We start from the raw sequence: 72089 nt of genomic DNA on the forward strand, positions 1-72089 counted from the left end.
GCCTGTCTATCGTAATGTTTGTAACATATGTGATATCGGAGACACTCAATATCTTTAAAATAATATTTAGGTTTTACTGTATATAAACAGTGTGTTTACATACATAATTTTAATGAATCTTACCTAATATCTAAGAAAATACAAAGGGATTATGCTGTATAACTGCAGGGAATATTTAAAAACAGTGTGTGAGAGTTTATAAGGGCTTAAAATATATAAAAATAACTATACAAACATATGGTTTCTACTTTGCGGATTTTCACCTATCACAGGGGGGTCTGGAACGCAACCCCCGCGATCGAGGAGGGATTACTGTATAGAGATACTAGCAAAATACCCGCGCTTCGCAGTGGAGAAGTACTGCCTTAAAATTTTTATTAAGAAGAAAATTAAACCTTTTTAAACTGAGGGAAAATATGCCAATAATTATTTGTTAAGGATCTCTTTGTATACCACGTTGTCAGTTCGGCCCTCTGGTTGTAACATGACCAAGCTGTGCGCTGAGCTTACTCTTGAGCATGCAATGTACAGTTGGCCATGTGAACAGTAATCTTGTATCAAATCTCACAGCTTGGATTGCTGCTGTCATAATCGGTTTGAGTTTCATGGTTTGTTTCAATTACGACAGTATTTGTAGGACTTGATGTGTTGAAGTGACATTTGGCATCTGTCAAGCGTTGTAAGTATACAACCGGTTTCATCGATAAAATCTCATCCAGCTTTTGAGAGTTTAAACATTCATAAACATCAAAGTGTCCACTACTGAAATCGTCACCTGTGAATCTAAGATGTTTAAGAGGCATTGGCGGTTGTCCAAAGGTGTAAAATATTTGGCCATTTCGGTACACTTGAAAGCGACAACTGAACAATTCAGCGGCAGCCATCAACTCACATGCAGAACCATAGGTGAAGGTCTTAAGTATTTCACTCTTATAGTGCTCCTGTGTAGTATAATCATCTCCTGTACCGTCATCAGTCCACACCTTGAACCTGTCCCAGTCATTCAATACATAAGACACAATGTTTCTCCGGATATCAAGAGTGAGCCTGATATGACCGTGCAATATGTAACAAAGAGAATGGAAAAGGCAGGTGCAATCTCTGGGCATGGAAACCACTCGGTAAGTGACAGTTCTTTGATCGAAGGTGATCACCTCGATAGACATGTTAATGGGGGTACGGTTGGAATGATAAAGGAAATGGGTACCTGAGCAATGTAAAGTAAGTCTAAAATACCTACACAATAACTATAATTGTAATAAATGAACAATAAAACAGCGGAGAAGCCGTGGATTTAATAAAAAGGCTGTAGTTATCAGCAGGGAGACGTGAATCCCATGGCGAAGCAAGGAAGGAAATGTAGAGACTGGAGCGACGGACAGCCTTATATAGGCAGGCTGTCAACAACGTGGGAGGCGTTGGGATGGGGGATCCAACGCCGCCTCACACGGCGACTGAGCTGCAGGCTATGGACGTATATATGTACGTAAGTAGGATTCAGTTAGCGTTGGGAACCCGCGTACCAAATTTCTTGAAGATGGGCCCATAAGTAACAAAGACCGTTGAAAAGTTCAATATGGCGGCCGACAGTGGCATCATACCACCGAAATAAGTACCAAATTTCAGCCTTCTACCTACACGGAAAGTTGGAGAATTAGTGACGTTGGAAAGTTTAATATGGCAGCTGACAGTGGCGTCATACCACCGAAATAAGTACGTACATTGGTTTCGGTTAGCGCAGGGAAGCCGCCTACCAAATTTCGTGAAGATGGGACTATAAATAAGAAAGTTCAACATGGCGGACGTTGTCGACCGTTATCGACCGTTATGACCGTTACGTGTAGAATTTCGAAATGAAACCTGCTTAACTTTTGTAAGGAAGCTGTAAGGAATGAGCCTGCCAAATTTCAGCCTTCTACCTACACGGGAAGTTGGAGAATTAGTGATGAGTCAGTGAGTCAGTGAGGGCTTTGCCTTTTATTAGTATAGATTTATAAACAAGGGACGTTCAAAAAGTTTCTGCACTTTATTTAACTCTTTATAAAGAAACTCAAAAACAAAGTACATCATTTTTCTTCAGTCACCTTCGTGCCAACTTTTTAATGCCCAATTACTACTCCTCTTACCTTCACAGTTTCCAATGAAAATATATAAGTGTGGAAACTATTTGAACAACCCTTATGTGTATATTTTTATTTAACACAACTATTATAGAATTTTGCGCTGCTTTACTGGTTGAGACTGAACTTTGTTTCAACCTTTACTTAAATTTTAAATGGAATTCATGAAGATTAAAGAATTTTTCTACAGCCCCAATAGTTTTAGCTTTTCTTCAGTTGGGCAAATGTAACACAGCAATGCTGACAAACTCTGAATGGTCAGTTTATTCCACAGCAAAACCTAAGCCCAGCCAATCTCTTTGCCTTGGGGATCCTCAAGTTCAGACCTGAACACCTGCAGGCATGGGCACAGGTTCAGCCTGTTTCAGGTTTAAACCCACTTCATCCAAAATGATATTTTATGACATTTGCAACTGATTGATTATACAGCAGAGAGAAATAAAGTATACATGATTCATGTACTTTCCCATCAAAAACTAAATTAACTCATGGCTTCACCTCCGGCTACAAATTTTTATTAAAACATAATTTCTTAATTAGAAGCTGATTATTGCTGAAGCAACATTTTTGTGCTTCATTTTCATTAACCCACTTATTAAGATTCCCAGCCCTTAACACTAAAATCATTGAAGCCTACAACAAAAAAAAACTCATAATCCCAGGCCACCTTAAATTCCTTTGCACCTCTCCATTAGTGTCTTTGGTGTTGTAAATATGTCGATCAGCACAAACAGCAAGCAGCCTGCTACCCCATCTCACCACCAACACAGCCCAAGTTGCAAAGAAGATTCTCAGAGCTCAAGTGTGTTTATCTGGGTGTGAAGTGCCTAGAGTTGTATTGGGTAAATAATACAGTATAAAGTCATTTGGAATACATGCTTTTCATATGTGATCTGTGCCTACAACGATCTATGTAAATGTAGGATGACAGGAAATGTGAGGCAGGAATTGTTGAACACATACCTAAAACAGAAACATTTTTCATGTTTTAGTAATAAGTGACAAAATGTAGACATGAAGTGTATAATGTGTGAAGACTGTAGTCCAAATATCAAATAACCATTTTCACAAAAGGTACAAGTATAACAAAACAAGCGCGCTTTTATTCAAGAATATAACCAAAGAAAAAGAAGTTGGCTTAGGGTACAACATTGACATGACTGCTTGGATTGTGCAGTGGTAAGAACTGCTGACTCAAAATCAAGAGGCTGTGGGTTTGATTCCTGGGTCCTCCAATTACCATTTTGTGTAGTGAGCTGCTATTTTTATTGTTATTAAATAATAAAAACATACATTTGATTTGTGTCTGTAACAGCTGGTGTAAATTTATGGTACTTATAAAAGTTAGCATTTTTTTTTCTTTCAGTTTTAACAAACTTATTTTGTTATACCACCTCTTTTTTTTAAAAAAACTGTCAGATCTTGTAAGTGAACAAGATGGGACTGGGAAAACTGTGGACGTGGGTGTGAGTGGTGTACATGACTGGGAATAACTGTAGATGTGAATGGTGTTTAGAGACAATGGAACTGGAAATTCTCTGATCTGGAGGGATAAAAGCTGACACATAAACACTTATGAATCTGCCTTCTTCGTATCTCACCGTCACTTGAATTTTTTTTATTCATTTTTTTGAGTGTTCCTGCTCACGCTGACTTAGTATGTACCTTCTGGTCCATGATGTCAAAGCTGTACTGACAATAAACAGAGACATAGGTATATATGATATTTTGGAATAACTCATTTTATGACCTGTATAGTACATTTCAGAAAACATTGTAGCACTGATGCAATATTATTCATATTATTCATATTCATTTGCATACCTTCATGTGGTTGTAATCAGTCACTGCATTTGTTTGTTTTTTTTCCGATCTTGCCCAGTCTCCACATTTTGGTGCATTGGGGTGTTTCCTTTGTACTCCAGGACATGGAGAGGAAAGAACAGTACAGTGGTCAGTTCCGCGCTATATGCAATCATCAAATTCAAATGTTTAAGAGTTCACACACACGCAAGGACTGTCCTTTCTGCGTTTACGACATATGTACCTGTTGTAATGCGCACACTTCTCTCTATGCTGTGGTTTCTATTACATTGAAAGGGCACCTGACACTGACCGAGTTTTCTTTCCTGGGGGAAGCGGCGGTCTTGGAACAGAAGCCTGCTGATGTTGCATCCTGCTTTTCTTTTTCCATCGCCTTTTCTAGTAAGATGCAACAACGAAGTTCCTCTGCAAGGTGAGCCAAGAACACTCTTCTTTTATCAGTGGACCCGTGCATGCCTTTTACAGTACATGTGCGTTGATCGGCGCCAGGTCAAGCTTGTTGTAGCACAAGCAACCGGCCACCTGCGTGCTCATGCTCGCACTAAATAAGCCCACGCCTTCTGGTGCATGATGTCAACGCAGCACTGGGAAAAGAAAGAGACAAATATATGTGACATGTTGAAGAAATCATTTTATGACCTGAATAGTACCAATCAGAAAACATCATCGCACTAATGCATTATTATTTGAAAACTAACAGCCTCCTCAGACTACAGTATATGACATGACATATATTTTTCATGGATGTTTTGAAGCTATTTTCTGTTGTTCAGTATTGGCCTCCATTGATAGCTGTTGTATCAGGAGTTTTGTAATTTCTGTTCTTCATGGAAATTGACCTTGGCCATCACAATAAAAATTATGGGGTAAGTAACAGATAAAAATATTATCGTTTTTTGTGTAGAGAACTCTAAATCTAAATAAGCACAGGCATTATACATTTTGTAATGGTTTACATTTTTTGCCATAACCCACTGTACCTCTGTTAAATGTGCTATTAAACCTGTTACTATGCAAATGTACTTCCCTCTCGAGTTTGCCTGCCGGGTCTCAGATCACAGTTTATTTACCCTTAATATGCAGCCAGTTATGATCAACTCCTAAAGTGCACCATAAAATGGGACAAACTGTAAAAGATGGATTGCTTACCATACACGGGCATGAGATGACCCTATGTCAACTGATCTGTGTCTCGTCTCAGCGTGGTGACTACTACCTTATACCAAAAAGCTTTAGGCTCCTTGTTCACCAGCTTACTCTGTGACCTTTTGCAAATCATTTAATTTGCTTCTGTTCCAAATGTAGGAATATGGATACAACTGTGTTATCAATTTACAAGTTACTGTGTATCCTCATTAAAAAATTCAAAATGAAGTTATACTACAGGACAACAATAACCACTCAGTTATAAACACAGCTTAATGTCTACAGTCCTGATGGCACACATATTTCTTACCAGTATTCAGATAATTAATAATATTTTATTACCTGGGATTGTCTTGCGTCCTATTTATGATTGACTACCCAAAGATGTTGTAATAATTTCATGTTCCCACTATTGTAACATGGTAAAGGCTGGCTTAGTACATGAGTGGATGGATCACTGATACTGTATATCTAAATACTCTCATACACTCACCTAAAGGATTATTAGGAACACCATACTAATATGGTGTTTGACCCCCTTTCGCCTTCAGAACTGCCTTAATTCTACGTGGCATTGATTCAAAAAGGTGCTGAAAGCATTCTTTAGAAATGTTGGCCCATATTGATAGGATAGCATCTTGCAGTTGATGGAGATTTGTGGGATGCACATCCAGGGCACGAAGCTCCCGTTCCACCACATCCCAAAGATGCTCTATTGGGTTGAGATCTGGTGACTGTGGGGGCCATTTTAGTACAGTGAACTCATTGTCATGTTCAAGAAACCAATTTGAAATGATTCGAGCTTTGTGACATGGTGCATTATCCTGCTGGAAGTAGCCATCAGAGGATGGGTACATGGTGGTCATGAAGGGATGGACATGGTCAGAAACAATGCTCAGGTAGCCCGTGGCATTTAAACGATGCCCAATTGGCACTAAGGGGCCTAAAGTGTGCCAAGAAAACATCCCCCACACCATTACACCACCACCACCACCAGCCTGCACAGTGGTAACAAGGCATGATGGATCCATGTTCTCATTCTGTTTACTCCAAATTCTGACTCTACCATTTGAATGTCTCAACAGAAATCGAGACTCATCAGACCAGGCAACATTTTTCCAGTCTTCAACTGTCCAATTTTGGTGAGCTCGTGCAAATTGTAGCCTCTTTTTCCTATTTGTAGTGGAGATGAGTGGTACCCGGTGGGGTCTTCTGCTGTTGTAGCCCATCCGCCTCAAGGTTGTGCGTGTTGTGGCTTCACAAATGCTTTGCCGCATACCTCGGTTGTAACGAGTGTTTATTTCAGTCAAAGTTGCTCTTCTATCAGCTTGAATCAGTCAGCCCATTCTCCTCTGACCTCTAGCATCAACAAGGCATTTTCGCCCACAGGACTGCCACATACTGGAGGTTTTTCCCTTTTCACACCATTCTTTGTAAACCCTAGAAATGGTTGTGCATGAAAATCCCAGTGACTGGGCAGATTGTGAAATACTCAGACCGGCCCGTCTGGCACCAACAACCATGCCACGCTCAAAATTGCTTAAATCATCTTTCTTTCCCATTCTAACATTCAGTTTGGAGTTCAGGTGATTGTCTTGACCAGGACCACACCCCTAAATGCATTGAAGCAACTGCCATGTGATTGGTTGATTAGATAATTGCATTAATGAGAAATTGAACAGGTGTTCCTTTAGGTGAGTGTATACTATTTCAAAATTCCAAGATCTCCAGATTGCACAATGCTGGTGCTGAAGGATGAAGTCAGAAGTCTAGAGCAACACCTAGCCTTCTCCTCCTCTGCTCAGCACTGGTTAAGCAAACATCACCATGACATTATTACACCAACACAAAATCTTGGGCACAGTCTAACTTTTTCTTCCATCCTAACTTAAGTTAAACATATTAGTGACAGCTCAACAAGTGAGGTCATCGGTTTGCTTAATAAGCAGCTTGCCTCTAAAAACCAAACTTATTTGTTAAATTTACTGCCTTAGTTTTCTACGTCTGGGCTATTTGAGTTAACCCTTTGGGGAGGCTAGCTTGACCTCAGGTTAATAACAACTCCAAAGCCACAGCATTGGCTTAACCCACTATTGGCCTGCCATCATCTGCAGAGAATGAGCACTACATGTTTACTTTTCAATGGATGACCTAACATTTTTCTGGTTAAAGCTCATCAACCACATTGCCGTGTGGCCATGCCAATGACAAACTAACTCGGAGTCCTGTTAGAACCATCAGCTGACCACTGTAAAACAATGACTGCCTACCAGCAGGGTGCTTTCTTGATCATTAGGAATGTATTATAGATAAAAGAAGTCTCTTCATCTGCTCCAGGGTCCCTAACATTTGAACAATGGGTGAGAAAATGGATTTGGTAAATTAGCCTGGACTACAGAGAGCGTTAAAAACAAAGAGTGAAGTGCTGCAGAAATGCAGAATAGCTAAGTGAGGAGATGAGGGGGAGATGATGATCTAAATACAAGGCTTAAAGGTGACTAATGACAGCCGTCTGGCACTCATTTATCAATAACAAAAAAAAGTCCATTCCAGTTTATTGTTTATTTTGCCTTTACTGGATTATTTACCATGTGTATTACCTAGGACTGTAAGGAGATCTGATGGCATATCACTCACTTAATGCTCTAGCCACACTCAAAAGAAATATTACATCAAGCCATTTTTACACGATTGTCCTGTGTGAGTGTAGGGAACCAGAGATTAAGTGGTCATAGGTTGTTTTATATATAAGTTTACACATGAATGAGTACAATTAAATGGTAATAACAGTAGTAGTAGTTGTATTGTCATGCATACAGAGTACAGTAAAATTATCACATGCATGTCTGCACAACACGTGCCGCCACCCTATAGAAATTCTTAGACGCCTTAGTGATGAATGGATGCGTCAGTACTGTAGTTTTTGCTGTTCCATCAAAGCTTCACAAACCCTGACTAAGTTCTTGGTCTGCTTACTGCTGAAGCAGAATTTGCATGTTCTCCCTGTGGTTTGGTGGGTTTTCTCCAGACACTCATCGCATATTCCAAAGAGGTGCATGTAAGACAAAGTGGCCATTTTAAGTTGTTCTGATTTGAATTTAATCTACTTGGTTAATCTCTGAGCCATTGTGTTGAACCCCTAGAGCAACTTTCAGGTCAAAGGTTTTGCTCAAGGGCCCAATAGTGTAGGGTCCCTTCTGATGTGAGTGATTATGGGGGTACGCAGGGCTGTGCTCTCAAACGATTGGCAGACTGTCAACGTTTAGTTCCTGCCAAGTGCCCAAATCTGCCAGTGACATTTGATTAGGCTAAGTGGAAAGGGCCAATTGGAAGGACGCATTACTTTTAAAATACACATCCGTGGGGAAAAGGGGATGGTGTTAGGAAAGCTGACAAGTCAAACACATTTAATGCTCATGTATTTGATTCATAAACAGTGAACTCACAGCAACAAATACAGAAAACCACAACAAAGTAAGGAATACCTTGTAATTATGTGTTGGAATAAGTAGATGAATAAAATGGACGCATAGATGAACAGAAAGGGAAAAAGGAAGGAATTCCAGTTTCAGGCAGTTTCAACTGGCTTATTGATTATTATTCATTGGGGGCGGTGACTGTGAAGGAGGAGTCAGATAAAAGTGGCTGTGGGCAGACGGAGTCGTTGGCCAAAGGTATAATAACTCCACTTTCAAATAACTGACTGCACACCCTACAGAGTGAAGGAAAAATAAAACAAAACAAAAGAAATCGCAAAGCCTGTCCTTTGCTCTCATTGGCACCAGGATATAAAAGAAAGTTTAGACAAACAGAACAAGTTCAGACGCACAGACCATGGATCACAGCAAGACCTGGTTAGCTCTGGGACTCCTGCTTTGCTGTTATATGAAACTCTCCTATGGGATTATCCCAGGTAAGTGAATTTTACTACTTCTGTTTTTATTGGATATTTATGCACAGAATTATTTTTTGAATACTGCTTATATCATCATGCATGCAAGCCTCAAAGAATGCTTTGTTTTTAACTAGTTAAACCGAGCGGATGACTGTGACAAAGCTCCTGTAAACTGCAGACATAATTGCATGATTTTACATAAAGAAAGGCTAGAAGGCAACTTTCATATTGAAAGTTAATTTTCATCTCTTTACAGTTTCTTTCTTTCTGTAGATGCACTTCTCTGCTGTTGTCCAAAAAAGAGAGCATACACACACCCATAGAGTCTTTGAAATAAGTGTAGCTAGCACAGGACACCAAACATAAAAACTCTGAAAGTGTAAAAGAAAATGATATGTGAAGTTTAAAGCTATAAAACCCCTGAAGAAATGTATACAATGACTAAGTAGATTCTTAATTTCATTGCTTACCTCCACTGTGAATACACACTAACCCACCCTGCCCTTATGGTGCTTACTTACTCAGCAGACTTGTCTATTTAAAGTTTTTTTTTTTTTATTCAAGATGTTAATTTAGCAAATTAGCTTTTTTTATGTAAGGAACAAAAGAAGGTCACATAAGGCAATTCCACCAAGCAGCACAGTTCTGAGCCTTTACATCGTCCTTACATCCATAGCCAGCATCTGCATAGTCAGTAGAGCTTGTCCAATTTGCGTACACATTTCTAAGATAATGGACAAATAAAAAGCCTCCATGGACTCATTCCCTTCCTCCCACTGATGAGTGAGAGGTCAAACTCCATTAGAGGAATAACATGTAAAAAATATACATGGTTTAAAAAAATATGAATCTCTTTGAGAGCTTCCACTGGATGAAATATAATACTGAAAATAAGTGTCACTAGCTCCTTTTTTGCTAGATGCTACACAACAAATGTGTGTGCCATCCCACTGGTGCTGCCAGAGCTTTAGTATTTTGTCCTCCACATGTTCAGTTGAATTCCTGTACGTCCTTCTTTCTAGCACTCCCGTTTTTTTTTTTATTTTATTGATTTTATTGTAATCATTCCATACAAATAGATCAATTTTTATGAAAAATAGGATTGAAAACAAACCAACCCCCACCTCCGAGAAAGAAAGCATGGCAACTTAAAGCTAGTAAAAATAAATAAATCTATGAGTTTAATAGGTGGATAAAGGAAGAGATTCTGCTTCCTCAGTGCTTTAAGAGCTTATTCTAAAATATTATTGATTAGATCCTACCAGGTTTTGAAAAAGTTCTGTACAGATCCTCTGAGTATTTGATTTTTTCCAGTTTCAAATAGTATAAAAGATCGGTCTCCCACTGGCTTAAAAGAGGAGAGTTGGGATTCTCCCAGTTTAGCAACATAAGTCTGCATGCCAAGAGTGTAGTAAATGCAATCGCAGTTTGTTTGTCCTTCTCCACTTTAAACCCATCTGGAAGAACCCCAGACACAGCTGTTATTGGGTTAGGAGGGATTGTGAGTCCAAGGCTGTCTGCAAGGTAATTAAAAATTTTGGTCCAGAATGATGTTAACTTGGTGCAGGCCCAATCTAGCACACCAGTTAATCCGTGATCCGGGCACTGTGCTATATTTATGAAATGAAAGGTGTCAATGTGACACACAACTGTTCGTCTTCTAACAGTGAAAGCTGTCTAAACATGTGCCTTTGAAACGTTTAGCGGTTGCAGTGCTCTTTGCGTTTTAGTGAGTGAAATGTTTGCAAGGAGGCGGAGGAGTGGATACCCAGTTCATGTTGTCAGCTCTGGCCTTTGCAATGCCCTGTATGATTGATATGCCAAGTAGCATAAATTGACCACATGCATGTGATGGGGGACTGTTTACTGCTTTGCTCCCAGTGCTGCCAGGATAGACTCCAGTCTCACAGAGCCCTGAATTGGTCTAGAGGAATGTTATGCAACTTTATCCTTTTGAGTTGTCCATTTCTGTGACAATTGGTTAATATTTCTAACTCTTTACAGTGTATTATTTTGGCCATATCGTCATGATCTTTAGCCCCCACACAGAATTTTAAAAGGTGAATGAATTAATCGGCTATATTAAAAGCTTTTTCTTGTATGCTCACACTGTTACTTTTGTAGAACTGGCCATGTAGCCATGCTATTGGGGAGACAACATCAAAATTAGAAAATATTTACTTTGGTAAGCTTTCTGCAGCAAAATTAATTTACAAGATAGTTTCCTACATGAACAGCTGCCTATGTTAATGTTTTCCTGCATTCCCCCTAGCTATGACGTTATTCATATTGTAGCACTTGGGGAGGTAGACGTCCTGTTATGCCCTATAACACTGTGGACCTTCATCTGGGCATTTCACATTATCCTCCCCTGAATGCCAGCTCTAATTCTATATTAGCTATATTTGTCTTCTCTCAAGATATTTAAGTAAAGGTTCAGTTTTCCGCCGTCACTTACAGGTGCTGTGTTACACATGCTACCTAAGAAAAATGGCACTGTGAGTTCTACCTAGGGTAGCAGTCAGTGCGAGTGTCCATACAAACCCTCATAAGAGAGAGACATGTGTTTGAAACAAGTGTAACTAACCCCACAATACAAATTTAAGGTACATTTTAAGACACTTAGGAAATGAAAACATGTTTATATTTGGGATTTCTTGTTATCTGAATTTTTGACTATTTGATGTACATTAGAAATACCCATAAAATAATAAAGGATTAAGTGTGAATATTTTAAATGTCACCTTAAAGGTTCTGATTTGCTGCACATACAGAATAACAACTTGTTTCATTCTTATGGAGGTGCAAACAACAACTTGTGAATGTGAATAAATCTACCCATCCATTTTCTGAACCTATTTAGCCATCTTCAGATTCACAGGGAGCTGAGCCAAAGCCTATCCTGTTAGGACTGAGCATATAGGAAGAACAAACAGTAGGCTAGATAGCAAGTGCATCTCAGTCCACAAAGAGGGCACAATAAAAAATAATAATAGGATATTTATTCTATTTATTCTTATCCTTTCCTAATGTAATGATAATAAATTCTAGATGTTTTTCTTGTGCTATGTGACCTTAATTCAAAGTGACTAGAAACTTTCTAGTTCTTTTAAAACAAACACCCAGCCAAACTTTGTATACACAATCCCTAAGAGTACAGAAATGTAATACATTAACACCGGCTTTAATAAATAGCCACTGATGGCCTACATAAGGCTCGTAACTTTGTGCAGCCCAATAACATAAACAGCAAGGCAAGTGATGATTCATGGAGCACTCTGTCTTTACAAAAGCAGTTGCCAGAGGAGTTTCATTAAACATGCAAGCAAATTTGACCAGGGGCCTCACAGTTTAATGAGCAGTAGTACAGCCCACAAGAATGAAAGAAGCACGAGGACAGAAATAATCTGTGAGTGTAATGTGCGAGTATTCGCTTGAACTTTGCAGCAGCACTCTCTCCGAGATCTTTTCTCACACATTTTGAATTTGTTTTGAAATAAAGCTGATCACGGTAATGAGATTCAAAAAAGGTTCCAAAAATCCATGCACTCTGAAATTAATTACTTTCATTTTGAAAGTGCTGAATTCTTTGCAAAAACTAAAAAAATAAAACTGCAGTATAGCAATAAAAATCAATGTTAATTTCACTTCCCATTCACTTAAGATACCAGCTTTATTGGTAACAGCTTGAAGGTTTGTTAAAAATGCCCATTTATAAAGGTTATCTATCATAAAAGCTGTCAGGAGCTCAAACTGCCTATTTTAGAATGAAGATATGGTGACAATGGATGTCTCATGCGTTCTGCACTCTAACTACTTTGTAATTTCACATTATGGTTTAAAATGAAATCAAGCAAATGATATAATTTTGGTAGTACGTTATTTTGAAAACACATTTCAATTAGTGTGTAAAATACCCTTTGGTAATCAAAGAGTACTATTAGCTGGCTGAACACTGAAATCTTATTCTGGCACCGTGAAATAGACAAGAAATTAGCTGTGGAGAAAACCATGAATTAGGATTCAAATATCTTAAATAGACAAACTGCATCATAAATGAATACACAATCAGCAAAGAAAAGCCACAGCTTCGCCTAACTTCTAACCAGTCTTTTGATGAAACATGTAGACATTGAGTAACGCTCAAACGGATACTTCACCACGAAGATGGAGGTATGATGAAGCAATTTACCACTCTGGCACTGGCAGCAATGCATTTTCTGTTTAGTTAACAGCATAGAAAGCAGAAGGAATTAGGGTTTCCCTCAATGTGAACACTGTCAGTATCACAGGATGAGAAATCTCTTGTCACTTTCTTCTACCCAGTGCCACACTTCTCAGCATCGCTGTTGAGGTCAACACAAGCAACTAGGCCTCCATGGAGTTCCTATTTATCCTTTTTCACTGAAGGTCTCTGTTGTTTCTCTGAAATCACCCTGAAACTAAGCAAAAGATTAATTAGGAAGTGGCCGCATTTTGCACCTTGATTTGAACTCGATCTTGCATGATGCAGATGTCTTTTACCTTTTAATAATGGACCAAAAGTTTCAGGATACAAGGAGGTACAATCAGATAGTTTACTCAAAATCTCGTATTTCAGTCTCTTTGTTCTGTGCAGCCATCTTGGTAGTGATGCGTTTCTGTTTTATCCCCAGTCCCGTGTAGTCCCCATAATGTTTAATTTATTGTTACGCAGTTGATGGCTGACAGAATCTGGTGTTCTCTACATTGCATGTCCATCAATAACGAAAAAGATCAACTCCACCGCCACCTATCAAAGATGTGAGTAGAACAGTACAGAGTTTGGTAAAAGAACACCATGCCACCAACCTGTGTGTCATCCTATAATTTGAGTAAACATGTTGTGTCATTACAATGATATCTGTCATGATATGGTTACGTATTCAATTTTTCCTTTTTAATTTTACTTTTTCATGTTTAGGGTTTTGTTATTCATATGCATCTGTTTATTTCTGCTATTAGTTTTTTGAGATTCTTTTAAGGGTCCCAAAAATATTTAGAGTTGACCCACATCATCATTTTGTTTCTCGTTGATGCCGCCATTTTGTGCAGTATTTTTGTAGCAGTTACTACAGGTAACATTTAGTGTTGTGTGTATAACTAGGGGCCAAGGGCATAAAGGTTTGTTCCACACACTGCCTGACACTCAAGAATATAACAAACTTGTTCGAGTTGCCTTTCTTGTTGAACTTTCTGGCTTATAGAATTCTTATTTTGTTGTCAGATTTTGATTATTATTTACAACCCTCACTTTAGGCAAAGGACTGAACAGACATTTGGTTAAAGATTCTAGGCTTGGCTCTCAATAAATGTTTCATCTTCTGAGTGCACAATCTTTTATTATTCCTGCATAAGCAGTAATAATATTCAAATTGAGACAAAATAAAACTTCTGAAAAACATTTACATTAAAATCATACAATTTACACATAGGAACACATGCCAGGCTAATTAAAAAAAATGATTTGCTAGTTAACATCTGCTCACTAATTAGATAAATGAAGCATAAATTTATAGATGACAATAAAAGTAGTGCAATTCAACCACGTGCTTATAATATTTGTAATGTAAACACATTATTCCAAAAACATTTTGCACTTTTACATGGAAAATAAAAACGAAATAGGTTGCAAATAATACAGTCCACAAACAGATGCCTGCAAAGCTTAATTCCGTTTAACAGGTAAACGTAGTCATCTTTAGGTGTTTAACCGGGTGCTCACGTGGGCAGAACACCAAATTTACCTTGTAAATCCCAATCAACAGTAGCTAATGAAGCCAAGGGATCCATTTAATTCACACATCTGAGCCTCTTAAGTTGGATTTTTGACAGTCATTGGTGTCAGGATACTAAAGTTTCACTCACAAGTTGCTCAAAAAGCACTTAGTATTTGATGCTGTGTCACCAGTTTCTTCAGGAATATTACTAATTTCACAAAATATATTACCTGTATATGTGGGAATGTGTCCTTATCTGGTATATAAATGTATGCAAAATAAGCAAAAGTATGAAACACATCGATAGTAAGACCGAAGTAAACAGATTCTTATTACCTTAGTTTTGATGATGATGATCTATCAGAATTTTACTTTAGTTGCAAAGTTGACTTTTGCAGTGAAACAAAACAACTAATCTGCAATTATACAACTCAAAAAGTACCTTGATGACCTTGCTGGTTTCAAAAAAATCAATTTTGAGCCAAAGCTCTTTAAAGTGATTATATCCACTCCCTTTATGAGGCAAGGATTAAACTACATTTCAAGCCTGTACTCTTTCACGTCAATGAAATGGAAAAGCTCTTGTAAATTTGTCCGGGGATATTCACTCTCTGGAGATAAGCTAGTGTAAGTGCTACCACACTTGCAACATTCCATCATATTCGGCGTTGTCTTCTTTATTACAGAGAGATATTTATTTTTATAAACTTTGGTGTCAAAGAAAGGCAACAGAGTGACACAGTAGTTAGTGCAACTGTCTCAGAGCAAAACAAATACGAGTTTGAAGTCTGTCTCAGACACGGCTTCTGTGGAGTCTGCACACTCTTTTCTGGTCACCCTGGATGTCTCTCCGGGTAAAGATCAGATGATCTAATAATGCATCACTGTGCTCATCAGGAACTTTTAAGCCCAATTGTCTTCTTAATTTGCAGTCTATAAACACCCCTACATTTTTTAGCATACTAAATTTTTTGTCTGTCCAATTATTAACTTCATATTCAATAAATGTAATCTTAAGGTATTTATAAATACTTTTAAAAAGTACAAATGTACAATTTACGTTTATTTGGTTAGTAAGTTATCCACTGATTGCACACATCTTTGAATTTGTTTGAATTCAGATGTGTAGTGATTTAAACTGCAATTTCCGCTTGCATACAGTGAAATGCATCTTGTCAGATAGCATAGAGCACACAAACGCACAAGTTACAAGGACATTTTTGTCACATTTTCTGATATCTGAACTTATTTTGACAGAAGGCTTTCCAAGGATGCGTTTAGATGTGGGGTTTAGATTGAAGGGCGTACCCAACATTAACTGGAATCTGTACCTGGCATGCAATCTAAACTTAGATGTGAATTTTGCCGCAAGGAGTAGCATACTTACATTTCTGTGGCAGTCTGCCAATTGGTGTTGCCCTGTTTTGTTTGTATGACATTCTGTGTCGGTTTTTCTTGGAGCTTATTAAATATTTTCTACAATTTTTGTGATGAGTGATCATAAAGAACTCCAAGTCTGCGTTAAGTTTTGTTTTCTCTTAGGGAAAACAGCTGCTGAAATAGTAGTGATGCTTGAAACTGCTTTTAAAGAGGAAGCTTTAAGTAAAACACTGGGCGAGAAGTGCTTTTCATGTTTCAAACGAATGAAAATGTCACTTGAAGCCAATCAAGATGTGGCCAACCTTTCACGATTAGGAATGACAAAAACCTTGAAAAAGTTCACAATGCAATTTATGAAGATCGTCACTGGACTAGTGAAGAGATTTCTGAATTAACTTGTGGGTCTTGGAGTTCTTGTCACCTCTCTACTCGCCTGATCTTGCTCTGTGAGACTTTTTCTTGTTCCCACATAAGACAAAAGAATGTTTTTGTACCGTGGAGGAAGTAAAAAAAAATTGCTCCAGGCATTGGACAATGTTCTTCTTTAGCAATTCCAAAAAAGTTTCCGCCAGTGGGAAAACTGTTGGGACAAGTGCATTCATTCACTTGGAGAGTACTTTGAAGGAGACTAAAGGTTCAGCAAGTAAAAATTATTAAAACATTTTTTTTCCAATTCCAGTTATTTTTGGGTACCCCCTCATATATGGTTTCCAGGCTGACCCTTACCCTGGAAATGATCCTAGAAATGACCAAAGGTTTGAACCTGCCTGAATCCAGTGTGTCTGTTACTCCGATTTTACAAACAAATACAAGACAGGCAGAAGCAGCCAAGCCTTGAAAATATGAAAGTTCTCAGCACTAATGGAACCTGCTGATTACCATACTTATGGCCACATATCAGACTGGAAACCACCTCAAGTAGGCAATTATGATATGTAAACACTCATTTATTACTGGCCTAGTGGTCATGAAGGTGATAGTCCTGTACTCAAAGCTTTATTACTTTTTTGCCATTTTGAAACACTCTATAATCATACAACTTCCAGTCCATAAAGATGCTCAGCACATAGGTGAAGAAGACATTGGCAGAAAAGAGTGTTCTGTGAGGCATAAGACAGGGTCAGAGAAAACCAAAGGTAACAAAATATAGTAGCCTTTGCCTTTATATGTATTAAACATGAAATTATGTTCTTTAGCTTGATATAAGCAATATACAAGTAACATTCTCTTCTAGAACGTGACTAGAAGTGTGACCTTGATCTGGTTTCGAGTTCTAGTTGAAAATGTTTATAAGGAGAACTGGGGGAACTACCCCATTAGATAGATTGAGAGCAGACCATTAATGATAATCCAGTAAGTCTGCAGGTTTGTTTTATTCAGTTATTACTTTATGTGGTGGTCACTTGTTTGTTTTGCATTTTGAATTACAGTAGTAGTCTAATCATCACCCCCATCTGAAATGTGTTTGAATATTGTCAGGATTGTCTACTATATAATACAATGCTAAGGTCTCGTGTGTGTGTGTGTGTGTCTGGGCACGGTCACCCTGTTCAATCTGCTTCATCAGTTTGGCTTTGGTAATGTGATCGAAGGTGGAGGCGAGTGGGAGACACACAATGAAGAAAAAAGACATAGGAGGCACACTGAGAGTTGCCTTTAAAGACAGGAAGCATAAAAGCAGACCGGAGGCAATTAAGGGGAGTCTGAGAAGCAGGCTTTATAGGAACGCACTCAGCAGAAGGACTCCCAGGCAAGAGAGCTTCAGACATGTGAGGATACAGAGGAAAGGTGCTGAATGTATACATTAGAAAAGAGATATCAAATACAGCATTTTAAAATGTATTCCATTTCCTGTCTTCAGGACAGGTAAAACAGGGAGTGTCATTATATAAGGTTGGAAATGTGCATTTTCAAGTGAAGCATTGTTTCTAAACAAAATAGAAAAAAAAACAAGCATCCCTCCAGCAGATTCCAATAGTGGCCAATGGGGCTTTAAAAGAAATGTGAAATAATAAAGTATTACCACCATCAATAACCTTTTAGCCCACAGGGGCACAGGACTTGGGAACTGGAAAGTTGGCTTCATGAATGGTGCAGGTGTGGTTGCACTTTAATGGTGAATCAAGCAATCTGACTATGCTATCTTTCATGGTAAGATTATAATTTACTGAAGTACAGTATGTCTAGAAAAATGATGTTTAAACACTTCTTTGCTGAAGTCAAACTGTTCAGTCAGAATACACATAGGGAGCTTCAAAAGACTGAAGAAAGCAAGAAAGAGCGGAAAACCAACAACCTGCAGCTGTGCAGAAAAGGTCAGGAGGACTGAGAATTGGTGGCACGTGTGTAGAAGATGTAAGATAATGCCACTAAAGATGTTGCATTTTTTGTCTTACTGTTGCTTCTTCTGGAAAATATACACGTTTCCAATTATGGGCCTTTTTTATGTGAGGCAGACATCTGTGTTACAGAAAGGGTGGATTTCTAGGCTCTCAACGTTATTCATATTCTGGAGACATTTTGCCGTATTCCATAATTAAACTAAAATAACTGATGAGGCTGCAAAGATCAAACGGGCAACTTTCATTAGAGTAAGCTTGTTCGTTGATCTTGTTAGTGGAAGCAGCACATTTATTTAGCACTGTTCCCTTACAGCTCACATCTAAGCACTGCAAGCCATAGCTTCAAGAATTACTGAAAGGGGTCAATAGATTCTATAAACGTTATTTTTTCTATTTTATTTTCAGATTCTGGGTATGCACAGTTACCCATCATTTTAGCTTAAACATGAACAATCACATTTTTCTATTGTTTTACAGTGAAAAACAACTACAATTATTTTACGTTATTATTAAGAGATAGGAAAATCTGACTGTCCCCCTGTAAAGACACTGTTGTGCTAAACAGCTACAGAAGGTTGGCATCCTTCAACATCTGCAGTAAGATTCTGCAGATGTTCTACCAGACGGTTGTGGCGAGTGCCCTCTTCTACGCGGTGGTGTGCTGGGGTGGCAGCAGAAAGATGAAAGACGCCTCACGCCTGGACAAACTTGTTAAGAAGGCAGGCTCCATTGTAGGATTAAAGTTGGACAGTTTAACATCTGTGGCAGAGCAACGGGCACTAAGCAAACTCCTGTCAATCATGAATAATCCACTGCATCCACTTAACAGTGTCATCTCCAGACAGAGGAGTAGCTTCAGTGACAGACTTTGTCACTGTCCTGCTCCACTGACAGACTGAGGAGATCGTTCCTCCCCCACACTATGCGACTCTTCAATTCCACCCGGGGGAGTAAATGCTAACATTAATTTTATTTTAATTCTTTTCATTTTTATTACTATTTAATTTAATATTGTTTCTTTGTATCAGTATACTGCTGCTGGATTATGTGAATTTCCCCTTGGGATTAATAAAGTATCTATCTTTCTATCTATCTATCTATCTATCCATCCATCCATCCATCCATCCAGATACTTTACAAGCTCTTCCTTGGAATGTTCTGCTGTAGAAGGTCCAGTTTTCATGGCAACTTCAAACTGGTCAAAAACTGCACACAAACCAGTCACTGTGAATAGAAAAACGGGCATGGCATGTTTGTTTTAATGGAAAGACAATGCCAAGAATCTGTGATAAAAGTGTAGCACTTTCACCATGTTTTCTAAAACTGGAACATTTGCCATTTCAAAAATGAACATGCTTCGTAAATTTTAAGGCTTTGGTTTCATATTTTTTCCTGGTGCCCCTTTGACACCCATTATAAACTTCTGTAGAAATTATTCTTCGTTGAAAACCAAACGTTTCTGGGGCAAATTAATTCAGGCAACAACTGTGCAAAATTAACCTCAACTGAACTATCATGAATTAAAGAGTTGCTAGCTGGTGCTGTATATACATTTCAAGAATGTGTTATTTGGGGGAATAAAACTCAGTGTTTCAATAATCATAATCTAAACCTTTAGGTAGTTTGAAAATTGCAATAGCAATACTTTTATGTGTTTGAAATAAAGAAAACGTATGTAAACACATAAGACGTGATTTGTGGATTTTATTTTAAAGTCATTAATTTCTACCCTTACTTAGTTTTCTATGTAACCACTAAGCACTTAATGTTCATTTTCTTCTAGAACTTGCAGGGGTGGGAAGTGAAGCCTCCCTAAATTCACTCAGGTTTCCTCCCCAAGCCAAAGACAGCCATACTAGAGAGTAGGTGTGTGTGCTCTGAGCTATAGGAGTTCACCTCCTGCATCATTAAACATTAAAAAAGCCACACAATTGGAATGTATTTGACTTCAAAAAAATGTAAAAGCAGGGTTACTCAGTGAAGAGCTCCTTTGATCACAGGGCATATGATATTAAAAACACTGTGAAAAAGCCACCTACAGACAACAGCAAAATTTCTTTTCATGAAGCGTTTTGCCACCATGAAAGAGGGGAACGTCAAATTATTGTGATGTTTACTTTAAAGAATGTATTAAGTTTTTGAGGCTCATGCTGTTATTTCAAAAGGTATTCTAGTTCTGCCATGTGCCCACATGAACTCTAAGCTGGCATGAAAATTGCATGGATGGATAAGAGAATTCAAGTCTATTTATGTCATCCTGCTTTATGCATTTCTTGCTGTCTAAATGAAGGCGCTTCACACTCATAGTTCATTTGCTTTGTTCTGAATCAGGAGATGATTAGTTACTGTGTGGTTCAATCTGCAGTTAGTTTAATTGTGTTTCACACATCAGGACTTTCAAGTTCACTACAACTGCTCAATAAACACCCCATGGGTGAGGCACAGACTTCTTTTGTAGGGCAGAAACAGGCTTTCCTGGGAAAAACCGTCGTGGAAGGTTGACATCTTCTTATGTGCAATAATCATGCAGTAAGTATTTTGTTTGCCATACACAGCTTGTGAGCAGAATGCTTGTTAACTGTTAAGTACAAGTGTAAATGAAAATTAGGCGCTAATTCACATGCTACAGAAAAACATGTTTCATCTTGGCAAGGAATGTTTGATTAACATTTATTTCATTATAGCAAAGTTAATATGCTTCTAGTGTCTGCATCGTGCCTGAAGAGTGAATGCACTGAATATCAGTTGCATAGAGCACTACTATTCATTTGTCTTCACCTTTGTATGTGCTTTGATCACAAGTAAATTTATCTATTATTTATTTTTTTAACACAGTCAGTTCCTACCCAGACAACTTGAGAGACAGCGAAGCTCTGACCCTGAACCAGATGCTTGGCATGTTCTGATTGATGAGTATTTGTGTGAGCTGTTTAATGTGAATTGTGTTACATTTCAATGTACATGTGTATTGCTTTTTTAGGTACATTTTACCATAATGCACAGTATTTCCTAAAGTCAGGTCAGCCTTTTGTCAGAACCCATTCATATTTTGTATAAAACATGTAAAAAAATTCAAAGTTCACCAAAGTATTGTGTCAAGACCACAATTTGCAAAGGGTCTTTGTCTGGTCATTTCAGTCCATACCTGTCATGTCTCAGCTAGGGCTTTTCCCCTGGTTAGCTTTCACATTTATGTTCTATATCTCTTTTGTTCATGTTTGATTCTTTAATGTATGTAGATTGTGTGTATCATTCTTTATTTTTGGCTTGGTCTATGTATAAGCTGTCTCTGTTATGTTCCATGTGTTTTGTGGAGGGCTCCCCAAGATGGGGTCACTTGCCAATCACAACCAGGAACTGCCTTCCGCCCTAAAAATCCAGAGTGTCTTCCACAGTTTCTGGCAGTTCATTATGAATGTGTTATGGAGTTGGTGAGTTATCTGTATTTTGCTCTGCCTATACCCTTTGTATATTTTAGAAAGTTGAGTACACTCTACTTGAATTCTGTATTGGGACACTGTTTGACTTGAATTGCCTTTGCGTTCCACAAAGCTTCATTGTGATTGGAATCCATTTTGTGAAGAATAAAGCTTTTATTTTATAAAGATTCAGTGCTTGTCCTTTTTACTAGCCAGGGTTTGACAGTGATATCCTACTCTAGTGGGTACTATTAGAAGTGTATAGGAATGAATACTTTGGAACTCTTTAGAGCTTGGGACTCATAGTTTATAACAACTCCAGACTGTGAATGGCATGTTCACATCTACCTCAATGAACGGTTTTGATAAACAAAAAAGTAAGATAAACATTTTAAAGGAAAACTACCTGTTTTAATGTAATATCTAATAAAAGTAATGAAAAGTCTTGTGTATTGCCATACTTAAAATGAGAAGGACAAAAAGCTACCCTGTGCATTACATCCCCTCTAATACATGTGTAAGAATCACCCAAAATGTGCGCCAACACTTTACTTCACCACCCGCGAGGGAAGTGGACGATGTTCTGAGGATATATTAGCATTAAAAAATATTCGGTCCTCAACCCCTCTTCCTCCCTTTCTACGACCGCCAGTGCTTGACAGAAACCCAGATGGTACTTTGGTTAGTTAAATAAGCAAGTGTATTGTAATTCAGGGTACAATATTTATGCATTTACGTGAAAGGTGACTGGGTGCTTGTTCGTGATTCCATTTTCCCCATACGCCCTCCCTCGCCTCCCTACCCTCAGTGGCCAAATCTTAATCCCCAGTATGAAACACACACGAAATAAAAGGCAAATCAAAAGGAGAAAGATTAAACATAGTCTGTGTGAAATGGTGATGAATCCGGTCGTACAGTTCTCATCGATGAAAGAAAAAATGGACCTCAAGCAGATATGGATGCCTTCTTGCAGAGCCGAAGAACTGAGAAACACAAGTCTGACTCACCAACGGGAGCACCCGGAGAACCACAGGTCCATATACCACAGCCCCTTGCCTCCTCTTGGGGATTTGACTCACTATTTCCAACTTCTGGGTGGCCACCCACAAATAGCGGACGTCCCTGGGTGAAGTTTGATCATACTGTATTCTTAGGCCTAGATAGCCAAGCCCCTTGCCTTTCGCTTCTCTCCCTTCCTCCTTTCTCAGTCTGCCTTTCCCAGTTAAAAATAAAAGTTTCCCGCGAAAATGTCAATTTCCTGCTTAGTTGTCATAGCTACATGATGCCTGCACTAGATAGCTGGAATCCTTAATGGGCAAGGTCCTACCTGACTTGGTCATCCACGATAATGCCTGAAGGGATATTTCTCTGTCAACCTCCAGACCATATAATACAGTGACAAGCAGTCCAGAAGGCCAACCTGATTGTAGTGTAATATAGGCTTGCTACACATGACTTGATAAATAAAATGCTACATCAGCAAAGTCAAACTCAAATGAATATGTGAAAATACAATTACTACTATAAACATTAGTGGCCTGTGCACATATAAACTCCTTTTCTGCACAATGTCCAGTATGTGTATAATAGCCCTGCAAGAGAAAATCACAGAAAAATGTTCCTAGTGATTATTTTAATGATGTTAATTTGTCTCCTTGCCTTTCCTACTTTGTTCTTACTGTTTATTCTTGTAGTCATTATTAATCAATTTCTGCATTATGCAGCACATTTCACAGTAAAAAACATCACACATAGCTTCACAAAGCAATCACAATACCACTAACAGGTAAAGGTCTTTAACACATAAAGAATAATGAAAGTGGCATCAGACATACTGCCTGACTAAGCCTAAATTGGAGTGGTGGGCTAGTGGTCATTTAAGTTTAAAACAAATGTTTATAGAAAGACCACACATCTGTCATAATCTGAACTTAAACATTTTTCAGCTTTTCCTTGGCCTCTAAAAAGGGTGTATATATCAATTTGGTCCTTTTTCAGGTCAAGGAATTTAGTCAGTTTTCTGCTTTGAAATGTTTTTAAAGGTGTTATTTTTGAAATACATCTCGCCACTGAGCCATTTCCTTTTTGTTATGGGGGCCACCATTGTTTGTTGTTTGTGATTTAAAGTTGCCGGGCAAGATAACTTGAAATGTGTGACACATGATGTCATTACTAGGACCATATAAAAGGTGAACATCATACACTTCCTGACTGTCCAACTTTGTGGATAAATCAAAACTAAATATAACCCTTGGGCTATTATTGCTTAAATCTCTCTCTGGTTACAAATTCTTTCTGTTTAACTTTGGTTTACATCTTGCATTATGGCAGTGGTTCTAAGCCTGTGGGGCAGGCCCCCCTAGAGGGGGGGGCGCGAAGTAACAAAAAGGGGGTCGTGAAGAAGTGAAAAAAAGAAAACAAGAATCGAAAATATGAAAAATACATCTATTGAAACCAACACAAATTAACTAAATTAAATTTCAGGGGTGGGGATCGATCTGTTCTTAACATAATTCTTTTTTTTGTAAAAACTTGATTGCTATGTATGGATTCTAATAAAATTAATACAAAAAAATAAAAAAAAAGAAGTGAAAAAAAGAAAACAAGAATTGAAAATATGAAAAATACATCTATTGAAACCAACACAAATTAACTTAAACTACATTCTGATACTAGAAAAATAAATATAGCGTTAGATAAATGTCGATAAAAGGTAAGTAGGTATAATAAAATATGCATCTATGATATATCATTAATTAAAAAAGAACAAATTGGTATTAGTGGGCTCCTTTCAGAAAAACGTTAGAGGGGCGCGTTTAAAACTGTTATGAAAACTCGGGTCGCAAATACTTAAAGGTTGAGAAACAGTGCATTATGGCTTTGGTTGTGTGAAATATTCTGCTCATTGACTCTTGCTATGTTTCTCATGTCCTAGCCTTTGTCTACTTAATTCCTGCCAAACTGGTTACGACCTTATTTTATTATTACTTGTATGATCGACTTAGGGCGGCACGGTGGCGCAGTGGTAGCGCTGCTGCCTCGCAGTTAGGAGACCCGGGAGTGGAGTTTGCATGTTCTCCCCGTGTCTGCGTGGGTTTCCTCCGGGCGCTCCGGTTTCCTCCCACAATCCAAAGACATGCAGGTTAGGTGGATTGGCGATTCTAAATTGTCCTTAGTGTGTGTGGGTGTGTTTGTGTGTGTCCTGCGGTGGGTTGGCACCCTGCCCAGGGTTGGTTCCTGCCTTGTGCCCTGTGTTGGCTGGGATTGGCTCCAGCAGACCCCCGTGACCCTGTATTCGGATTCAGCGGGTTGGAAAATGGATGGATGGATGATCGACTTTCTGATTCCATACTACTTCAAACTGCTGCCACCCCAGCCTGAAAAAGCAGGAGGAATATCCAGAAAGTCTTACCGGGCTGAGGTCATGCAGAAGAAAAGTGCGCCCTAAGCACCCCAAAATTTTCCAAACTACCCTTGTGTTCTACTGGGCTAATCTTATATTAAAGTTAGGACAAAGAATATAAGAATACAGAGCAATGACAGACATGCTGTTCAGTCTGATATGTTAGCAGCTGCTCATGGAAAGAGACCAGAGATATTATTAAAGTGAGCAAGATGCCGTAAATGGGGATTTTCTTTTACATCAGAAGATCTCAGCTAGGCACCAAGATGACTGCTTATATAGTAATACTATACAACAGCTACTCAAAACTGGTAGCTACAGCTCTTGCTGTTCTTTCTTTGGAAAATGAGATCAGAGACAGCACTTAAAAAGCTGAATTGTGAGGCCGCTTGTTTAATCTCTTCCACAGACTCGCTTTGTTATCATGTTGACCATTTCTGTGGACATGTCAATCACCTTGGCATGGAGTTCAGGGAAAAGAATGCTCTATGAAATAAACTCTAGAACTCACATACAGTAGATAATCTCAGTTTTTCTTTAAATATAATGTAATTATAAATAATTTATTTGCAGATATATACATTAGGACAAACAAACAATGAAAACATTAATCCAATAAAAATGTAATCAGTTCCTTAAATCACAGTGAGGAGTTAAGAGTCACTAATGTTAAATACACCTTAAAACTTCACCTTTACCCTTAGAATGGGGGCTAATTAATAATTAAAAGTCCATTATTTTACAGTTACACATATTGCTTGAATCAAGTTAATCAGAAACATTGGCAGCAGCCTCATGGATTTATTCCAGAGTAACATCTGGTTTTAACCAGTTTTAGGTAATATGAGATATTATGTTCTCTTTGAGTTATGGAGGGCGCATAAAGATTCTTCCAGATGAGCAAAATCAACCAATAGGCTAACAATGTAGTGTAGGAAATCACAGTGAGTTTAGCACTATTCTCAGAGTCTAGACCTTCCTGACATTATCCCAGACACTGCTATAAGACGATATGGACTGATTGTAGACCTTGCACTGTCTGATAAACAAATATCTTCACCAAATGGTTTTAATTTAGGACAATCCCAAACAAATGACCTAGCAAGGTCAACGTTAAATGGAATCATTCACATTTAGGGCCGAATCCCTAATATAATTTAGATAATTTGAGTCTGGGAAGGTGTGTCCAGCGTTCAATTTAAAGTTGATTTACAGAATGTTTTGATGAAGAATAATTGTTGTGATGATCAAACTCCAGTTCTTACCTCAGATATTAATAGAGAAGGTCTTTTTTCTAGCATCAACTAGACTGCTGTTGTTTAATGTTCATTCCTGTTCTGTTTAATATCAAACCACTTAAATCTAGTGTAATCCAATTCAGGGTCATGGTTTGAGAGCACAAGCCTGTTCTCCAAAGCTTCTGATGGAAGGCAGAAGCTAGCCTTGACTGAATGGAACACCAATCCTTCACAGAGTCTATTACTGTTGCGCCTACAAATGTAAAAAAACCTGACATTGACATTGTTTAAGGCCAGTGGCCCTTTATGGCCAACTAGCAGTATGCTGTATTTAGTTTGGTAATGGAGTGAAATACATTTTGGTAATGAAGCTTATAAAGTGGAAAAAAAACAAAACACTTAAGTTTAACAAATCCGGTTTGTCTAATATGTGAACCATTATACATGAGGGTTACTGTCACAAAATGTAGATAAATCATATTAAAACAGATTGAACTCTTTGGCCTTTTTTGTTGTTATAGTATACAATAAAATACTGTATATTGCATTGGAATGTGCAACAAAAGATTATATTTTCATCCCAAAGGGATGACATTTCAATTGAATATGAACTAAGTTTAAATCTTATTATTTATAGTTTTTTTTGTCATTATTTGTTTTAAAGAGGAAGAACAAGATCCATCCTTCTGGAATGTGAAAGCCAAGCAGTCTCTGAAAAATGCACTTGAGCTGAGCCATAATTACCATCAAGCCAAAAATCTCATCCTGTTTCTTGGAGATGGTGAGCCCTGAAAACTACTAAAGCCATTTTTTTCTGAATGTTGAAATAAGGAGGATTCCTTTCCTAGAAAACAATTTTTACTCGTAAAACCCTCATTCTGATCTGCATACTGGAAAATAAGGGAGAGGGTCAATTTATTAGTTTGATGAAATAACAGAATCTAGAAGCTTGGAGCACTTGGACTAGGGAGTTTTTACATGATTTCCAGAAAACAGGGTATTACTTTTTGAGTACTCAGAAACAAATTAGCAATCATTAAAAATGCATGAAACATAAAATTACTTTTCATCTGTCTATTTCCCTAGCATGCCCTCTGCCCTTTCAAAATACATATATCTCAGATAAATAAACTTGGCTTTCCAAACTATCATAAAACAGAGAGTGTATCTAAGCTGTAAAGATTTGAGTGAGCTTAATGTCTTTGTAATACTGCAGAAATATGCAATTACAACACCAGGCTAGATAAATACTTGTGTGAAGTACATAGGATCGTTTAATTATGACAGTAAAGCACTTCACTTGCCTTTTATTTACTGTAAATTATAAATCAGAGATGTAAGGTGATACAACAACAGTGCAGGTGCCTAGAGCTGCAGACAGACAGGCAGGTAAACAATGATAGTTCATTAAATCTTACAATTTTCATCTTCTATGTATCAGGAATGGGAGTCCCAACAGTAACAGCAGCCCGGATCTACAAAGGGCAACTCAACAATCAGCCAGGAGAAGAAACAATTCTCGCCATGGATACGTTTCCGTATGTGGCTCTTTCCAAGGTCAGAAAGATTTTAAAAGTGTTCTATAAAAATAATGGTGTCCATCACCCCCCTAAATACATTTTGTCACAGTCTTTCTATAATTTAATAATTGTAGTATCCTTCATGAAGAGCTTTAAAATCAAACAAGAACACAGTAGGAGTTAATATTTATTTGGTAATCCATATGGTCATCTTGTTCAAAGATGTGCAGCAGCCGCCAACATGTTTGTATAAAGATGCGTGTCAAGTGCCAGCCCAAACGTACACATATTGAATGAGCTGCCAGCTTTGTTGACTTATTGGCACATGATAATACACATCTTTTAGATTTCTGAATACAGCATAAGCCAGTCATCTACAACGTATATGGCAACATAATAGACTGCATTTCAAAGGTGCCATTTCTGAAAGTTAGCTTGTGAACTTACTGGTGTGAATACCTGCCTTTACTTTCCCTGATTATCTTCAGAAATGGGAGATCTCTGTGATGGCACGTATTTATTCAAACCAATTCCATAATCTACAGTATGTGTCATTCTTACTTTAAACTGATCTCACTATGTAGTTATCTGGCCAGAAATACTTGTACACATTTCATAAAAGTAGATATTCTTTTCCATTGTTTTAAATACTTGCAGTTATTTTGACATTTTCTAACCAATTCATTAGACTTTGGTCACTTAATTGAACCCAAAAAGTTATAAGTAGCAATAAGCAGTACAGACAAAGGTCTAAACAACTTTACATGCTACAAGGGAGAAATTACTTCACTGCCATTTGCACTTCCCTGCTCAATAAAACATTTCTTAGAAAATAGCAGACCAGTGAGTATGGCAATCGAGTAACTGCTCCCCTTCAGCAGTCAGTGCTGTCAGCATTTGGATATAATGTGGAAAAAAGGTAAACTAAAAAGAACCTGATGACAGAAAGTTGGGCATTTCAAGTTTTGGTATAAACACTAATATTTCAGGTGCCCTAGTAAACAACTTAAAGAATTTTTTCTTTTTCGAGATGTACTAGTGACCACAGATACACTTGGCACTTCACTGCAAATGACTGAAAAGGTGACCAAGGTTTTGGAAGGAAGAACGAAATAAAATCACAGGAAATCTGTACTATAATAAGAAACGTTTCATTAAGCAATTAGTGATAGTAAATACTAAGAAATGTGCTGCAATAAATTCAATATAATGGACGAACAGAACCTGGGTGTTATAATGCACTTCGATGTCAGCAGATGACAATTACAGTACTTGGGCCTGACTCAGGCACATGGGTAATAAGAGGTGTTCGTCCTTCCAATATCATGACAGATTAGGTTATTTGTGGTATATTCATAAAATCAACTGGCATTTTTTTACCATTATTCAAAACAAATTACACAATGTCAAAAGGAAAACAGAACTGTACACATTTATTCTAAATGTTTTTGATTGCTTCAGTACCAGGTTTGCTACACAAAAACAGAGCACTGATGAATACTAAAATGTTCCAAACAATTTTATTATTTCTGACAGACCTATAATGTTGACCACCAGGTGCCTGATAGTGCAGGCACTGCCACAGCCTACTTGTGTGGTGTAAAGGGAAACTACGGAACCATGGGACTTAGTGCAGCAGCCAGACGCTTTCAGTGTAACACCACCAAAGGGAATGAAGTCTACTCTCTGCTTCACAGAGCCAAGGCAGCAGGTACTGTGTGAATACGTATTTCTCTCTCTCTCTCTCTTTTATATATATTTATATATATATATATATATATATATTTATATATATATATATTGTGGCAGTAGGGGGCAGTAGTGCACCCTTGAACCCTCAGGTACGACTCCTGACACCAGGTAATAGTCCACGACCTTTTTATTATTTTTCGCAGTGCACCAAGCACCTCCCACACTCCTCACAAATCTCTTTCCACTAATAATAAACACACAATAACCTCTCCTCCTCGCCCAGACACTTTGCTCCTCTCCCACCCAGCACAGCTCAGTGTCTGGACTGAGGCAGCGTCCTTTTATAGCCCCTGACCGAGGTGTTCCTGTCCCAGCAGTCCACAGTTCCTTATTCCTTCCGGGTCAGGGCAATCAGTCTATTACTTCAACCCGAGCACGCCATACCTTCCTGTCACGTGACCGTGACGTACTCCCGGTCATAAGGCACAACAGAGCCCATAAGTCCCCTACAGCGACTCCTGGTGGCGCCAAGGTATCCAGCAGGGCTGTGTATAAACACCACAGAGTCCATAAGGCCCTGCTGGACCTCGGGCATGATCCCGCTGTCGGGAGAGCTCCTCCTGTCGGCCTGGGGTGCGGACCGCCTCGAAGCCGGCAGTCTTCCACATATATATATATATATATATATATATATATATATATGGTTTGAAATGTGTGTGTGGTACTTTGACTTTCTCCTACATCCAAAAGATGTGCTTGTTAGACTTACTAGCAACTCTAAACTCAGTTGTTCTAGGCAGTCAGGGGGCTCAGAGAGTGAAGCTATTTGTGCCCTGGCACCCTGTCCAGATATCCTGAACTGAATAAATTGGATGGAAAATTGATGGATGGTGTTCAGATCAATATGGCGCACCATTCAAACATGCCAGGAGTCTTTGTACTATACTGTATGCTCAACCCAAATGACTTCTTCCATCTAGCCCTAACATAGAGATCTGTTTTATTCATTTATTTAAAATCAGCGCTTCTGAGGGTTAGGAGCATCTCTACCATAAATGTAGCTTTTCAACTAAAATCCTGGGAAATGAGAACAAACTAGTAATCTGGTATAATTTCCTCTCTCCATTATCAACCCTGTTAATCCACTGCAAACTCAGTTGGTACTAGGGGCCTATTAAAGCAGGAAACCTGGACAGACAGAACCTCAGTTCATCCATCACAGGATATACTCACTCATCTACTAACACCGGGCAAAATTTAGAATCATCAACTCCGTTACACACAAATCTCCACAATGTAGGATTTAAAGCCCAAATGGACACAAAGAGAATGAGCAAACTCCATACAAACCATCACTTGGGCACAAAGATTCAAACAGCGGTCTCTGGAGCTGTGAGGCACCACTGCACCATAAAGGATCAAAATTATAAAGGAAATATACAAGTACTGTAATGTCTAAATAACATTTTGAAAAGTTTAAGATAGGTACTTACAAAAATTAAGCTGTCATCTTTACTTATTTCTTAAATTCTTTAATACATATTTGTCTTTCATTATAGGCAACTCCATTTTTAGAGTTTTGGGACATTCACTGTGCACTTTCTGTCCCTTTTGCAAGTAGTAAAGTAAACAAGAAAGTCTCCAGTTAGGTACCAACAATTAAAACAATGGCACTGATAAATACAAACACAATAAATGTATGAAATATTGTGATTTTTACCTTGTAAGAAAGGAGCTCACTGAACATGACTTACTGTATGTTTTTGCATTACTTCATCATAAGCATTAGAAAATTCTTACAGTCCAGTTGCCCAGCAGCTCAGGACATTCATTTACTGATACAGGCTAGCTTTCAAAATCTTCCAGGTTGTGCACTTATTTCTTTCTTTAATTTTTCTCTGAAAAGAAAGTGATGGCCACTATCTGTTTTGACTCAAACAGTCATTGTCTTTACCTTTACTAAGCCCTCATTCTTGCTTTGGATATGGTGTGGGAAGGCAACATTCTGTTCTCCATACTGATAGTGGAAAGCAGGACAACACAAGCCTTTACTGTTTTGTGGGCGGACAAGGAGAACCTATTAACTGAAATGAAGATTCATATCACCACTGTATGTGAGACGACCTCCTTGTGACAGCATAAGAAAGTCACATCTTACAGTTATCAGTGTTACTTACATGTGTACATCCACAGTGTATGTGTAATGAATGAGTTTTAATGTTTATGTAAGGTTTACATTCTTTATTGCGATGGTTTGGACTGCTGCAGCCGACCCTTGAGACAGGAAACTTTACAAAAGGATATCTGGTAAAGGAGTTGGCTTATTGTTTGTGTTTTGTTGGGGTTAAAGTCCGGATTATTTTCTTAACTAAACCTTCCTCCATTGGACTCATTCCCTTGGACGAGGCAATATGAATAGCTTTAAAATTTTCTAAAGAAATCTGACAGCAGCACAGGTGTAGTTCCTGGAAGACATGAGGATCGGAGGCACTGATGTCTGTGAACCCAATAATATTGTCCTGACATTGCAATGGTGAAGAGTTTCTCTTTGGATCTTTTGGGAACAAGGAAACTGTATAATCACAAAGCCAAGTCGGCGTTTAATCATCTTTAGAGCTTAGGTATAAAATGTGCCCTCAGTGTATTTAATGTGTCATTATATATACATAAATTGCAATGTATATGTGCACAGTTTATCTATGTAATATACCATACTTTTTTTTACTTTCTATTTTGTGGTTGGATTGGAAAGTTAAAAAGTGACCTTATACTACATGGGATGGCAGTCTGGGTTATCTCTGTGATATTATAAATTCTCCATGTTTTGATTGTAGTGACCTAGTTTTACTTTTTATGAGCCTTATTACAGAATGACAAATGTGAGGATTCATTTGTGTGAAATTAGTTTCTCACTACAAACATAATAGGAAGGCATTTTTCCTAGAATGTTTGACTTCTCTGTTGCTCAGTGCAATGCAGTTGTGTACAATCTACAGGTCTCATATTTAGTCTTTTCCTAAGTTCTCAACAATCATTAAAACAGCAATTGTCAGGACTTCAATTGTTTGGCTATAAACACAAACATTAAAGTATAAGGCATGATGGACCGTTGTTTTCCTTTTTCAAAAGGTAAATCTGTTGGCATTGTGACCACGACACGTGTTCAACATGCCTCTCCAGGAGCTGCCTATGCCCATATTGTCAACAGAGACTGGTACAGTGATGCAGACATGCCTGCCTCAGAACTGAATGCTGGCTGCAAGGACATTGCTTTCCAGCTCATCAATAACACCGACATTAATGTGAGTACCATGAGAGCTGCTACTGAAGAAAAACAGGACGGCCTGCTGTTTGAATGTTCACTTGACTAATATGAACTATAGGGGGTCAGCCAGATGCAGTGATGTTGTCTTCGTGTTAGCAGCCTATCTTTTGAGACCAACCATGAGGCTTTTAGTTTGTTAGTCAAGTGGGACTTTATTAGTTCAGTGACAGTTTGTTATATACTCTAGGTATTGAACAGAATATGAAAATTAAAATTAATGGCCTGCATTATCTGTTGTCTGCAGATCTGGCATACTGTACTCTATAAATAAAGAGCCTAAGGCATGATGGGGCTTTGGAGGGGTATAAAAGACATCAAATATAAATCCAATGTGGGGAGCAGGCCTAAAAGCTTTTGATTCTCTAGGCTTAATCGGTCCATCCTTAGTAATTTTATATGACACGCTCTACAGAGCACACCACCTCAATACACTTTACAAAGTATAAGTAGAATTAGGAAAAAAAAGACATTATTTTATACATGATTTGAGATAATCAGCTACTCGGTTATTACTGGTATCTTGCAGAAATTTGAATTTTCTTTAATGAAATCATAAGCAGTGAAAATTCATGTGAAACGGTAAACCTGAAAATAATAATGGAGCCATTTTTAGTAATCTGTCATTTACTCTCACATTAAGTTCATAAGAAGAATAATAAGCCTCTGGTGTGGACTTATGGCTTCATCAAGAGTCTTCTTAAGATGTTTTCCTGCTATACGCAATGAAATATCTGGCAAATGTTGCTTTTCTAATTAATTGGCTGTCCATAAAGTACATGGACCCGTATTGGTTTATGTAGCTGCTGTTTTAACTTCTTTTTAGTTCTTTGCTTTATTTGAAATAAGAAATTCTATCAAATCAATTTATCAAAATATTCAACCCTATCAGATCTAAGGCTTCTCCATATAAACAGTTGCTGTACTGTAAATGTTTTATTTTAATCAGAATTTATCATAAATCAAATGGGTACATATTATTTTGAAAGCTGAAATTATTGCTCAATCAGAGGACATAAAGCATTTTATGACAGTGTAATCTATCATTGTTTTACAGTCAAATACAAGTATCTGACCTGGGAGCAGAAAACACAAAAACACCAAGGCAGGGAGCTACAAAAATTGGGCATTGTCTTTTAAACAATCTAATAGAGCCTTACAGTACCTTTTCTAAGGTACTATTTTTTTCATTCTGCATGTTCTCATTGTTTTTACAGTGAAAATGTAAACAAAAAAAATGTCTTTGCATTTTTCTTCTCTCAGCATGCAGTTTTCTAGTGATAGTGAAATATTTATTGCCAGCATAAGTGGAAAGATGCATTTATACTGAAGAAGATGACTTTAAGCTCCTAATTATATGTGAAAAATCACTGTACAGGCAAATATATGAAGGAATGCCCAGACAGGTATTTTTAGGCTTAGATCAGGAGAGGTTAAACAAGATATTGACCTGTAGCCGCCGGAGCGTAAGGCGAAGACAGGCACGGGTAAAACGCATGTCAAAAGAAATCTCACAGTCCAGAAGTTTGTTTTAAAAATATTTAGTGAAAATTAAAAGCAAATAATCCACACAAGAATAAAAGAAAAATTTGGTACACACGTAGAATAAAAGGCAAAAAAAAGGGAAAAATGTATCTTCTATAATCTTAGCTTTTCTTGAGAAACTTTAGTTATTTCTGTACTTAAAAGTTCTTTACGTCTTTTATCTATACTTAAAGGTTCTTAATTTCTTCTTCTGTACATCTTAAGCGTACAGTATACTGTAGTACTTAAATAAGCAAGGTTTCTTTATGTGTTACTTCACACATTCTAAAGGCCATCAAGCACGGTCATGAGCACTAACACGGTTAAAAACCGTATGCCTCTATACCTTACACAAGGCAAGGCTGGTCACTAACTGAATTATAATGTTTACTCAAAGCTGTTAGAAATGGCAAGAATATACCAATACAATTCTACTTACATGGGTTATATGAACCTCCCATAGATATGCATTGTCATCTAGTAGAATATTCATGAATTTTACAGAACTAAGAAAATGGCGCTTGCTCTTTAACTAAACATCATTGGCCCATTGCACAGGCATCTTTGGAGAATAATGCTTAGTAAAATGTTAATCACCTGATTGTTTGCACACTGCTTTTTCATAATGCTTCTTATAAACACCACTATACAAAGATTATCTGTAATATGAATCATGATTGCTTGTCAAGACTTTGGCATTGTGATCATTATGAAAGTCAGTATGTAAAAACTGACTGTAAAATGATTCTTGATTCTTTGCACTATACTCCTTAATAATGCTCATGATGAAGGGCACTATGCATAACAAACCTCAACCTTAGTGTTTTTATCCACAGATTTTTGGAGCCTTTGTGTTTTTATTTTTTATGACATTTTAACATTATGAAAATCATTATTTTATATAATGCCTAACTGTCTTTTTGGTGTCCCAAAGACAACTGGGTAAGATAACTGGTAATTTTAAACTGGCTTTGAGAAGATGATGGTGTGTGAGTGTACTAGTGATGGACTGGCACCCCGTTTGGGGTTGTTTTATGCTTTGTATGCAGTGGTGCCAATATAGGCACCAACAATTGATGACCTCTAGTTGGAAAAAGTGGAAATGAAAGATGGATGGGTGCAACTTACTTGTTAGCACTGTCCATTATAAGGCTGCATTCCACTTAGTGAGTGCCTAAATTTAAATGTTTTTCTGTTCAGAGTCAAAAGTAAACCTAATTATTTTGAAAATCTTTTGTGGAATTGTCCACGTTGTTAAATATTCTTCACGTATGTTCATGAAGTATAAAAATATCTTTCTTTACATGCAAATTTTCTTAGCTTTCTTGTACATTACCTTTATTTTATGGTTTATTAATGTTTTCTTAAAGTGTATGGCCTCCAGTTAAACTTGTTTGCAAGTTTCTAAATAACAGCTGTTTCTTTTTACACTATAACTAGTTTAAACAAGAAAAAGTAACCCAGGTCTTCCAGTTGCCTGCTCACTAATACTCTTATCTCACAGATCTGGAAAACACCAAACATTCAAGTTGATCTGCGCTCCTAACAATAAAAGCTTTTGTGTAGAAACTCTTTCTTTACAAATCTTCTTTCTATTTTAAAATAGTTATAATACTTTCAAATAGAAACAGTGACAAGCTTTAGTTGAAGAGGAAATGCAGACAAAATAAAGACCAAGAGCAGGTTACAGAGGTGACGCTGAATGCTGACCAAGAAAAAGGATTTGAAAGCAAAGAGCTGGGCAAACTCAGAGGTGCTCCTGAACTTTCATTGTTGTACATTCATCTTTTTTTTTTTCTAGTTGTTCGTTTGTTAACAATTAATTTCCCATACACTTTAACCTTAAAAAAAACATAATGTTGATCGCTTTGCTCTCTCATTGATTACAATCACACTCTCTAGGTAGTTATTTCTCTCCTGTCCTTGCCTGCCTTGCCTTCTCCTCTTATGCCAGTTTCTTCATCAGGCTTTGTGCTCCTCTTAATGGCATCAGCCTGGCTGAAAAGTTTAACCGTTTATCTTCTGTTCCTGTTAATGTGCGCTAATAGTACTGTGCTTTGAAAATACCTTGTAGGTAATCCTGGGTGGAGGAAGGAAATACATGACACCAAATGGCACAAAGGATCCTGAATATGACAAAGATTCTTCTCAATCTGGAACCCGATTAGATGGCAGAAACCTCATAGAGGAGTGGCTGAAACAAAGACAAGTATGGGCCTCTTCATCACTGCCTAAACTTTCCAGCCATTTAGTGGCTGAGAAGTGCCAACAGGTTTTCTTCAAAAAAAGTTTTTATATTGTGTGCTGTGATAGTCATAATACAACTAATTGGTCATGTGCTTTAGTTTTGTCTTTCTGCTACAGAAAAAAAGGAAAACCATGCAATAGCAGCCTATGTAGGTTGAAAAGCTCATTCAGCCAAACTAGACGATCTATCTCATAAGCAATGCCAGATCCTTCAAATCCCCTTTCCTCTGACTCATCTTAGCATAATTATAGAAGGGCAGATTTAAAAACCATCCATTCATTTTCTGAACCTGCTTCTTCCTTTACTGGTACATAAGAGACTTCTGCCTATCCTGGCAGTGTTATACACAACAGGTACCAACCCTAGATGGGGTATAATTATAAACACCCATACACACACATATCTATCCATCATCCATCCTGCCTCATCCAACTCAGGGCCATGTGGGCCATAGCTAGCGTTGAGTGGAAGGCATAAAAAGCAGCCCTCAATGGAATATCATTCTATTTGTAGGCATTTTCATCTGCGCACACATATTCACAAATAAAGGAGCATGTTAGTTATGTCAATTATTCCTGTGTCAGAGGAAATGGAAAACTGGAGTACCCACAGCTACACCAGTAGAGAGACAGAGAAAAATTTGCCATTGGCACACAGCAAAGATGCCAAGATTCAAATTAAGGTCCCTATAGATGTGAAACAGAACTGCTATTAAATGTATCACCACGCTGCTCAGATTTACAAGTTAATAACTTGAGGGGATGTCATTAAAAGAACCTGCTAATAATCAGTTGGTCTTTTTTTTTTAGGGTGCAAAATATGTTTGGAATAAAAGTGATTTTGACAAAGTGGACGTTAAAACAACAGACTATTTGATGGGTAAGGAGGACAAAAGCTTAATCATCTTATAAGATAATGACTTTGAAATATAGTGCAATTCTTGGTAACCACATAATCCCAGTTCACATGGTATGGCGAGGATGATATTCATTTGTTTATTAAATATCATATCGCAGGTCATTCAGAAATGATTTGGCATTTCTATATGGTACACATTATCTGCATTCGAAATCCTGAGCACAGTCCTGCTGGTCAGTTTCATGTACATAACTCTGGTTAGGAAACAGCTTTAGAATTGAAATGGTTTCTGAAAGCATCAGTGTCACTAGGCACATGGAACTTTCCCATACTGCACAAAGAACAGCAGATCATGAATATGGAGGGCTTTGTTGGTAGCCTACTCATTGTATTAGCTTTATTTTTCAGGTAGTCAAGTATATTGCTCTGGGCACTCAGCGCTTTTTGCTGCTTAACACTGTTCCAATGATACAAAAAAAATGTTTATTTATAAATACCTGTGCACACAAAAGTTTTCAAAATGCAGTAAATTCAGAGGGGCAAGCAGACAGGCCCCAGTCTAGACTGACTAAATCCCTGAGCTAACCATTTACCTATGTACACTTGTGTCTTATAAAATAACTACAAAATTAGATTCAAATCCAAATAGCAGCAATAAAATCTATGAAATGTTTGTTAAGTTGTTTTGATAAAATGCATTTGAATTTCTTCTAACAAGGACATTTATTTTGCTTCAATTCTGTTTTTCCTTCTAAGGACTATTTGAGCCCGGAGATATGAAATATGAGCTTGATCGGGACAATACCACAGACCCCTCACTTATTGAAATGACTGAAAAGGCAATCAGAATCCTGAGCAAGAACCCCAAAGGATTCTACCTGTTTGTGGAAGATAAGTCATATGCTTCAGGCTGTACAAGAGTTCAAGTCATATTTATGCTGGCTATGGATCAGCACGGATACAGTGCCAGATTATGAAAGATCATCAGTGTAGGAGACTAGAGAGACTCAATGAGGTTACAAAAACAGACAAAGCCATAAACAATATTAGCTAGAAGGAGCTGCCATCTCTGGGGGTTGTGCTATCAGGGATGAAACTATGAGACCTACTGAGTGAGTAAAAGAGACACGGTGTTGTGACATGATGGTCAAAACCACCTTTTCAGTGCATCTGCCCAATCATACAATCCTTATAAACTCCAGAGGAATGGCTGACTGCAGCCAAAGTGCAGAAGAGTCCGCTCAGTTACCCATTTACTATGATCACTTAAGATGGTGCACAAGCCAGGAAAGCCAAGCCAACTCAAATTAACTGAAGTGCTAAATGATTTTTTTAAACAGCAACTGCAGTGGTGACAGTAGAATCTGATGTTAAACAAAACGACGTCACAGTTAACAGACTTCTCTTTGTTTTTATTTCCTGTTGCCATTAATCAAACTGTTTCACACTTTATTTTATAAGGATGCCAGCTTTCAGTTACATGTGGAGTGGAATTAACATTAGCTAACAAGCAGTGAACAAAAGTTTAGTTAGGCCTAAAATAAAAGTTTGTACACTTTCTTCATTTTTTGTAAAGGTAAGTGCAGCATCCATTAAACAGTGGAGTGCAGACAGTGAGAGGCAGGAGGACAAAGCAGCTGCAGAAGTATCAGAGAGAGGCAGGGCCACAGTGAGCCATGTGCACTGACTACGTTTTTATGTCCGTCAGTATACAGCACTACTCTACTAACAAGCCAATTGGAAATGTCAGGTTTACATGCACTGAAGGGGGGGTTGCAAGAATGGGTGGTATCTGGCAGATTGTGATGAGCCTTTCGGGAAAAAGTCAAGGGCCAGGTTTTCATCCCTGCTGTAATGTAACCTGAAAGCCCAAAAAACATTGTTGCCTACAAAATAACATAGCGATGGCACACAACGTAACTGGGCCAATAAATCGTTTCTTACCTTCTTGGACTTAACCTTGCGTTGTTGGCTAAAGTTTCATTTCTTGGCTCTCAAACAGCTGACACTTTTCTCATGTGGTGCAGCCCCTCATCCTCTTACATAATCTAGTTCCCCACCCTAACTAATTACAGGGGGTCCTCAGGTTACAACACAGTTCCGTTCCTACAACAGTGATTTAACCCAAATTTTGGTGAAAACAAACCCTAGCCTAAGTCACTTACCCGTCCTAACACATTTGCAAACTCATAATTTAAAACACAAAAACACAACTAAGCCACAGAAAAAGGAAAAGGACATAAATATACTGTACTGTAGTAACAGAAAAAATGACAAAAAATGAGTGTAAAAAAAATTCCTTACCTTTACTCCTTCTGATCTCTTTCTGATTTCACTTCCATCGTGATGGCGTTCCTCTTTTTCGAAGCACTACCTTCTGAAGACTCGTCGTTTAGGAGCCATGATAAGGGCCACAAAGTTGCCAAACAAAGCCACACAAACGGAACACTTCCTCCGCGTGCAACAAAACTAGTTCGCCCACAAGTACGACGCTAATGGCATAAGCCAAAACAGTCATGTCTCGATTTTTTAAAAGTTTTTATGGGAGTGAGCGTTGTAAACTCAAAACGTTGGAACCCAAGGACTCCCTGTATTCTTCACTAATTTTGAACTCCGTTTTAAAAATAGTCTAGTGTTAAGTGACACATCATTCCTTTCTTCTTTTAAGCTGGCATGACAAACTCCCACTATTTGAAGATGCCATGTAGTCTCCACAACAAACAAAAGTCTACATTCATGAGAAATACTTTGGTATGAGGTGTAGCTGATAAGCAGTTAAATAAAAGCAAGCCTGTTAAGATTAAAAAAAATAATAATTTTCCTCCACCATGGATGAGCCTTGCATTTTTATCCCATCCTCCTGGCTCACCTTTAACAAGTACATGGAACTTTATAAAGTACTGTACTCTGCCTGGACTGTTACATCATATGCTAGTCAGGTAGTCATAGTTAAATAACACATGCTGGTACCAATGGATACATGAAAAAACTGAGCAAGACAATGTGGTCTTGGATTTAATTCAACATTGATCATTTGTTAATTGCCTCTTTAAGGGGGAGAATCGACCATGGGCATCATGATGGCAAAGCCAAATATGCCTTGACTGAGGCTGTGATTTTTGACCGAACAATTCAGAGAAGCTCTGAGCTGATAAGTGATCTGGACACTCTGTCTGTGGTTACTGCTGACCATTCACACGTCTTTACTTTTGGAGGGTACACATTACGTGGAAATTCAATCTTTGGTAAGAAATTTGACTTTCTGCTTGTTCCTATAAAAATTAAAATGGAGAAAGTTAAACATAGCACTTGTACTCGGGCAGCATTGTACTATAGTAGACATTATTAGTGTACTCATTATTATATTTCTTAGGAAATTATTATTAAATTTAAATCATTCAATTGTATTAGGTCCCTTTTTTCCCCCCACAGAGGTTTGATGTCTATACAGTGTTTTCAAGTATAAGGAATCCATATTTGACATCAGTTTTGAGATTCAGTGCTTATTTGAAGTTATGGAAATTATTTTGTGTCACTTATAATGCCATTTTGTTGTTAGGATACAGCTCCCAGTTGCCAGGGGCATAGTCTTCTAAGCTCATGATTTCTGATGTCACTGATATGACAGGTTAAAAGGTCAGCAGTGGCAGATTACAGATTGCAGGACTCTGCTGGAAATTTTTTTCTGAAAGTTTAGCATTATTACCTTGATGACAAGTATTTTGACTACCCAGTTTTTGACTCTAGCATTACTCTCATACATCTCTTCTTCTAGTTCTTCTCCTTTAATTTTGCTTGCGATTCTTCTCTAGCATAACAGCAGGTAATCATACTTTCTCCCAGCTCCAGCAACCTGAGCTTAATTTCCATCCTGAGTGCAATTTATCCACTATCATTCCTAGGTTACATCCTGTATTGTAGGTACTTCTGTGTCTGGAGCTTCCTTCATTTTTATATTTTTGCGTTAGCTACCTTTCATTTTATTATTTATTCTCTTGTTTCTGTTTAATCCTGACTAACATTCCCTTCTTATACAGCCCGGCACTTTTTTACTAGACCTTTTTAGCATTGTTTGAGCGCAGCACTCTTTATTGACGTTAATTATCTTACAGTTGCACTTCTTTGACTCTTCTAAGGTTTTGCACCTGAAAATGCTAGTGACAAGAAGCCTTATACTTCAATTCTATATGGAAATGGCCCGGGATATGCAGTGGAAAATGGAAACCGGCCACTGGTGAACATCAGTACAGCAGGTAGGCTGACATCTGAATCACAGCTATCTAGTCCAAGATTGTTGAGTAAAATAATTGTGCCTAGCAAACTTTAGGCTTACTCCAAATGTGGCCATGCAGGCTGGAAATGATAACATGGCAAGTGCAAACCACGTGAACACCTCACTGTATAACACTCTCAGTATTCTTTAAATACAGCAGCTCATTACAAGTCCATTGAGTATATGACAAATGGTTTGAAATTTCAGTACAATTTATTGAGGTAAGTACAGAAGGCTAACATTTATTCACTAAAATTTCAACTAAATGTCTGACCTTGTCATAGCAACCAAATTTCATAGAAGAAATTGTCAAAGACTAAAATGCACTGAGACTGGTGAGACAGAATTACTAGAGAGGCTCAGAACTCTGTGGACTGTGGAGGACAGGCATGAGTGCTCTCTAAACACAAAGATGACCCATCCATTTTTCTTAACCTGTTCATACGGAACAATGTGCAAATCTTTAACCCATGCACAGGGTGCCAGTCCATCGCAAAGCAAACACTCACACTGGGGCCAACTTACCCACACCATTTCACCTAATCTGTAAATGTTTGGATGATAGGAGGAAATCCACACAGACATGGGGAGAACATGCAAGCTCCATGCAGGGAGCACCTAAACCCCAGTATCTTGAGTTGTGAGGCAGCAGCACTACCACTGTACCACCATTCTGCTCCCCAAAATTACCCATAGAGGGCAAAAGTATAAAATGTATGAGGAATTTATTGGAGGGAAGATTAAAGACAAGAGAATGAACAGAAAGGACAACATAAAACCATAAATGATCCACAGGGTCTACCTGTACATTTAAATGCTCCAGCATTAGGCAGTTCTCACAATGCCCAGTAAGCACAATCCCCTCATTTTCCACTACACTCCTCTCCACATTCTGGCCTCTTATCATCTCCAACCAGTTGAGCTTGCATCAAAGACTTACTCCTCTCCACATTCTGGCCTCTTATCATCTCCAACCAGTTGAGCTTGCATCAAAGACTTAGTTCCTACCTCCAAGCTCAACAATCTACTGGGTGAATGGGACTTTAAGCACAAACAATGGAAAAACCCTGAAAATGGCTTCCAGGGACCTAGCAAGGTAAAAGGTCAATGGCTGTACTTGAACAGGTTACTCTGTCTACCCACTGGTGCTCCTGCACCCTCTATGCCATAGACAGGAGTCTACAAAGGTGGTTGACCCCAACAACTCAGTTGAGTTCAGACATTGCAGTGGAACTTTGAACTCCCTGTTGCATCCTGGTATACTGACAGCAGTTCATTCTGCCAGTGCCGATTTAAATTCAAGGCTAGTGCAGCCCAGCATTGGTCCCTTAATAACACCTGCTTGCCTAACACAGGGTTGGTTCTGGCCATACTATCACCGGGATGTTGTTATTTTGAAGTACATGCCTGATGCCTCTATACAGAGTGACACACAAGTTTTAGCATACAGTCCAATGGTTTAAACAGATTTTTACAATTAAAATAACAGATTTTAGGGTTAAGTGACTTGCTCAGCGAGTTGGAAGGGAATGACTGAACCTGGCAGCCTTGGGGTTTAAAGTCCACTGTCTTATCTTCTGCAATTCACTTGCGTTTAACTTTATAATAATCTGTTTCATAATGAAATTGTGCACTATGGTCTACTACAGCCTTTTTGTTTCTTTCAGAGAATAAAGACTACACACAACAAGCTGCGGTTCCTTTAGATTCAGAAACTCATGGAGGAGAAGATGTGGCTATTTTTGCCAAAGGGCCTATGGCTCACCTTTTCCACGGTGTCCAGGAGCAGAGCTATATACCTCATGTCATGGCTTATGCTGCTTGCATCGATCCTTACACTGACTGTCAGCTTGATTCTGCTGGAGGTGCCTCAACAATTGGGCCCAGCTACTTCAACCTCTCTGTGCTGTCCATGTTGCTTATTCTTGTAAATGTCTAAATGGATTACTCAAGGCTACTTTGGAGTGTCTACAACAAACTGTTAATACTGTATACAATACTGTAAACAACAACTGAAAACTGCTGTATTCATTCAAAAATGGCTGAACAAATTTAACTGGTGCAACTGATACTGCCCTACTATACCTGCAGCCATATTACCCTTTTATGTTCTCCATTTGCCTATTCCAGTTTCCTCAAAACCTCATTTCTACTTCAAAGAATGCAAAAGCTGCCCCACCTGCAACCTTCCATTTTAGCAAATTTCATTAGAAACTGTTTGGAAATATTTCTTTTGTATGTTTATCTTCTAGTGATGCATACAACTAAATGTTCACTCTTCGTGCATTTTTATTTCTCCACATATGCAAATACAGAGAATTAGACTGTCTCTTAAATGCTTTTCTTAATTACCTGCAAAGAATGGATCTACTTCTCCATAAACTGACAGATAGAGATGTACAGTTTAGTGTAAACCTGGTATCACCTTCTGGTGTGGAGTTGGTAGATCTTCTGCATTGGCTTTCTCCAGATGGTCCAGTTTGATCCCACACTCCAAAGGTTCCCAAAGATTCCCAAGTCTAAGTGTGTACTGTGACGACCCTGCATGTCATTTACACTTTGTTGCCTTCTTCAGATGGACTAGCTTGCTACAACCCTGTCATTGATAGCACCAAATAGATAGAACTCAGTGGCATGCTGCACATGCAGAGTGAGCATCAGGATATCAGCAAAACTCAATGCATTTTTTTCCTCTTATTTTCCTTAACACATCTAATTCTTATTTATTGTTAATCAAAGAATTTTCATTCCTCAGTGGTAAAGTCTCAGAGATAGTATATAATCTGGATCATCACTTTTGCCAGCACTTCTGTCCTCCAAGTGTCTGCATGGTTGGTTTGATAGCCTGAAAGCTTTAAGAAGTCAGCTTTCTATTATCTGTTCAAGTGAGGCAGCACTTTGTAAACTGGGAGAACAGTTAATAATTCATGATCATAAAGCAAAACCTGCATTATAAATGTAAATTTTGCCCCAGTTTTACAATAAAAGGAGTGGTGCTACTAAAAACATTCTGCTGTTTAATTTCTATTTTCTACACAGTTTATATCCTCACAGTTCCTCAATGGCACTTCAGTGCATAAATGAAGAGGATTCCCTCCCACTGTCCAATGTGTAACCAAAATGAAAACAGTTTAAACTTAAATGTCTGAACAGCATTCCAGTCTTACCATCTGAGCAATTGCCACACCATTCTGTGACTACAACATTAGAACATTTTTTACAGGAATTAGCCATTCACCCCTACTAAATTTGCCAATCCTATCCACCTAATATTCCAAAAGAACACCAAGGTGAAATTTGAAGGTCCCTAAAGTTCTGCTCTGTACCACACTACTTGATACTTTATTGCTTGTGTGTATGGTTCTGTGAGTGAAGAAAAACTTTAATGATTGTATGAAATTTTCTTTTTTAAAGGTACAGCTCTACTAATTCTCTTCATAGTTCTAAACATTTCAATCACGTCACCTCATATTTTTTGTCTTCATAGACTGAAAGGCTCAATTCCTTCAGTTTAACTCAGAGCTCATGTATCTCAGTTCTGGAATAGGCCTAGTCACTCGTTTTTCAGTTTTTCTGTACCATTGCTATGTCCTTATTATAATATGGAGACCAAAACTGTACATAGTATACTCCAATGAAGCTTTACAAGTATGTTATAAGGTTTAAGCATAACATTCATTGACTTGCACTACACACATTGTGCTAAATGACCTCTCTTCCTGTTAAATGTGGCCTTCTTGATTGCATATATTGTGGGACTGGACCCGGACACAGACAGGCAGACATCGTTTTCTCACCAAACACACGTTGATTATATACAATATTTACAGAGAGTCAATAGTGCACAACCCAGTACCTCCAGCACCGATCCCCCAAAGTCCAGGCCTCACAGTCACTGATGCCTTCCTTCTGGCCGCCTCCACTCCTCTCTCCGTCCACGTCCACCCGACTCTTGCAGATGAATGAAGGGAGGCAGCCCCTTATATAGCAACCCGGATGGGCTCCAGCTGCTTCCCAGCAATCTTCTGCCGACACACCCCCGTGTGGCGGAAGTGATGGCTGCGCACCCAGAAGCCCCCCGAGTGTCCCTGCTCCTCTTCCCCCCAGCACTTCCGGGTGTGGCGGAAGTGCTGAGGTCCAGGGTTCTTCAGGCACCAGAGCGCCGCCTGGCGGTAGCCATGGGCCCCTACAGGGTTGGGCTTCCAAGCCCTCTACCCGTGGCCTCCAACACAACCAGGGCGGTCGCCCCCTCGTGGTCTGGAGGAGGCACAAGCCCTCCTCCGGTCCTCCTGGGCGTCCCAGCTGGAATCCACCCCCAGCTGCTTGCCACATATATATATATATATATATATATATATATATATATATATATACTGTCTGGATTTAGATATTGACAGGTTCACTATGACACCTAGGTCCTACTCCTAAGGGGTACCTTCAAGTTTCAAATACCCCAATGTTTTTTTCAAATCTAACATTTTTGGTTCATATGTGCATTACTCCTGTGGTGGGTTGGCACCCTGCCCGGGATTGGTTCCTGCCTTGTGCCCTGTGTTGGCTGGGATTGGCTCCAGCTGACCCCCGTGACCCTGTGTTTGGATTCAGCGGGCTGGAAAATGGATGGATGGATGGATGGATGTGCATTACTTCACATTTATTCTGCCTAAATTTCACGTGCCACAAATGTTGCCAAGCCTGAATACTACCCAGGCCCATTTGTGTGAGATGCTAATATAAAAGTAATCAAATGGAACTGACCCAATAAAATATCCTATTGTAACTTTTCACCTATTCGGTACAGTTAGTATTTCAAATGTATGGCAAGATATTTGCAGTTATTCGAGCAATTAGCCTAACAAGTTTAATGTAACATATGACTATACAAGTCATAGCAAAAAGACTACAACAGTAAAAAAGGAGAATCTAGTCAGCAAGTAAATCTTCTATAGGCCATAGTCTATACTGCTGTGAAAGTAATAAAATAATCTGAGGGAAAAGAAAAGAAAAACTTAACTAGAGATACAATTCATTATCATAATTGCCCAAGTGTGTGGTTGCAGTATGAAAGTAAAAAGTGCAATTTATTATGCAATAAATACTTCAAGAAATAGATAAAAACAGTTCAAAAAGTGCAAAAAAAAATTTTCTGGCCAATTCACCTACAAACACATTAATTCCCAGCATGCTTTCTCTGTTATGTATTCATTTTTTTTTGCTGTACCTCTCACTAAAGCTCACTAAAGCTCAGAGTGTCTGTTTCTGTTACAAAGGAATTCCAACCCATCTTGTTCAGCAAAACACGCTTACATCCATAAACAATTACATGATCTACCTCAGATTCTTTCAGCCTTAACTGAACTGCATTCTTGCCAGGCTTTAATAAGCTCCTCTTACTACCAGCAGACTGACATGGGACCTAGTCAACCATTCCCATGTCATGTGTCCACGCACTCCTTTAAACAAATGAGATAACCTTGTGTGTGTGCGTTCATTTGCTCACAAGATGAAACTGGTGGATGCTAACAAACAACCTCTGACTCCTGCATCTCCATTCCCCACCAAAGCACCAGAACCGCTTTTAAACCCCTAGCTGGCCACTCCAATAAAATCGCAAAAGTGCACTTTTTAAAACTTTTCCGGCTTTTGCCTTTTTGACAATTTTAAACTAGCAAAAGCAAGATAGCAGTTCTAAAGGAAGCAGGCTGGTGCCAAACAAAACAACTCCTTTAGAGCCCTTTTGAAGAGAGACATCTCCTACCCCATCCATCCCCCCAAAAGATGCATCATCCTGACCCCATTCATGTGCACATGAAAGGAGGCGGGTACATGCCATTTCTCTGATTTTTATTCTAAAGGAAGAAGATTAACAGGGTACACTTATATTCAGCAGGACACCAAAAAAAGGATAAGCCTTGACTGCCCTGCAGAAACATGGGGAGGACACCTATAAAACCGAACAGTTGTGAAGAAAGTTGCATCCTTACTTTTAGTCACAGTAATAGGAGTATCTAAAGTGAAGACTTCATCCTTAGTTTAGATAAAAAGGAATCAATTTGATTAGGAGATGGACGGGACTGTTCAGAAAATAAACAATTGTACAAAGCAGTTATTAATTTAATCTGGGTTATTAACAATATGCCCAACTTTACTTAGAATGAATAACATGTTGGGAAATCACATTTATGTAGCCTAGGAGCTTGCATCTTACTAGGCCTAGCAACGGCAACATGGTGCATAGCTTGCTTGCAATGAACTTCAAATTCTGTCCTCTGCAAAAATAAAATTGATTTTAGCTCTTTCCTCAAATTAGAAAACAAACTAAGATGAATCACATAAAGGTGGGGACCCTCAAGAGCAGTGAGACAAGACACCAGGTCTGGAAACTTTTGTCTGCCTGACAGTGCTAGACTGGAGGCATAGCTAATGGAAAAAAAAAAATCAAAAATCGCCCCTTTGATTGACAACCAGACAAGAGCAGAGTCCTCCACATAGCCAGAACAGAAAACAAATTGGTGACAAAACACGGAATCACGGAGCACGGATGAGTCAAACCACCAGTGACCTGCCTAGGATGGTAAAGAGGAGAAGAAAAGTTTGGACAAGGCACATTTGTGGTCTGTGAGAGAGGATGAGGCAAGTGAGTGAGAAACAAAAATACAATCTAGTAGTGACGCAGTAAAATGAAAATTCCTTAGCAGAAGCACTGCATACCCTAATAGAGTCTGTCAAATTAGATAGTCAGACAGATATACTTTATTTAACATTTGAATAGAGCAGGACCAGCTTGCTATGTCCAAAAAAGGAACATGCTGTTAGATATTGTCCTGTTGCAGAGTTTAAAAATAAACATCAAAAGGATGCTGCAACCACTCCTTGGCAATAACATGGACAGATTTAGTCAGTTTTTCAAAGTCTGCATCACACTTATCGACTTTAATTGTAATGTGCTTGCATCCCCTTTATAAGTTTCCAGACACACTTCTGCCTTTACCACTCTCTCTGATCGTATCAGAGGAAAAGTGTCCTGCTCTGCTTAATAGGGCAGGACTGCATCTGAAATATGTTTAAGCTGGTTCTCTGCAATACACAAATGCCACAGTACCAGGAACAGTCCATGACTTGCCATAACATGTAAAAGTTCATTACACTTATTTAAACAGCCATTGCATAGTCCACATTTATGGAAACAAGCCAGTTCTGAGTTCTTTCCACCAAACGTTTATCCTTGCTCTATATTCCTTCCATCTTTGGACGAGCTGCTTCTGCAATAAGGTTCAACAGTCAAATACAAATTTGCAAAGTAAGTGGGTGGAAATACAGGTAAGATGATGTTATGGGAGAGACAGTTTATCTAACACAAGTGGAACTTTGGTTTGCGAGCATAATTCGTTCCGGAAACATGCTCGCAATCCAAAGCACTCGTATATCAAAGCGTTTCCCCATAAGAAATAATGGAAACTCAGATGATTCATTCCACAACCCAAAACTATTCATATAAAAATGATTAATACAGAATATAAAGTAAAAATACGTAAAACAAATTAACCTGCACTTTACCTTTGAAAAGAATCACGGCTGGGGTGAGTGAGTTTCTAAACTCTTTTGGGATTCCACCCAACAGGACGACAGGCAGAAGAGAATCCTGAAGCAACCGCAGGCTCCAAGCGCTGTAGCAGTTTGCCATAAAAGCAAATCCAAAAAAATCACGGACATGCTATAAGTACCCGCCGTTGATGGGTAATACAGGAACATTTTAAATGTGCATTATAAATGGACACAGTATTACTTGGCCCCAACCCTGCCTGACTGCTGATTCTGTGTATAATTAGTGGCAGATCCCGCTACAATAAATAACAGTACTGTTCCTGTTTCAAGCTGAATAAAGCTGGTGTCGCTAAAGTACTGAGACTCAGCTTCGTGTTTTGGGGTGCAAGACAGGGACTCAAATATTACAACACACACACGTGGTCACCATGCTATAGTAAACAGTATATACTCGTACAGATGTTGACTATATGAGTGAGGCACTCTGACTCAGACGGAGAATGGGAGACGATTACCCACAATCCCGCAGCAAGAGAGAACCATAAGCTCAGTTGTGATCACATGGTGCATGGCAGATAAAGCGTATACGTACTACTCGTATTGCTCGTTTATCAAGTCAAAATTTATTAAAGATTTTAGCTTTTCTTGCAAAACACTCACAAACCAAGTTACTCACAATTCAAGGTTCCACTGGTATAGGGTTCATTTAGGAATTTGCATGCATGCCAAGAACAATGTCATAACTGTCAATGCTTAGGAGTTGATTGGTTTGAGGTGGAAATAAAGAAGGTTGGTATGGAGTGGAAGCATAGTTAGCACAAAGTGTTACTTTTCCTTCCACCAATGTTCATTTTGTAAATAGCATAACTGACCCTTGCTGACAGAATCTGACCAAAGAATTTGAATTGTATTTTTATGGACTATGCACAAGATGACGCAAATACTTAGTAGTGTTTATTTCCAAGATGAGGTACATCTTTGGATAACAGCTGAGGATCCTGTAAAAACACAACTTTAACCCTCCTTTGCCACAGATAGTCAAGAATACCTGACCTCTTTGTATTCAGCCTGAGGTCTTGAATTTACCGATAGGCTATAGTGATATCAGACATATATTAGAGAATGAAGAGAAATAAAGGATAAAAGGAAGTTTCAGTAGAAAAAAGAACAGTGCAGCCATGAGGGAGAATTGTGCTGTCTCCACCTTTCTTTCAACCCATCAGGGCTAACCCCCTATCAAACAAAACAACAACCTCAAAAATAATCCAACAAAGCTAACTGCGCCTACCAAGAATTATATAAAACCATTACTCAAATAAAACATATATTGACATTGATGCACAGCCACTCTAAGCCCTTCCAGGCTGCTGCTTTAATTCACTTAAGAAAATGGAGACCATTTAAATGCAACAGGTGAAACAAAGCAGCATATAGCACCCAAATTAGTGCACAGCACCGGGGCCTCATGTATAACGGCATGCGTAGAATTCACACTATAACATGGTGTACGGACAAAAGCCGAAATGTGTTTACGCAAAAAAAAATCCAGATGCATACATCTGTGCATATGCCAACTTCCACATTCTTCCGCTACATAAATCCCGGTCAACGTGAAAAGTAACGCACATGCATGCCCCTGCTGTCCCGCCCCAACTCCTCCCAGAATTATGCCTCTTTGAATATGCAAATCAATATAAATAGCCCTTAAACTCAGCCTTCTGTGAAAAAACAATGGCAAAAGCAAAAGGGAAAATAGAAGAATTTCAGCGAATACCAAGTGGAGGCAAAGAAAAATGTACTATTTGTTGGTTTAAACAGTGGTTAAAACAACAAAAGGAAGTTGATCGAGTGACATAGCGTGTTGGAGAAACTCGAAAGCTCACATTAACATAGTCGCACAATGCCCGAAATAAAAAAGAAGTTGACAGATATCAAAGTCGCAGTGAAAAGGCGAGTTGTAGCTCACTGTCTGAGTGTCATATGAAAGCTTATTAGGGTACAGAGAAAAAAAAGGCACACAGTGGGGAAAAAGCACAAAATGTCAACTTTAATCTCTAAATTTCCACTTTATTCACGTAGTTTATTTTGTCATTAAAGCAGAACATCATAAACTTAATCTTAAAATCGTTTAATTTACTAGTTTCTCAAATCCCATCATAACTAAAGTAGCATGTTAAATGCTTTGTTTTGTATTTGATCTTCTTTGTGCTCTATGTGTGTGAATCACTACGTGCTTCTGGGCTTTCTCTTCCTCCGACAGGACACAGAATCCATTACATTCGTGATATTATATCTCTCTGAATAATTAAAATACTGAGATGTATACGTGATATAATTTTAATGATGATAGGAGTTAAAGCATGTTATTAAACATGGGAACACGGTGGATCAGTGATTACTCATGTCTCACGAAAGATGCTTGCTGCGCGACCTTCGATGAAATACTTTATTGCAGCAGTATTGTCTCTTTCAAACGTACTAACCTCCAATTCTTGTCCTTACTTTTCTTTGTCCAAATACCCAATCACCACGCAATCAGCTCTGTAATAGACGTTAAGCCATCTATAAGCTTAGAACATCGATTCTTTAAAACTTTTAAGGAACATCGAAATATATTTGTAGTGCGTGTTTAATTATTCTATCCATCTATCTTTCCAGTGTTGCATCAGCACCAGCAAGAATACAGTGCTACCGTGTAGTTAAAGTTTTATGTGTATAATATAATAAATATATTTTGCTGCATTTCATCTTAAAAATGATATTGTCATCATATGTAAATATGTGCTTTATAAAGTGGCTCAGGTTGTGCAATATTATAACTGTAGTGCAAGTTTACAGTGAGGTGATTGTACTTATAAGTACAAACAGTTCTACAAGGAGCACTTGATGGACTGATTGAGTGCGTTTAGAGTTCTTAGGATGAAACTGTTTCTGAACTGCGAGGTCCGTACAGGAAAGGCTCTAAAGCGTTTGTCATATGAAAGCAGTTCAATAGACAGCATGGCTGAGGCAGCGCTTGCTTGATGCTGTATACCGATAATTCTCTTTCCGATCAGCTGCTGTACAGCTGTGATTCACACTCAGATACAGTGATATAAATACTCCGAGTGGCGCAGTGAGAGTAATATGGAAAAAGATGGTCCGATGTGGGATCCGAGGTGCAGTACGAGTAACGACGCTAAAGCAGCTATGGTATTTAGAATAGTTTGACCATTCTGTGGACCATTATATTGTTACAGGTTAATTACAATCAGATGCATTAAACTAATAAACAGTATGCAGTTAATTTCAGTGTATTTATAAAGCCACGTCAGGGATGTGGATCTAAAAAAGAAAGGATAACCAACACAGGAACAGGAGCACTGCTTTGACACTGGGTGCCGCCAGTCTGCAAAACTGAGCACAGAACTTGCGTACTACTGGGTATGAGCTACTGTGGAAATGTGCATGACTTTGTGCCAAGTTTAGGTTTTATACATCACGATTTGAACATGGAAACGTTCTTATGCAACATTTTTGTGCGTAAGCACCGTTTATTCATGAAGTCCCAGGAGACCCACCTGTTGAGTACATCCCTGACAACCAGCCTCTAATCCGATGAACCAGTGGCAGCCGGGCCGTTCACCCCTCCCCCTCAAAAAAACGAAAAAAAAACAAAATCGAAAAGACTGACTGAAACAAATGGCTCAAGTATTTACCACTATAGGAACGCTTCAAACTTCAGCTTTCGCATTGAACATAACATAAATAATAGTAACAAGTTTAATAAGAGTAATTGAATTAAAAGAAAACAGGCATTACCAAGGGCACACATGATACTGAGCCTTCACATCCCAATGCATACTCCAACACAGCTCTGGGCACAAAGGACTACAGGAAGAAGGATACATGGTCAAACCAACCCCTGAAAAGTCAGATAACAAATTTTCAAAAACAGGAAAAAAAAGAATAACTTAGGCATTAATAAACAATTATGGAATATAAAAGTTCAAAGCACAGGAACAGTGCAACATCCTCACAAACAGACATACTCATATTAGAAAAAACATTACAATTCCAGAACTGTTAGGCAGCTTAAGACACGTGGGATATAAATGGAAAGGCTGTAAGCCTGCTCCATGTGTGCCTCGTATTGTGGATTGCATAGCATTTCTGGCAGCTGTAGTAATAGGACTAAAGTCTGTAAAGAAATAGATATGCTGACCACCAAAAGAAAGTCCTCCAAGTTAATTTTGATCCCAATAATATATGCATTATTCGACAATTTCAGGCCCACCAGTTCAATTAGTTTAGCATTCAGTTTTGCAACTCAACGATCTAAAGACTGGATCTTCTCATCTTGCTCCCCCAGGGAATTCATGAGCTTACTGAGGTTGTGTGAGAGTTTGGTCTGTTCATCTTTCATAACCTCCACGTTTCAGTGAAGTAGAGCTAAATCCTCACTTGAATTGAGTTCCATGTTGCAGCAAGCTGCTCACTAACAAAGGACTTTTATTTAAAGAGGGCCATTATTCCTGCTCCAGAGGTTCAGAGTGTGGAGAGATGACATTTTTCAGTTCTGGGGTAAGTGTATAGTATTTGAAAGTCAAGCAGTTTTATTTATGGGGGATTAATAGCAAATAAGTGAGAAAGAGAATGGACGGCACTGAGAGCCATCAAACCATGCTTCCATCTGTAACACTGGTCAATGCAATCTCTCATTCCAAAGTTGTTTTATTGGATTCAGATTGGGTGGCAGGGAACAGTCTGAGATGACTTTCACTTTGTGACATGATGCATAATTAGAAAATTCATAAATTGTGTCCATATAGGGATATACATGGCCAGCAGCAACGCTCAACTAGGCCGTAGCACTCAAGCAATGATTCATCAATATTATCTTGCCCAAAGTGTGCCAGGAAAACATTCTCCATACCATCACACCACCACCAGTCTGGACTGTTGCCACAAGTCAGGTTGGGCAGATGGATGTGTGCTTCAGCAGAAATCGAGATTCATCAGACCAAGGTCTGTTTTTCCAGTTTTCAGCTGTCCGGTTTTGGTGAGCCTGTGCCCACTGCAGTCTTAGCTTTATGTTCTTGGCTGACAGCAGTGGAACCCAATGTTGGTCTTCTGCTGTTGTAGCTTATCTGCCTTACAGTTTGACTTCTTGTGCATGCCAAGATGCTTTTCTGATCACCACATTTGTACAGAGTGGTCGTCTGCTTTTCTGTCTGTTCAAACCAGTCTGGCCATTCTTCTGTGACCTCTCTCATCAACAGGGCCTTTCCTACCATGAAGACGCCGCTCACTGCCAAAATCATTGCAATCATGTTTCCCACATTCTGGTGTTTGATGTGAATATTATCTGAAGCTCCCGACCTGTATACATATGATTTTTAGGCAGAAAATTGCATGGATTAGCAGGTGTACAGGTGTTCTGAATAATTTGCTCAGCGAGTATACATAAATTGCTTCATAATTTCTTGTACAGTTTGGTGTGTGTTACCCATATTTCTTATTGTAGATGGGAGATACTGCTGAAGGGTGAGATCGAATGAATGTCAAAAATAAAGCAAAAAAGAGTAAATGAAACAAAGCCATAATACTAACAAACAGCTTCATTAGACAAATAATAATAGGGGATGAGGCCAGGAAAAAATTATGAGGAAACATAATAATAGACAGAGTAGCTTTTTTGTGCCTGTGAATTAGTGAAAGTGAAAAATGCAGGATGTTCATCCTTCTACAGGTTCCTAAAGCACAGAGGTACAACAAACCACTTCCCAAAAACAGCTTTGTCAATTAAGAACATTATATTTTATTTAGATTTTGTCTGTTATTTTGGATGGACCAGGTATAATAAAACGTGCTAAAAAAAATTACACAATGAAACATTTCAAAGAGAAAACCTGGCATTAAAACCACACTTTTATAAACCTCTGCTCTTGAAATGTACAATAGTGGATTATTTCTGCAACATTCTTTTTTTTGTTATTTAAATTTTCAGACAATCTTTCTTTGTAGGCCCCTGATGACTGATTAATAAAGTGATGCTTCCCACTTTCAGATATTGCAGTTTGGTGTGTGGAAAAATAAAACACCACTTTACAGCATTGGCTTCAGCAAAGAATATTTTTACACTTCAAATTTCATTAAAATGAAGTATTCTTCGCAAAGCTTGCATTAACATCAGGGGTTCCATCTGATGGTACTCTCAACAACTTAGTAACTGTCCATGACTCAATATTTCATGCTATTGTGAAAGGAAAACACAAATCATTTACCAGTATTAAATTTTTAAAAGCTTAGTCAATGATCCTTATCTCTTGGAACAGCTCTCTGTAATTATTAAAATTCTCATAGCAGAGTGGTAAATAATTGACATATACTGATGAACTCAACTATGCAATAATTCTAGCTATGCTGCCTCATGGCTGTTTTTTGAGTCTGTATGTTCCCCATTTTTTCAAAGGTTTTTCCTTGGCACTCAACATTTACTTCTACATTCCAAAAACACACATGTTAGGTTGAATGTCTATTTATAACTGGCCTGAAGCTAGTGCATTTGGGTGTGCAAATCTACCCTGCAAGAGAACTGGCATTCCACCCAGGACTCTTTTCTGCCTTGCACCCAATAATGTGGAGATGAAGTTTAGCATGCTGGCACAGTGGTTAATGCTACTGCCTCCCAGGATCCAGATTTCATTACAAGTTTGGTCAATGTATGTGTGTAATAAAATATGCATGTTGTCTTTAGGTTGGCATTAATTTATTTGCTCGCTTCTTCCCACGTTCCAGCAACCTGTATGTTAAGTTAATTCGTGACTGGCATTGCATGACTGTATGTGGGCATGTGTGAATGTGTGATTTGAACAGTACACAGATTAGACTGTTGGATTTTAACCTGCTACATAAAACACATAGCTCCAGATTTTAAGACACATAAAATTCAGAATATCTTACAAAAGACACCATTAAAAGAAGATCAAGTCTTCTGCTGAACATTTAATTACAATTACCATTATACAGTAGTTGTATGTTAAAGAATATAAAAGGATATCGGTAAATATAAATATCGTCACCATTCTTTTTGTGAATAAAATGTGATAGAACAGGGGCGCCAGTGGGCTCTAAACACCAAACACGAAGAAACAATACAGTCCTGGGTTCAAATCAAAGGGTGTTTATTATACATAATCCCTCTCGAAGGTAACAAAAGCACAAGTTTTCTCTCCTCCAGTTCACCTCTTCTTTCTCCACTGCACTGCCCTGCTCCAGTTGAGAGTTACCTTCCTCCCTCCCAGCTCACTCAACTCACCTGGACAAGGGCGTGCACTCCCTTTTAATTGTGGACCCTGGAGTACTTCTAATGCTAGGGCTTTGCACATTGAAGTACTTCTGGGGCATCCGGAAGTCGCAAACAATAGGGAGTGTAAATCCCTGCAGCGTCCCCTGGTGGCACCAACAGACCCCAGCCTGGCTGCTCTGACAGACTACATTTCCCAACATGCCCCACTGGTTTCTGACTGGGTACGAATATCCAGTGCCGCTGTCCTGGAGGAATCAATAGTCCCCAGCAACTGTTCTTCCCTATCCTTTCTTATTTATCCAAGCCAGGAAAGGTACCGCAAATATAACCGTTCAGGATGTTAGTCCATCCACGTGGGCGTTCTGTCCGGATAAGGAAACTCTTCCTTTGGCTGGGATATCTGTCCATATACTTGGCAAGTCTCGTTCAGATAAGGCCCCTTTCTCAGGATGCCTTTCTGTCCACTTGTAGCCTCCTGTCCAGGTAAGAAACCTTCCTCTCTTCTGGTAGGGATGCCCATCCTTCCCATATGGCACTAACAAAAAGTAATCTACCTAAGCTACCCACTTATGTAATGAGAACACTGTTTCATATGTCTCCATTAAAATCTTCTTAAGGTCCTTATTATGACTAACCAGACCACTTTAATGTACCATATTCATGGCTTCTGATTTTGTTCCAAGTCCCTCAACCAATAAAGCCACCCTTCCCTCTGCATGTTTTGGAGTATCTTTCAATGGGTTCACAGCCAAACATAATAAAATACTGAAACATATTTTTTGTACATTTCCTGAATTGAACAGCATGGACTATTCCAAAATAGTACCATAACTGCTGTTTTGATTTAAGCAAATGATACAGAGTCTACAAATCTGCCCTGATCTATGATGGCCTATGTAGTATATATACTGTAGTTTTGCACTGATAGTGGCATTCAACATGTCTCAGTCTGGGGTACGAGTATTTATTCATTTTTTTCCCTAGATTTTGTTCCTTCAGTTACTCATGTAACTTTCATCTGTTCTCTTCAGTATTTGCTTTCTGATATAAACTGTCAACATGGCGATGCAGTGGTTGGAAGTACAGCCTCAAAGCTCCCAGGATAAGTGTTCTGTCACCAGCAAGTGGAACCATTACCAGTCAACACTACTGGAATCCATGAGATTAAGGTTGATCATATTTTTTTCAACAGTACTGGAAATGATGAAAAAAGGTAAAAGCTGCTGATAACATTGAGTTGACGTCTCTTCTAAAAACAGTGAATTGACTGCATAGCAAGGTTGCATAATATACTGTAGCTTTGAGACGGATTATTTCACCAAAGTTACACTGAAGAGTATTTTCAAAGTTACACACTTGCTGTCCTCACAATTATATTCAGTGGGCTAGAACAATGACTGACATTCATTGCATCTATAAGCACTTTGACTGGTTATTCACAAAAAAATGGCTTCTACAACTCTATGTTAATCCATTTTCTAGTTAGAGAAAGCAGGTTATTAGTATCTGAGAAAGCAGGTTAGCACACGTAGATTTCTCTGTAAGCATCTCCAGTTACTAGGCCATGTAAAACATGCATACTTCCAATGTTAAAAACTAGAAAGAACAAAACTGTCTGCTCTGCTACTGAAATGCTTCTAAATTACCCGGAAAAACTTAATTATAAAATAAAATATGACTTGTTAAGTTTCAGCTTAGCAAAGACCAATCACAACGTGTAATACTACTAGGGTACTACTATAGCTTAAAGAAAATTGAACTCTAAAAGGGTTACAGTATGCATCTGTCTACTTTTCAACATTTAATTATCAAAGCACAAGATAAAATCAAACCACACTACAACAACAACATTTATTTACATAGCACATTTTCATACAAACAGTAGCTCAAAGTGCTTTACATATTAAAGAATAGAAAAATGAAAGACACAATTATAAAACAAAATAAATCAACATTAATTAACATCGAATAAGAGTAAGGTTCAATGGCCAGGGGGGACAGAAAAACAAAAAAACTCCAGACGGCTGGAGAAAAAATAAAATCTGTAGGGATTCCAGACCATGAGACCGCCCAGTCCCCTCTGGGCATTCTACCTAACATAAATGAAACAGTCCTCCTTGGATTTAGGGTTCTCGCTGATAAGATAAGGGCCCAAACAAGCCATAAATCATATATTTGTGCGTGCAATTCTGCACCAAAATTCCAAGCCCTCGAACCTTACGTATAAAGTTTTACTTAGATTCCATTCTAAAATTCTTCTTCTGCTCAAAAGGCAAAAAATGGTGTACAGTATGCACAAAAAAATAGGGTTTATAAGACCATCTGTACAATACATGCCACACAACACCCTTTTATAAATCTCAAATCAACCTAATAACGATATAAATTTGGCCACATTCCTAAGTGACAGCTTCACTACAAACCATGGGAGAACATAGTTAAGAAAACCAGTGAATGTGAACTTGAGATATCTGATATTTGCCAGTGGTAAAGGGGTGGCCAGGGGAACCTGCTCCCCAAACTTATTTGCATTATGTTACTAAAATAAGTCTCGAGTAACGGTGTGTTTTTTTCCTCAATTTGTAAGGCCACAGTCTAAGTATAGGTGCACAGTGACACAGTGGTAGCACTGCTGCCTCGTAGTAAGAAGTCTGGGGGTTACACCCCAGGTTGTTCTTGTGTGGAGTTTGTTTCAGTTTCCTCCTACATTCAAAAGACACGGAGGTTAGATGAATTGACAATGGTAAATTGTCCCCAGATATGTTTTTGAGTGTGAGTGTTCACCTTGCGATGGGTTGGCGCTCTGTTAAGAGGTTGTTTCTGCCTGCTCTGGTTACTTTCTGGGATAGGCTCCAGCTGCCCCCTGCCCTGAGGATTTAGAGGATTGATGGATCAACACATATTTTAACCTACAGCAACTCTCTCTTGCACACTGCATATCCTTAAAACAGTTAGAAAAGTACTCTGTACAATTTCAATTACAGATTAGTGTATTGTTTCAGATTTAACTTGAGAAATGTCATTTCAACTTTATTTTCAGTATTTTCCAATTTTGCACACTTGATAGCTGCAACTGTTTGAAAAACAGATCATCAATGGTCAGCAGAGTTCATTGAAACAGTGGCAGCAGGAATTAGGCTGAAGGTGCTGCCTGTAAAAACAGTGATATGCCTGCCAGTCAGAGATAATCTCCATCATACATCACACAAAATATTTAAAACACACACTTCCGAAAGGTGCAATGCAAAAAGCCAAATCGGAAAAAACAAATACAAAACAAGCAGCATGGAAACAAACCAACTGTGCAAAGAAATCAGTAAGCATGAAAACAAAAAGAACAGCACTTTACCCAAAGCAAAGCAGGGAAATGCAAGATCTGAAAGTACATTACAATTCAATCAGACCGTTTCAGCAAGTGGTCTGGACAGCAAAATGTAAAAGAAATCTCTTGTCTTTTTTGTATGTTTATTTTTAATATACAGTACGTTGACAGAAAAGAGGTTTATTTGACTTCATCATGGCCATAAATAAATAACAGTAAACGTTTTAACTTTCAAATCAATTAACTAACAAATGTTGCACCATGAGTACATTCTCTTACTTGTTATAATAAGAATGTGCTTAGAATAAGAAAGTAGAAACTTATAAAAGCAACATTTTTTTATTATTTAAATATTGTTAACATTATGTTAAAATATGACAGAAATATATAAATCATGGCCTGTTTGGCCCCTCATAGTATGCATATGACTATAAAATGCTCTCAATTCCAAGATGTGTTCCCTTGTTCAATGCTCATGTGATTTTGATGCACTGTGGCACATATGTGCATATAAAGAAAAATAATAAAAAGGAGACTGGACAAGAAGTTTCAGAGAGTGTTGTTATTTTTCTTTTGTCAGTATAATACCCAAACGTACATTGTTAATAATTTTCTTGCCATTGCACAGACATTTAGTCTATGCGTCAACAGGTTATGGGCCAAGTACACACTTGAGTTAATTGGCAAGTAATTTTAAGTAAATGGCATGGCGGGTACTGCAGAAGCACGGGGTGCTGTAATCAAGAAGAGAGAACAAGGTAACCAATGGTGTAGGTTAGTGTTTGACGGAGATGAAAAGAACTATCAACTGTGTTAAACAAAATTTTCGGCCATCTTCAAGTTACAAGGGTTGAAAGAGACCATACTGCAAAAGCCAAGCAGAGATGAAGACAGAGAGGAAGATACCAAAAGAAATGGTGAGACCTATGCTGAATTAATAGAGTTTCTGGATGATAAGAGCCTCTCCCTTGTTATGCGAGAAGCTGCAGATGAAGGCAGAAAAGCATTAAAAATCTTAAGAAACTATTACGCTGGTAAGGGCAAACCAAGAACCTCATTGCAAAAGACACATGGAGAAGATATGAGTGATTATATAATACATACAGAGAACACCATTACAGTGCTAAGAAGTGTGAGGGAAATATTAAGTGACTGTCTCCTGATAAGCAGTGATTTTGAAGGGGCTTCCAGAAACATTTAAGCCGTTTACTTTGTATGTGACGCATAGCAATAAAACTATGACCTTTGCAGACTTTAAAGTAAAATTGAGAAGTTATGAAGACACAGAGAAATATAGTGTTTGTGCATTAGATTATCATGTGATGAGAGTACAGGTACGAGAAAAGCCCAGCGATCCAGTTCAAAGTCATGTGGCTATTAACAGTATGTGCTACAGTTGTGGCCAGGAAGGACATATAGCCAGAGTATGTCCGAACAAGCATTTTGGATAGAACCAGTGGTGTAGCTGGTTCAAAAGTAAGACACACAGAGATGCAACATGCCGAAGGAGATGGCAGGACAAAGACAATGCAAAGCAGATGGCTGAGGAGGACAAAGAACACACTTATGCTTTCAAGACAAGTGAAATTCTGAGCCAGCAAAGGATTAAGCTGAAGAGCTTGATGGTCGACAGAGGACCAACATCACACATCATTACAGACATCAAAAGGTTTAAGACATCTGACGACAACTTCCAGCCAGAGAGGCACATCATGGAGTTGGCAGATAGAAGTAGAACCAATGGAGTCGCACAACAAAGAGGAGATGCGGAGGTGCAGCTGATTGACAGCAGAGGACAACAGTGCACAGCAACACTCAGAGGCGCGCTATACATTCCCTCGTACCCACAGGACATTTTCTCAGTGAAAGCAGTGACAGCCAGTGGAGCCAGGGTGATCTTCCAGAATGAAAGGGATATATAATTCAGCTCTAAAACTAATTCATTTGACATTGAAGATTATAACAGACTGTACTTCTTGAACATGGTATGTGATGAAAACAATGACAATTGTAAGAGTTGTCAGGATGTGCAGATATGACATGAAATTCTTGATCATTGTAATTATGATGACATATTGTTGCTACAATGTTGTTGATGGGTTAAAAATCAAGGGTAAAGTTGATAAGACCAGTCTTTCCTGTGAAGTGTGCATTCAGGCAAAATCTACCCAGAGTAGAAAAAGATGTCCCAAAAAAAGAGCCAAAGAAGTACTTGAATTAGTTCACACATATTTAGCAGGTCCAATTGACCCAGTATCAAAGGGGGGGAGACAAATATGTGATGATATTCACTGATGACTTTATCGATTTTTTGAAGGATAAAAGTGGCACTTTGGAAAAGTTTATTACTGACAGTGCCCCAATGGGAAAATCAAATATGTACAGTCAGATAATGGTACAAAATTTTATGTATGAAGGCTTTAAATCACTGCTTATCAAAAATGGTATCAGGCATGAGACTTCTGCGCCATACTCACTTCACCAGAATGGTACTGCTGAATAACAGTGGAGAACACTATTTGACATGGCCATGTGCATGCTCATTGAGAGTAACCTCCCCAAAGAGCTATGGATTTGTGCAGTACAAACAGCAGCAATAATCAGGAACTGGTGCTACTGCAATCGCTCCAAACAGACTCCATATTTTCTGTTGACAGGGAAAAAGCCTAATGTTTCTGGGATACAAAAATGTGGTTCAGTGTGCTATGCATACAAACAAGACAAAAAAAAGTTATAGACAGTAGGTGTGTTAAAGGTATCTTTGTTGACTATGCCTACATAGTCTACTATCCATATACTGGAAGGGTCTTAAAGCACAGAGTAGTAAAATTTATTGGGAAGAGTAGGACAGAGCAGAGCACACAGACCGACCAGGAACAGATTGATGACAATGATGATTATGACTTGAGGAGGGGTAACACTAGGCGGATTAGCAGAATTATTGTTAGTTCTGACATTACTGATGAAAAGCCAGTACAGGTTCATGGAAATCAAACTGGAGCAGGTAACCAAGCCAATCCTGGTACACAATATCCTAGTAGAGAGCATAGGAAGCCAGCGTACTTGGATGATTATGTATTTGATGTAGATAACAACGACCAAACAATAGTTAATATTGATTATTGTTACAGTATTATGAGTAATGTGCCACAAACATTTGCAGAAGCTGTAAATTCCAATCAATCCAGCAAGTGGAAGAATGCAATAAAGGAAGAAAAGGCTTTCACGTTAATCACCTAATCTGAGGGTAAAAATGCGGTGGGGCTCGATGGGTGTATGCCATTAAGAACAACTCTGATGGTTCTGAGATATACAAAGCGAGGTATGTAGCTAAAGGGTACAGTCAAGTGGCAGGAGTAGAATATGAAGAAACTTGCCAACCGCAAATATGACAAGCATAAGAGTTCTGATTCAAATTGCTCAGAATGGTATGTTGTTACACCAGATGGATGTAAAAACTGCATACCTGCATGCACTGATAGACTGTGAAGTGTATATGCAAGGCCTGGAAGGCTACTGTAACGAATGAATAGCAATGTGGGAGCAAGTGGGAGTGTTTACTATGAGGGCCAATTAAGTTTGCACGCAAACCGATAGTAAATATTCATAAATCGATAGTGTTCATATGTAAACCAATGGATTACACACAAAAATATATGAATCATGGCCTGTTTGGCCCCTCGTAGTATGCATATGACTGTAAAATGCTCTCAATTGCAAGATGTGTTCCCGTGTTTAATGCTCACGTGATTTTAATGCATGGTGGTAAGCATGTACGTGTAAAGGAAATTAATAAAAAAGAGACTGCAAGACTGGTGAAGTTTCAGAGAGCACTGAATTATTTTTCTTCTGTCAGTATATTGCCCAAGCATACATCTATCTATTTATCTATCTATATATATATATATATATATATATATATATATACATATATATAAATCAATGTGCGTATGTATGTAAGTATGTATGTTCCAGCATCATCACTTTCGAACGGCTCGAGCGATTTTTGAAACTTGGTACACATGTTTCTCAATGGTTGACTAAAAATATTGTAAGGTGAAATCAACCCTAACCCACCCCCTTCTGGGTGGGGATGGGCTTTGATCTTGCGCTCTTGTATGCATGTTTATCATCCAGTTGACCACCAAAGGGCATAATAGAGTTGACTGCCGGCATTCTTTATGTTTGAGCACTACCGCGCCCCTGTTGCTTTTCAAATTAAATAGAGTTGGCCGGTTCCAGGCGTCAACTGGATGATAACATACGTACAAGACCGCAAAACAAGCACATTAGTGAGTGTTTATTCTTTGTTAATTTATTTTTATTTTTAAAGTTGTGTTTTTTAATTATGTTTTTCTCAAACAATTAAAAAAAAAACACTTTATTTTCCTCCCTAGCAACGCTGGGTATTTCAGCTAGTAGTTAATAATTCACCTGCCGTTGCACTGGCATTTAGTTTACCCGTCTTACTTGTGCATTTTTCTGTATTTTCAAACGTTTTCAATGCCTTAATGTAAGACATAATATTTTAAATTTATATTACAGTTTATAACATTTGACATGGTTCATGATCGAAATAAGTAGGAGTACACCTGTCACTCAAAAACTGCAATTCTTTTTATGGTTCATCTGGCCCTTCCAAACCCTCAAACTCCATCCTTACATTCCAAACTACTGTGTGATAAAATAAAAGAATGGGATGATCAGGGCCACCATGCAACGTTTGTCCAACACTTTTCAGCATATTACTTGCATGAAAGTAAAAGTAAAAACTACATCAGGAAAATCAGCAATTACTCCAATTGCCAATTGATCTCAATCTGCTCACCCTGGCCATAAGGAAAGTCGATGTAACTGGTTGGCATCTAAATTACACCATCCTACTGTGACTAGACGCAGGGATGACAAAAAGATACTGACTTGTCATTCAGTTTACGCTGGAAAGCGCCCATCGCCAAACATCCAGCAGTTATTAAAAAATAACGTAACACGGATTGCTTGGTTTCTGTAATCGAGGTTCAAATTCAGCACATAACTCCAAGAGGACTCATACGCCAGAAAAATCAGAATCCTTAAAAACTCAAAACTCTCTCCTTGAGTATCCGGGCTCTCCAAAACAAGCTAACACTGACATTGCCAGTCATGTCGTACTGCGTACCCTTTTTACAGATAAAACAGGCTACACGCTAAAGCAAGTAACCTTAAACGGATGCATAAGGCGTTTCTACCAACACCAAAGACAGCTCTGTTGAGATATTATGTAAATGCACTGATAAAATTAGTTCAAGAACGTTGGAAAAGCGCAGTGAAATCGTCTTTCTTTTGTCCCCTTTATTTTCCGGCTGCCTGGAGTCCCTAAAATTCCAAACACCAAAAAGTTTGTATGACTTACGGATGGCTGAAAGTTGCCGTAGCTACCGATTTTCAGGCCAAGTATGTGCTTTATAAATAGCGACTATTGCATAAGAACTGGCTCATGCACGTTCCCGAGTGAAAGTAAGTTATACTGTAATTACTTTCTGGATCTGGAGCCCCAGATCTGTACTATGAGGTAATTCAACAAAGAACAACAGCTTACTTTATATTCCCTGTTGCATTACTGAATGTATATACTACAATAGTGTTGTTTTTTTTAAGTGTTATGGTACCCAGGACTAGAGAGTTGGAATAATTATACAATCAAAGTAATCCATTAAAATTACTAATTACTTTCTAAAATTGTAGTGAAATTACTTTACTCATTATTTCCTGGAAAAGGGTAATCACATTACTAATTACATACTTTTACATTTCTGTCTAAACCCATACAAGTATCATTTGGAAAGTACAACCCGCGTCCTCTCGGAATTTTAATAAGGAGCAAAGGACCACTTACAGTGAAGTGAATTTTAGCAGTTAAACCAGCATATGACTTACATTAGCACTGCGCCATTTCAACTATATGCACCATGCAACACGTAAAGGTATTTTGTTAAAAAAAAAGGTAATAATAAATAAATCTTACATCATTTTACATCTAAAAATAAATGGAGATAGCTATTTGAACACTTAAAAACATGGAATCAGAAATTGGTCAAATAATTGCCAGAGTAGTGGCCAGCAGATAAGAACACTTATTTATCGGGTATTTACAAACATTATTTATTGTGTAATTAAATTTGAACTGGCAATCAAAAAGGAAGCCTTTACATATTGTAATTAATTACCTTATATTCACTAATAACTAGGGTAAAGGTTCAGCGTCCTTCCTGTACACTGACATGTTCTTCCATTTTCGTGGGAATGTTAAGACTGACGTGACCGACGAAAGTCGAAGTGCGTGTCGGGACACTGAACTGCTTTTTTGGACACTTACGTACGCACTTAAGTGGATATCGAAGATCTTTTTTGCTTCTGTAAATATTATTTCCCATGAGGTTTTAAATCAAGAGAATGCTCCTTTGTAAGTTGTTAAGCTGAAAATGTATTATATTTCAAAGTAACGTTCAAAGTTTTTATCTATATACAGTACACTCTTAAAAATAATGGTTCTTTATTTGGCATTTTATGGTTCTTTACTGGGTTTTGCGGTTCCTCATTGACCAATTGCTTGACAAAACATAATTCCATTCTAGGAAGGGTTCTTTGCATATGAAGTTAGTTCAATGTGCTTTGAAAAACTTCCTAATATTTAGAAAAAAAATCTTTAATGTGTGGTAGGCAACCTACATTAACAGAAAACCTAGAGTTAGCCTGTATTACTATCCTTTTAAAATCATGAACTATTGGTATTTCACAAATCTGTTACCATCTATTCATGGCTAATTACTGTATGGAGACTGTATGGAGGCTGTTATAAATCTAAATAAACTGGGTTTGTTTGCTGGAAATTTCATGTAGATAGGCCTTTCTGGAACCAAAAATGGTTCACCTATGGCATCGCTCTGCAGAATCACTTCGGCACCTTTATTTTTAAGACTGTGTTTGTAAGTAAATGTTGTCTGCTGCTGGGCTTTGGCAGATAACTTTCTTTGGCCATCTCCCTGTAGACCTCACACCCTGAAGTAATAGATTTGTGAGATTTAAAAGCCACAGAGTGAAAAAACGGTGTACTCAGTCAGGTTTTAAAAGACTTTTCTAGGTGACAAAAGTTACTAAATGAAGTCCATAAAAGGTTTCCATTGTACTTTACCACCATCTAGTGGAATAGAGGATTATTGCCGATATACAGCAAGAGTGCAGTTAGATGATAATATTTTACTTCAGTTCTGTTTTGAACTTGCCCTTGCACACTTAATAATTTTGCTTCATTTTTGCCCTTTTTTTCCAAGTATATGGGGTGGTCACCCCAAACCTTCATGTTTCTTCTTGTGATTATTTCTACAAATGACACAGTAATTCAAAGTTTTTAGCAGTGGAGTGGAGTGACGCAGAGGTCTAGCAAACAAATAGTCGATGTCTGTTCAGTGTAAGGCTGTAAAACTGATGAAATCTTCTCTTAGCCGATTAATTGTTCCTTGTGTGTATTGATATGGGTAATTGTAACATCAACATTAATATTGCTACATGTAAGCATACACAAATTGTGTTATTTGCGCACAGCTTTTTTTCTGCTTGTTTCTTAATCTAACTAAAAACTTTAACATTCAAATGTTTATTAATGTTTGGTATTAGTTTGTATCCTGCTTTATTTATATTATCTTGGCTTTTATTTCTATTGTATTCCTTTGGCATTTTGTGAAGCACTGTGAGCATTCAAAATGTGCTATATAAATAAAATGTATTATTATTATTATTAGTATTAGTATATATTTATTATTATTATGATAATAATAATAATAATAATAATACACAGTGCTATGAGTTCAGGTTTCAGTGGTAGTCTGGGCAGTGTCTGTATGGAGTTTACATGTTCTCCTCATGTCTATATGGACCGAGTGTGCGTAACTTCAGATATTGCTTTATAGCTAGATGTTATAATTGTGTCATTAAGCTCTCTAAATTGCCAAAATCAGTTTATTCTCAACTACTCAACTACTTCCTAGAGGTTAGCAGATATTTTATAAAATAAATATTTTGTTTTCATAAATTACCTACATTGATCATTTCAGATATTGGTCCCTAATTTACTTCACAATTCTGGACTAATTTCTTTATCAAGATTGGTATTTAGGTATATTTATAATCAGGATACAGTCCCAAAAATAATGCTCAAACTGAAAAGGTTAAGATATTTAGAGAATGTTTTATGGTGTACAGTGGACTCTGGATTCTTGCCAGTCCAATTCCAGTGCCATTTTGCCATTGGCAGAATTCTCTTGAAACATATTTTGTTTAACTCTGATGTCAATTTTGAATGTGTGCGTATGGTTAAAGACCACACCTTATTGATCTATTTTCTGTCATTTCTTCTGTTCAGAGTTTAATGGACTGTTTGGTAAATTATGAAATTATTTTTGGTGAATTATGAAATAATTAAGAGTTAATATGGGAGCATCTATGACATGTTGTTTGCAAAATGTATATGTGGGTTAGGCCCTGATTTTCGGGTTGGGCAGAGGGTATGTTTCACAACATAAGTCATCCGCCAAAAGGTACCATGTCTATATCTTGTTGATTATTTGGACCCTATAGTATCACCTAATCTATTAAGCCAGTTATTTATAATTGGCACTTCATTCACATTTTAAATTTCACCATACAGTTCATGTTTCCCAATTAAAACCTGTTCATTCCAGTACTTATAGGGTCACTCCTTCTCCTCCTCCTACTCCATTCTGTGGATGTGTCTGGAGAACAGAAATACAAAGCCCATAAATTGTTGAATTCAGTAGTTACATTTATATTGTATTTATCTGGTACACTGGCATGGTTGTGACCCTAAAATAACTCTTTGGTACCTTTTTGCCTTGTGTCCCAAATATACTTTGCCAATTCTATTACCTTACAGGGAGGGCTCTGTCATGATTGAGAATTTTTGCTTAGGTGCCATATACAATTCTGTATAATTTTATTAGCATAGTTTCATGTTTTAGGTATTATTTTTTAGTGATATATTTTTGCCTTTACCACTATTTTGTTGTGTTGGAAAGCTCTTGATTCCTGGTTGCTAACTAGTGACTACCAGAGGTTGCAATGTGAGACATTATCACTGTGCCAGTATAAAGGTCAGCGTTGCAGAAGTCCTGTTGTCTAAGGAACTGAATACAGACTATTTGTGGTGTCATTTAAAGGAAAAACCTCTTAGGAATTCTAGACTTTTACATGCTTTTTGATAACAAGTTTGGTTAGCATACTGACTTTGATTTATTAGGTTTCTTTTGACTTTTTGGCTTTGATCTATTTCTGTAATTTGACCACAAGTTGTCAGAGGTCTCTTTATCTTCTTTTAGTTATTGTTTTGGCATATTTGTATGTAATGAAAAAAGAACATACAGTGATCACCATGTCTATCTGTCTGTCCTCATGAAACAGCTCGGATGATGTTAATCCAATGCTGTCAAAATCTGGCACGCTTATTCTTCAAGGAAATTTGTCAGGAAAATTACATTTTAATTGAGGCATCTTTAATACAGTACACATTTTTTAAATTTCAAAATATCTCATTGAAAAGCATTGACGAATTTTCAAAGTTGTCTATCCTAAAACAAAGAAACATTCTAGGCGACTTCAATTCTGGATTAGTTTACAGATTCAAATCTAAAATTGTATATTTTGTAATTTTTTCTCTTTTACTCATCTAACAGACCCTCCTGACTGAAAGGGGGGACTTGGAACAAGTTAGTCAAATGCATGCAGGCCTCACTGCTGGTACACCAGCTCACGTCTCCTGCTGCTTGAGGTAAGTTAATCATAAAAGTAAAAAAAAAAAGTTCCTTATCGAGAAATGATTTTTAACAAATCAAGAATTATGTAAATAGAAGACCCTGACAATACCATTTTACCATCACTTCAATTTGAATCTGATGTCTCTGAATGTTATTGAGCTACCACAACATATCTGGGCTGCATTTTTATTACTGTAAAGTTCTGTTAAAAATGATGTGCTTGATATATTGTCAGTTAATATATGTAATGACAATCTTTTATTTTTTAATGTACTGTAACTCATTGTTAAAGAATAATTAATAACAAAAATGTGATAAATAATTCTTGGATGAAAATAACTAAAAAAATATAAAATACTCCAACCTTCAAATCAGTTAACTAAGTTCCCAAAATGTAAGTAAATGTTACACCATGCATACGTTTTCTAACTTGTATCATCTGCTTATTCCATTCTGGGAGAATATCAGTGAGGTTCCAGCTTCAAAATATCTGCACACTTTGATAGAATCTGGAGAAGGTAACAGCTGGTGCATTAAGAGCATTTCAGCTAATTGGGAAAGAGAAAAATAAATAGTATGAGGGCGAGTGTACATTGTAACATTTACCATGCCAATGTCCAATGGTGGTCTTCTCGCAGAGCCTGACGTGGATTATAACACGATATGTATTGTGATTTTTCTCAAGAGGTTTATTGTGATAGCTGTGGAGTGTGTTTCATCTTGCGAGTATTTTTCTCTTTGGATTTTGCTTGTTTCTTTCATTTTTCATTATTTAATAAATTCCTTGAATTTACAGAATATTATTTTATCTTACCATATGTATCCAGAGATTTTTCAAATCCTTCTCCCTTGATGGGGCATTTTTGTGTTTTGGAACATTTAAAAGTATTTTTGAACTTTTAAAGCTAGTGTCTTGTTTTGGGCTTGTGCAGGCCTGAAAACCTGCCTCTTTGTGCCAACAGATTAATCCATTCCAGAACACCAGATTTCAGTTGGCTCAGGCAATCCCAGATTGATCCAGATTAATACACATTCATGGCAAAATTTACAAGCCTTTATGAATCAGTCATTGAACAGCCCATCAACCAAGGACTACAAGTCTGAGAAACAGAGGAGACAACTTTCATACTAACAGAGTGAGATATGCTGGTGGCAGTGCATGGCACACCCAATAAAAGAGGAGCAACACATTAGTAGCAGCCTGCAAGGAAAGGGAGATTGCATGAAGTAATATCACTGAAGGTATGAATGTGTAAAAAAGTGAATCAGTGAAATCTATGTGTGGTAAATTTTTGGTATTGTGCAAAATGTCCCATGGTGATATTACTTTACATCAAATGTTATATGCCTTCATGGTGCTCAGCAAACACAGAATTGTTTTACTTGTTACTGTGAAAGATGTGGGACATTCTCCTGCCTGCACTGAACCCTGTACAGTGATTACATCCAAAAGAAAACAAAGGTTAATTACTTTCATGTACAAATCTGCAACAGAAGACTCACAGTCATTTTTAATGTAGCTTTCCCTTTTCAAACATAAGACCCTAGATATTTGGCCTCAACATTTGTAATTATGTGCGTGACATCTCAGATTACTTTAAGAACGGATAAGAGGACCATTGATATTTGTTCTGAGTATTTGCATTGGCCAAATGAACTGCAATACAATGCAGAAGTCATATTGTTGCATTATTCCATTATAAAACCTCAAATCGAAAATGTTTTAATAAGGATATCAGGTATAGGCATCTGCTGAAGAGGGCCAAAGGACTCCTCAGAGGGGCTGAAACTTGGCAGCTTGTTCCCCCAGCAACTCTGTTATCAGTTATAATTGCTCAGAAATGCCACAGATATTTAGGTTTGATCATACTACCTGCAAATCTGAGGAATTCCTCTTGGATGGTGGTTAATTCTGTTTTGGGAAGACAGCCTGTGTGTGTATGTCTTTGTGGTGATAACGTTAATAAGCATGGTAATCCTGTATAGGGCAGCAGAGTACACATTTGGGAAAACTATATACTGTATACAGAAGAAGTGTTAGCAGTGTTGCAGTTGCCTCTAGTACCTGCTTACAGAAGCATACTGTATAGTTGAAATGGTTCTGTAATGGTTTAGGATTATAATAAAGTTCACTTAAAGAGCTCACACTTTGTTCTTACTTAAGTAAACAAACAACACATGGT

The 72089-nt window shown here is 38.1% G+C and overlaps 1 protein-coding gene across 1 annotated transcript; it reads left to right on the top strand.

The window, feature by feature from the left end:
- Positions 1 to 8735: 8735 nt before the first annotated feature.
- LOC120537410 (intestinal-type alkaline phosphatase-like) lies at positions 8736 to 44950 on the top strand. The gene is made up of 11 exons (XM_039766333.1): positions 8736 to 9003; positions 27170 to 27286; positions 27947 to 28062; positions 29562 to 29736; positions 32847 to 33019; positions 36638 to 36772; positions 37621 to 37690; positions 38426 to 38560; positions 40723 to 40914; positions 41806 to 41922; positions 43610 to 44950. Exons 1-11 carry the CDS (start codon positions 8925 to 8927, stop codon positions 43879 to 43881), a joined length of 1581 nt encoding a protein of 526 aa, XP_039622267.1. The 5' UTR covers positions 8736 to 8924; the 3' UTR covers positions 43882 to 44950.
- Positions 44951 to 72089: the final 27139 nt, after the last annotated feature.

Source organism: Polypterus senegalus, chromosome 1 (genome assembly GCF_016835505.1).
Source record: "Polypterus senegalus isolate Bchr_013 chromosome 1, ASM1683550v1, whole genome shotgun sequence".
In the NCBI taxonomy this organism is placed as follows: domain Eukaryota; kingdom Metazoa; phylum Chordata; class Cladistia; order Polypteriformes; family Polypteridae; genus Polypterus; species Polypterus senegalus.

What these genes read in the sequence shown, in the direction of transcription:
- LOC120537410 (XM_039766333.1), top strand. Translation starts at nt 8,925, where the DNA reads ATGGATCACAGCAAGACCTGGTTAGCTCTGGGACTCCTGCTTTGCTGT. An exon ending in CGTATGTGGCTCTTTCCAAG is followed by an intron (nt 28,063 to 29,561) that starts GTCAGAAAGATT and finishes TATTTCTGACAG; the next exon opens with ACCTATAATGTTGACCACCA. An exon ending in ACGTGGAAATTCAATCTTTG is followed by an intron (nt 40,915 to 41,805) that starts GTAAGAAATTTG and finishes GACTCTTCTAAG; the next exon opens with GTTTTGCACCTGAAAATGCT.